The following is a 72,089-nucleotide window of genomic DNA, read 5'->3' on the forward strand; positions in this document are numbered from 1 at the left end:
GTTTTTGGAAGTTCTTCTGATTCTAGGAAATGGTTTTCTTGAGTTAAAATAATCATCACTTTATTCCTGCTAAAATGTATTCTTACCAATGGATTTTTAATATATTAATTTTATGTGTTGTGTCTGTTTACTTTTTTTGTATTTATAGGTTCAGTTACTTGAAACTATAAAATCATTAAATGTTTAGCAAAACAACAATAAATGTTAAATGTTTTGCATAGAAAAAGGAGCAGAACTGAGTGCTGGTAATAGACACCATTATTGTTACTATGTAATTTTATTCTTACATTTTGAATCTCATTTCATTACTTTATTGTTATGTTGTTGATCTTTTCTTTGTGTTGAAATAAAGACAAAATTAAATAATTTCAAATTCCATTGGAATTTTTTTAAATTTATCTTAACAAATATGCACTTTTAGAAGATAAATAAACAGAAAAATATTGTCTAATATTTTATCTGAAAACACTCTACATCTCCCAGCAGCCCCAGTGTTACAATGCTATTGGGAAGATTCGGAGGTGGCAGGGGTTTCTGGGAAGGAGAGTAATCAGGCAGGCTATTTAAATATGAACCAAAAAGATGATCCTCTGTCAGTTTTGTTTCTACTCATCACACATGCTCTTAGATTACAAACTACCACTACTTTGGATTACAGTTTCATTTGGATGTTTGTGCTGTCCTGTGCCTGCTTGTTGGTGTGGACTTGTCTTGGTTGGCTTTGTCTGGGGTGCACTCCCAATCACATCCAGTCCTCATGGTGCAATGGGAACCTGGTAGGACAAAATTTAACGTTTCTTTCAAAGGGCTGTTTAAAGGGATTTCATTTCACGCATTCATTGTCATATGCTCCTGCTATTCTGGACTGTGTTGGACTTTGTGGTTTGTGGTAGAGGGCTTTTGGGTACACATTTTTTATTTTGTAATATTGTTTGTTCTTTCTCATTATTTGATTAATATATATTTATTATTTTTATTGGTTCATTGGGAAACTCATCAGTGTCTCTGTCTATAAGTGAGTGTATGCTGGGTTCAGGCTAGGTGTGTTCCTGAGGTCCTCACAATAAAATAAATAAATCACCATCTTCGGACAATTTCAAAGTCACAAATTCTTTCATGCCTTATGGGAACTTTTTATTGTTGTAAAGATATTTCAGGAGTCATGGGAATGTTCCAATACTGTCAACAGCTACTTTGTGGATTTGGAAAACACAGCAACACCCTAATACAAGGTGCATCAAATGTCATGAATTCCACCTACCATTCAGCCCATGTCATGCAGTGACAGCATTAGCCATACGCTGCTCACCTGCGGTTTTAGACTCTATTATGGGTATGTCTTCTCTCCTTTTCATTTTAAGCGATCAGACTTTTGTTAATAAAATGAAAAAAGTAGTACAACAATAAATAAAATATATGACAAGTTAGAAAATTTTACACATGGCCTATAATTCAAGTGGGTTTGAGGATTTAACCGATTTAAAAGATGGAACTTTTTTTAATTTTTTTTAGTTATTTCAAAGAGTTAGTTATCACATATTTGTTTATCAAAACTTTGTAGCTATGAGACATATTGAAAAATAACAGTGACAATAGAATGCAATTGCATGCTTTAGTAGACTACATTTAAAAACATTCTTTTTAACAGAACTTTACAATATCATGTAGGTAAAGATGTAGCCAAAATAAGATTATGGTGAATCAGTAGCTTCACGGAAACTGCTTAAGTGATGTTGTTAGTTGTTGATTGCAGTGTGTCTATGATTAACAGTAGTTTAAATAATTTAAAAATAACATTTTTGAAAGATATAGCCAAAGAGTTAATAACTGATTAATTCTCAAGGTAAAATTGTTGCTTGCTTTGGACCATGATAGAGAACAGGTGGGGAGTATTGCCAGTAAATGATATTGATTGAAAAATTAAATTATTTATAATGTATTGATAATGAGGTTGTTTACATTGTAATGTACTGTAACTACTGAGTACATATTTATTCACATTATGCTTAAAGTGCAATGCTTGCGCAATACTTTTTCCCTTATGTTCCCCATTTTTAGATATTTAACATTGCTTTTTTATTATTGTTATTCATTTTTTTTTCCTTTTACAATTAACTAACCGCAGCAAACATTCATCTTTATCTTGGCACAGATAAATAGTGTTAAGATATTAAGTCTTTATGGATAATGTCCAATGTTATGTGAAGTTCTTGCTTTGTTGTTGCTCCGCATTCAAATAGAAGACTCTTCCTACATTCTTCAGCCAACCCACTGCTGTCTTTTTCCAATTCCTAGGAAAAAGGCATTATTCATTCTGGCACAAGAGTTTAGATGTTGAAGTTCCTTTCTTGAAGCCATGGCTTCTCAGCCTCGTCAGAGTACTGGCACATAGCTTTGGCTTGACAGACTGGGTCTCAGCTTCTGCTCCGCAAAGATAAGAGTTTGTCAATTTCAGCTCTTCAAGGAATAGTGGCTCATAACTTTTTAGGTTTCAGAGACCAGGGGGCCTCATGCATAATGCTGTGCATAGAATTCACACTAAAACTTGCCGTATGGACAAAAGCGGAAATGTTTGTATGCACAAAAAAATCCAGATGCATAAATCTGTGTGTTTGCCAACTTCCACGTTCATCCACTCCATAAATCCTGGTCAGCATGAAAAGTATCACATGTGCACACACCTACTGTCACTCCCCAAACTCCTCCCAGAATTACACCTCTTTGAATATGCAAATCAATATTAATAGCCCTTAAGCTCAGCATTCTGTGAAAAGACAATGGCAAAAGCACGAGGGAAATAGAAGAATTTCAACGAATACCAAGAGGAGGCAAGGAAAAACGTACTATTTGTTGGTTTAAACAGTGGTATAAACAACAAAAGGAAGTTGATTGAGTAACATAGAGTGTCGGAGAAACTCGGAAGCTCAAGTTCACAAAGTTGCTCAGTGCCCGAAATATAAAAGAAATTGTCAGTTATCAAAGTCGACGTGAAAAGGCAAGTCGTATCCCACCGTCTGAGTGTCATATTAAAGCTTATTAGGGTACAGAGAAAAGAAAAAAAAAAATAGGGACATAGTGGGGAAAAAAGCTTCAAATGTCAACTTTAATCTTGAAAACTTCCACTTTAATCACGTAGTTTATTTTGTCAGTAAAGTGGAACATCATAAAATCCCATCATAACTAAAGTAACATGTTAAATGCTTTGTTTTGTATGTGCTCTGTGTGTGAATCACTACATGCTTCTTAAACGGGCTTTCTCTTCCTCCAACAGGACACAGAATCCATTACATTCATCATATTACAGCTCTATGAATAATTTAAATACTGAGATGTATACTTGATATCATTTTCATGATGTTAGGAATTAAAGCATGTATTAAACATGGGAACACGGTGATGCAGTGATAGTGTCGAGCTGGCGCCCTGTCTAGAGATTGTTCATGCCTCATGCAAGATGCCTGCTGCGCCATGTGCGACCTTCAATGGAATCATTTATTGCAGCAGTACTGTCTCTTTCAAACGTACTAACCCTCAATTCCTGTCTTTCCTTTTCTTTCTCCAAATACACAAATTTCTCCAAATTCTCGCCATACAATCAGCTCTGTAATAGATGTAAAGCCATCTGAGAACGCAGATTCTTCAAAACTTTTAAGGAACATTGAAATATCTTTGTAGTACATGTTTAATTATTCTATCCATCTTGCCAGCCCCAGTAAGAATACAGTGTGAGGCAGGAACAATTCGTGAACGGGGCGCCAGCTCCTTGCTAGCGCTGTGACATCATGTCCTCACATGTTTAATTATTAACAATATACAGTGGGATGCAAAACTTTGGGCAACCTTGTTAATAGTCATTATTTTCCTGTATAAATCGTTGGTTGTTAAAAAAAAATGTCAGTTAAATATATCATATAGGAGACACACACAGTGATATTTGAGAAGTGAAATGAAGTTTATTGGATTTACAGAAAGTGTGCAATAATTGTTCAAACAAAATCAGGCAGGTGCATAAATTTGGGCACCGTTGTCATTTTATTGATTCCAAAACTTTTAGAACTAATTATTGGAACTCAAATTGGCTTGGTAAGCTCAGTGACCCCTGACCTACATACATAGGTGAATCCTATAATGAGAAAGAGTATTTAAGGGGGTCAATTGTAAGTTTCCCTCCTCCTTTAATTTTCTCTGAAGAGTAGCAACATGGGGGTCACAAAACAACTCTCAAATGACCTGAAGACAAAAATTGTTCACCATCATGGTTTAGGGGAAGGATACAGAAAGCTATCCCAAAGATTTAAGCTGTCTGTTTCCACAGTTAGGAACATATTGGGGAAATGGAAGACCACAGGCTCAGTTCAAATTAAGGCTCGAAGTGGCAGACCAAGAAAGATTTCGAATAGACAGAAGCAACGAATGGTGAGAACAGTCAGAGTCAACCCACAGACCAGCACCAAAGACCTACAACATCATCTTGCAGCAGATGGAGTCACTGTGCATCGTTCAACCATTCGGCGCACTTTACACAAGGAGATGCTGTATGCGAGAGTGATGCAGAGGAAGCCTTTTCTCCGCTTACAGCACAAACGGAGCCGCTTGAGGTATGCTCAAGCACATTTGGACAAGCCAGCTTCATTTTGGAATAAGGTGCTGTGGACTGATGAAACTAAAATTGAGTTATTTGGGCATAACAAGGGGCATTATGCATGGAGGAAAAAGAACACAGCATTCCAAGAAAAACACCTGCTACCTACAGTAAAATATGGTGGTGGTTCCATCATGCTGTGGGGCTGTGTGGCCAGTGCAGGGACTGGGAATCTTGTCAAAGTTGAGGGATGCATGGATTCCACTCAGTATCAGCAGATTCTGGAGACCAATATCCAGGAATCAGTGACAAAGCTGAAGCTGCGCCGGGGCTGGATCTTTCAACAAGACAATGACCCGAAACACTGCTCAAAATCCACTAAGGCATTCATGCAGAGGAACAAGTACAACATTCTGGAATGGCCATCTCAGTCCCCAGACCTGAATATAATTGAAAATCTGTGGTGTGAGTTAAAGAGAGCTGTCCATGCTCGGAAGCCATCAAACCTGAATGAACTAGAGATGTTTTGTAAAGAGGAATGGTCCAAAATACCTTCAACCACAATCCAGACTCTCATTGGAACCTACAGGAAGCGTTTAGAGGCTGTAATTTCTGCAAAAGGCGGATCTACTAAATATTGATTTAATTTCTTTTTTGTGGTACCCAAATTTATGCACCTGCCTGATTTTATTTGAACATTTATTGCACACTTTCTGTAAATCAAATAAACTTTATTTCACTTCTCAAATATCACTGTGTGTGTCTCCTATATGATATATTTAACTGACATTTTTTATCGTAACAACCAGCGATTTATACAGAAAAATAATGACTATTAACAAGGTTGCCCAAACTTTTGCATCCCACTGTAGATAATTTAAATGAAGTTTAAAGCTTTTTCTGTATAATATAATAAACATATTTTGCTGCATTTCATCTTAAATTATATTGTCATCATATGTAAATATGTGCTAAAGTGGCTCAGGTTGTGCAATATTATAAGTGTATCGCAAGTTTACAGTGAGGTTATTGTACTTACTGTATAAGTACAAACAGTTCTACAAACAGCACTTGTTGGACTGATTGAGTGCGTTTATAGTTCTTGGGATGAAGCTTCTGAACCGCAAGGTCAGTACAGGAAAGGCTCTGAAGTGTTTTCCATATGAGAGCAGTTCAAATAGGCAGCATGTGCTAGATGCTGTATACCAATAATTCTCATTCCGATCAGCTGCTGTACAACTGTGATTCCACACTCAGATACAGTGATATAAATATCACTGTGGCGCAGTGAGAGTAATATGGAAAAAGATGATCCGCTGTGGCAACCCCTAACGGGAGCAGCTAAAAGACGAAGAAGAAGGTGCAGTGAGAGTAACAACACCAAAGCAGCTATGGCACTTGGAATAGTTTTACCATTCTGTGAACCATTATATTGTTACCGGTTAATTACAATCAGATGCCTTAAACTAATAAAAAATATGCAGTTAATTTCAGTGTATATGATAAAGCCGCATCAGGGATGAGGACCTAAAAAAGAAAGGGAAACCAGACAGGAAGCAGTAGCACTGCTTTGACGCTGGGTGCAACCAGATTGCAAAACTGAGCGGAGAACTTGTGAAAATGTGTGTGGCTTTATGCCAAGTTTAGGTTTTATACATCGCAATTTGAGTGTGGAAACAGGAGTACAGAACATTTTCGTGCGTACGCACCATTTATACATGAGGCCCCTTTTTTCAGAAGGTCATTTTACATATTCCCCCAACCCTCAGATAATCCCAGAGAGGGTGTTCCTGTTACAGACTGGTGTTTCTTCATATGCAAGGTCTTCTGTCTATCTTAGTTGCCATCCCTTGAATCATAGGTCTTTGTCCTTGCTTGAGTCAATTTCATGCCTTCTGTCTTAAGAGATCTGCAAAGGGGCTTCTGGAGAGAGATCATATGATAACAACGCTATAAATCAGAGCTTCACTGAAGTCCAGACACATCCTGCTGCTAGCTTGAGTTCAGTCACTTTGTTTGGAATGCAAGTGGGGGAAGATGCAGATGGATACCTACATCACTGTTAAATCTGCTTACTTAATAGGCCTGGTGTGTTATTAAAGCCTAGCAGAATGGGAAATGCCCACTTTGTCCTTCAGGTTTCACTATGAAAAGTAATCTCCAAGCAAAGTACTTTTTGATGTTATTGAATGTTGATAGCCAATTGTCAATTGCTTTCACTGCTACAGTATGTAGACAACTAGATAATAGTCACTGAAAAAAGTGATCACTCACAATCTTTTAATATTTGTGATTAAAATAATAAAATTTGATTTAAAATTGCTACAAATCACAACTCCGAACAACGTTATGAGTTATATAATAAATGTCTACCTGGAAGAAACAGTGAAACAGTGAAACATACTAATAACGTTCACTCACTCAAGAACATTGTTCTTAGTTCTTTTTTTACCATATCCTCAGCAAGAATGTCACAGTCTGTGCTATAAAATTGGATAGTTTGTGGTATTTCATTATGTTTCATCAGGGGTTAGCTGTATTGTATAATCTGCATTTTTCACTTTCTCTGTGTTTTTTTGTTTTGACCTTACTGTTGATACACAAGGTCGCCTTTGCTCTTACAAAAACCTAAGGCTTTTATAAACAATGCAAGGCAGCCTAATAAGTTCAGTTCAAATTTATTGTTATATGTGCAAAGTAAAATAAATATTGTGCATGCTTCACCATAAGTTACATACAATAACAACATAGATTTTAACAGGTGTAAAAGCAAGTGCCATTTAGGAAAAAAAATAATTACATGATTTGAGTTTGTATCTGACATTAAACTACTATGTCTCTATGTCACTCATTATGTTTACCAGCATTACCAGAAAAACAATTGTGTAAATTGAGTACAAAAGGCATAAAAAAATAATATGATTTGCGAGTACATGTGCTGGTGGCACATGTTTTGAATCAAAACAGATGTGTACTCAAAGCAGATGATTTCAGGGCATAGAGTGCAGGGTCCTCATGTATAACGTTGTGCGTAGAATTCACACTGAAACTTGGCGTATAGACAAACGTGGAAATGTGTGTATGCACAAAAAATTCAGACGCACAAAACCATGCATAAGCCAACTTCCACACACTTCTGATCCATAAATCCCGGTCAGCGAGAAATGTAACGCACGTGCCTGCCGCTACACCACAACTCCTCCCAGAATTACACCCCTCCGAATATGCAAATCAATATAAACAGACCCTTAAGTTCAGTGTTTTGTGAAAAGACAATGGCAAAAGCATAGGCTAAAAAGGAGAATTTCGGTAAATGCAAAGTTGAGGCAAGGAAAAATGTAGTATTTGTTGGTTTAAGCAGTGGTGCAACAAAAGAAAGTTGCCCGAGTGATACAGAGTGGTAGAGACACTCAAAAGTTCAAGTTCAGATAATTGTACAGTGACTGAAATAAAAAGGAAGTGGTCAGATATAAAAGTCGCAGTGAAAAGGCAAAAAGGTTTCATGTGGAAGCGTATTAGGGTACAGAGAAAAGTAAAAAATAGGGACACAGTGAAGAACAAAAGGTTGAACTGTCGACTTTAACCTTGAAATTTCCAGTTTAATGTCGTAGTTTATTTTTTCATGAAAATTAAGGATCAAGACAGTAGATTATTCAGTTTGGGAACCTAAAGACTGTACCTCTGCTGTTTGCACGAGATGTTTTTTTCTTGACTTTATTAGGCTGCTGTCTCAAGTGCACACTGACACAATTAACAGCTAAGTGTGATGTGGTTGTGAATCACCTCCAAATATAAGGTTATTGTTCTGACCCACGAAAGAATGGCATGTTCTCTTCATTTAAGGTGTGAGCATTTCCTGAATGTGGAGGTGTTCAAATACCTTATTAAGGTTGCATCTTTATCTATTAGAAGGAGCACAGTGATTTTACTTTAGCTTGAAATTCAATCGATATTATTGAAAATATAACTAATTTTACATTAAAGCACCCCATGTGACTCCTTCTGAAGAATGTAAGAATAAATGAGTAGAAGCAAAAGAGGATATTGTAGTACCTTTCCAAAATGTAATTCCAATGCATAAAAACATGTTGCACCATCATTTTGGCTCATGTGTTGGGAGAAAACAGAGTCCTGCAAAACTGCACGTAGCCTGTCAGGAAGTGTCTGTTTCTGGCATCTGAAGAATCGTGTTGGAACACATTCACTGTTGTTCTCTTAGAATGTGTATTTTTATATCCTGATAGCTCACTCATGCATTGATTTTCAATTACATTTTGTCTGGATTACTTAATAATTGAAAGCCTGGGTAAAAGGAATAAAAACATCAGTATTTTATGCAAAGAAGTTGCAAGACTAAAATCACTTTAATAATTTTAATTTGTTTATTTTTCACTAAAGGTTTTTATATACAATGGTGAAATGTATCTGAAAGTATTATTGTATCATGTACAACTTCCTCCTCCTCATCAAACCTGTATTTACTGAGCAACACTGGCAGTATTCTTAACCAAAACCTTTATTTTTAGAAAAATAAATGCAATAAGTGATGGTAACAAGGTGGGTATATCATACAACAAAGTAAATAATCCAAAAATAAAGATAACACATGATAGACCTACAATGGACTGACTGGCTTTATTTCTCCTTGGCTCCCCCATTATCTCTTACCTTATATATATCTATAAAGTTCCTCTCGTCTTCAATTTTAGATTCGACCACACCTTTGCCCAGACTGCTGTCACTTCATTCCCCCAACATTAAACCTGTTTGACTCTTGCGGGTATTGTATTGTCCTTGAAGACTACATTTAAGGTTCTCTTTGAATTGCTTGTAAACTACTGTACATCACCCTCTGGTATAACTTTGCATCCCTGAACCTCAATAATCCGTTATGTGAAAAGACTACTGTTATTCTCCATATCAATCAATATTTTAATTATTATCTTTTACCGATCACACAATCACAAGGTGATAGATAGATAGATATGAGAGGTACAGTGTAATAATTATATAAACACAAAGGCTCCATATGCTTGATAAGTGAAAAGAATTGTATTTGTCCACCAGCAGACATTGAGCTTTTTGCAGCACCTCATGGTCTGAACACACACCAGAATGACTACAAAGAATGAAAACTAATAAGAAGGAATGCTCCTGATTTGACAAGCACAACCACAGTGAGCCATTATGTAGATGTATTTGTGTTGGTATAAATGAGCCCCCATAGTGTTTCTTGACACACTTCTGCTGAATAAATTCATTAGCTGAAAGTCCTCAGTGTTAGTGTGTCAGAGAAAGGATGTGTAGCATTGTTCATAATGGCACTCAGTTTTGTTTTTGTTGTCATTCTCTCCTTAGGGTCCAGAGTATGTTTTACAACTGAGCCTGCCTTTCTAATTAACTTGTTTATTAGGTGGACCTTTCTTCCGGTGATGTTACCAGCCCAGCACACCACAGTGTAGAAAATCATACTGGCCACCACAGAGTTGTAGAAGATGAGGACGATTTCACTGCCCACTTTACAAGAACACTGTCTCCTAAGAAAGAAGAGCCTGCTCTGGCTTTTCTTATATAGCTCCCCTGTGTTACAAGATTTAGACGCTGTAGGATATAACATCATATTAGCTAGTGGTGAGCAACACAGCTGAGCCTCCTTTCACATAGAACTGCAAAATTCACTAAGAAGGGTGTTTTGGAATTATATAAGTTTTTTGACGGGTTGGAAGAAATTACCATTGCTTCTTAAGGGTTTGGCAAAACTGGAAATTCAGCATGGCTAAACATAAGCCACAATGAGACAAAATGATGTACTGTTAGACAAAGGCTGTAATCAAGCAAGACAGTAAAATTTCTATCAACATTAACTGAGAAGAAATATGCTGTACTCTACCTTTGGCCTTGGATGAGATCTTTCTTTGATGCGTATAAAACTGTTTCGCCCTGATAACAATGCCAACTTGCTGGCTGATGGGAATTGTAGTCCCCATATTGACACTGGTTTTTGGGTGGCTCCCCTCCATCACAACATCTTTTTCCTGATACTTCATGCAATCTGTATTAAGCAGGGCAAACAGCAAGATGCATGCAAAATTTCATGAAAATCAGTTTAACTATTTTTACATGATTGGCAAACGAACCAGACAAACAAACAGCTTACAATTTTATTTTTGTTGTGATATATACATAATTCATATAAATATATGTATATGTTTGTACATATAGCATGATGTTTCTTTATGATTCAAAATTATATTTTGTGTCAATTGCATTTCATTTTTCAAGTTCTACTTGTGATCACTATAAAGTGCGTTGGTTTTATAAGTGAAAATGTGTTTAATAAGAATAAATTCAATTTTATTTAATGACCCTGTGTTAGGACATAATGGGTTGGGTGATGGATGGATGGATGAAACTGGTTTTAAAGATGTCCTGGAAACTTAACTTGGATCTTCTCTGATGTGCTACCAGATTTTTGTGCTCCTTGCCCTTTTGTGGAGAAGAAGTCACACAAAACTGCAAATAAACTTCGTTTTGTCCATTTGTGCGCACAGTGTCATTCTCTTGGGTCTTATGTGAAGCTCATGGAACATTTTATAAATGATAAATACACCTATAAGTCTGTATCTATAATGCCATTATTTGTAGATGCCCAGCTGATCTGTCTTACTTGCAATGAAAGAGCACAATATCAGGTGCCAGTATCTTCAAAAGCACGGCACTTTCAATTCATCCTGAATTTATTAATCTTATCCACCACAATGAAAAACAAATCTTCCAAGCAAGAAAATATTCATCACTAACTCAACAACAAGTAACAAATTCTTCCTTCCAAGCTATATGGTTACTAGTTGGGCGAAATAAAGTATTCACTGATGCAGAGGTATTAAAAAAAAGTGCATTGATGTTATTAAATAGGAGCTTGAAAGTGATCGTGTTGATGTTTTGGCAGAGAATAGTTGGGTTCAGAAGTTGGAAATTCAAAGCTTGGTGATAGATATTGTCAGTCACTTATCATTAGCCATTGTCAACAGACAATGCAGACATGGCAGAACTGTGCTCTCCAATATTTTGATGGAGCAGAATTCAGCATAAAACATTAGGCCCATGCAAAGGGTAGAGGGAGGTTAAAAGTGACAAGTTGGGGATTTTTTGGCTTGGGTGTAAATTTCAGCATCATGTTTTTGAAGAATGGCATGATTATTGTGAACTACCTTATTTATCTTGCCATGTACCCAAAGTTAGCCAGTAGCATTTTCCATTCAGTAATAAAACAAATATTTTATGCCAACCACTAAAACCCAAAAAAGCTCAGCTGAACCACAGCACAGATGTTGACCACCTACAATTTGATTCTAGCTGAATCCTTCATATAGTTTGAGGGAGACATAGAGCAAAAAGGGGGGCACTACTAAGATGTAATTAGCAACAGACCAGAGGCCTCATGTATAAACGGTGCGTATGCACAGAAATGTTGCATAAGCCTGTTTCCACGCTCACATCGCAATGTACAAAACCTAAACTTGGCATAAAGCCATGCACATTTTCATGCCAGCTAAATGCTTGGTGAATGCAAGTCCTCCAGTTGGTTTTGCAAACTGGCGGCACCCAGCGTCAAAGTAGTTCTTTTGTTCAAGTGTGATTTCCCTTTCTTTTTTAGATCCACATCCCTGATGCGGCTTTATCAAATACACTACTGTTTATTAGTTTATCTGATTGTAATTAACCTGTAACAATATAATGGTCCACGGAATGGCCATACTATTCCAAATACCATAGTTGCTTTAGTGTTGTTACTCTCATCTCACTGTATCTGAATGTGGAATCACAGCTCTATAGCAGCTGATCGGAAAGAGAATTAGCGGTATACTGCATCAAGCACACGCTGCCTCAGCCATGCACACAGTCTATTGATCTGCTCTCAAACAGCAAACGCTTCAGAGCCTTTCCTGTATGGATGTCGCAGTTCAGAAACAGTTTCATGCCAAGAACTATAAACGCACTCAATCAGTCCATCAAGTGCTCCTTGTAGAACTGTTTGTACTTATAAGCACAATCACCTCACTGTAAACTTGCGATACAGTTATAATATTGCAAAATCTGAGCCACTTTATAAAGAGCGCATTTACATATGATGACAATATCATTTTTAAGATGAAATACAGCAAAATATGTTTATTACATTATACAGATAACATCATTTAAAAAATCTATATGGCGTGTCTCTGGATGGATAGATGGATGGAATAATTAAACATGTACTACGAAGATATTTCAATGTTCCCTAAAAGTTTTGAAGAATCTGCATTCTAAGCTTACAGATGGCTTAACATCTATTACAGAGCTGATTGTGTGTCGATTGGTTACTTGGAGAAAGAAAAGGAAGGACAGGAATTGGGGGTTAGTACATTTGAAAAAGACAGAACTGCTGCAATAAATTATTTCATCAAAGGTCACGCACGGCGCAGCAAGCATCTTGCTGGAGGCAGGAACAATCTCTGGATGAGGCACCAGCTTGTCATTATCATTGCGCCACTGTGTCCTCATGTTTAATAACATGCTTTAACTGCTATCATCATGAAAATGATATCAAGTATACATCTCTGTATTAATTATTCAGAGAGCTATAATATCACAAATGTAATGGATTCTGTGTCCTGTTGGACGAAGAGAAAGCCCGTTTAAGAAGCACATAGTGATTCACACACATAGAGCACATAGAAGAACAAATACAAAACAAAGCATTTAGTGTGCTACTTTAGTTACGGTGGTATTTGAGAAACTAGTAAATTAAACGATTTAAAGATGAAGTTTATGATGTTCTACTTTAATGACAAAAAAAACTATGTGATTAAAGTGGAAATTTCGAGATTAAAGTTGACATTTCGAGCTTTTTTTCCACCATGTGCCTATTTTTTTTCTTTTCTCTGTACCCTAATAAGCTTTCATATGACACTCAGACAGTGGGCTATGACTCGCCTTTTCACGGTGACTTTGATATCTGACAACTTCTTTTTTATTTTTGAGCGTTTGAGTTTCTCCGACACTCTATGTCACTCGATCAACTTCCTTTTGTTGTTTATACCACTGTTTAAACCAACAAATGGTACGTTTTTCCTTTGCCTCCACTCGGTATTTGCTGAAATACTTCTATATTCCCCCGTGCTTTTGCCATTGTCTTTTCACAGAACGCTGAGCTTAAGGGCTATTTATATTGATTTGCATATTCAAAGAGGTGTAATTCTGGGAGGAGTTTTGGAGTGGCGGCAGGCACGTGCATGTGCGTTACTTTTCACACTGACCAGGATTTATGTAGCGGAAGAAAATGGAAGTTGAGAACGCACAGATTTATGCATCTGGACATTTCTGCTTTTGTCCGTAAGCCGTGTTTTAGTGTAAAATCTACACACGGCATTATGCATGAGGCCCCAGAAGATGCCTGTGTCTATTGTGTCTATTGACAAAGAAAATAAAAGCAAAACAGGTTTCTTAAGAGACTGTGATTTGCTACAAAAACCAGAATACTAAACCATTAACTTAGGCTGATATGAATTACAAGGAGTCATTTACTAGAGCACCATTATTGAACCGGAGTAAAATGTTAAGAGAGAGAATTGACTTGAGATGAGAAAGCTATTAGTTGTAAACCAGACTGTTAGAATCAAAATCACTAAACCACACATGTTCATAAGTCAAATCTGTAATCTTAGAAAAAAGACTACCGGTGCTGCGCTGGAATGTATAAACAAGTCTTCATGATGCAAATATTGCTGCCTCTTGGAAGGCATTCATTGGCAACATGGCAAGATCCCATTATCTGACTACAGAGATTCTAAAAGGGTGTTGTAACACACTTAAAATTAAACGGAAAAAATTTCAAGATTTGTTTTAGGCAGTGAAATCAAATAAAACCACCCACATGAAAATAAAGCTTGAACATACACCTTTAAAAATATGAATTCAGTTCATAAGACTTAATATATACAGTATCATGAACTAAAAAAATGTACTAAAGTAAAAGAAAACTCTAATAAGCCAAAGCAGTTTTTACAATTTTTAACAAAACATTGCCTAAAATTAAAGCTAGAAAATAAAGATATCAAAATTACCATCTTAGCCACACATAAATTGGTGAATTCCAAGATTATTTAGAACATGTTCATATAGACAAACTCTTTAAAGCTGCTTTTTTAACAGCAAATAAGATTTGTCAGAAAATCACTTTGTCAGGTTGGTGACGTTTGCCGTCATGAGATGTATGCTTGCATCAGTACATAAAGGAAACATTATCTGGATAATAACACTTACTGAAGGGTAATGTTTAATGGACAAATCAATTCAAATTTCAGATGTTACAAACTCTGATGCTTTAATATTTCAAATATCTCCTGATCATTTTGAAAATTTGTTCAAACTTTAAAGTGACTGCTGTGAAATCAAGCTTCTCATTTGAGGTTGAACCCATTATTGCAGAATTCCTGTAAACAGGTTTTTGTGATATTATTTTAAATGTAGTGCACAGCCTGTGTACTAAACCAGAAGTAGCTGCGTAACTGGACTGGCCATTCCTGGAATAATTACATAAGTAACTGGAGACAGCACAAGTTCTTTATTAATGAATTTGTGCTTTTACTATATTCATCGTGTTTTAGTTATAGTAATTAAAATTACTTTGGCTTCAACAAATACAACAAATGACACAAATTTAGTGCTTGCCAACTTAAGTATTGTGTTTAAACAGCCCCTAAACATGCATCTCGTCGATTAAACGCTTCCTTTAACACATTTGATCAGTGTTGTTTGCCTCGGCTTGTAAGCATTATGAACCGAGCCACATGAATGTTTCGCCAATGTGGATGTCTTGAAACACTGAATAATATTTTGGAAGGAAAATACGTTTCAGCTGAAGTTATCACTTTCAAAAACGAGTCGCTGGTACAGATAAGTCAGTTAGAAAATGGATACATTATTGGGTGTCAAGTGAAGCCATGTCCATTACGTTCAGAGGATGAATGTGAAGCCTTCATTCCTTTATCAGGAATAAATGTGGTGCAGCATTAAAAAATGCAGTATACTATCATCTATAACTCTTTATAGCATTATTGCATTATTTTGGTCTGTGTGTTACTATTTATTTGTGACACAACAGAGTCTCTTGACAGTGAAGGTGGTAGTGGTTGCCCAGTTGAACTGGAATCTGGAGTTGCCACAGTATTGCAAAGCGGTGTGGATAGAAAAGTCACATGCCAAAGACTTTCAAAAGCAAAGCAGAAGGATAGGAGTAGGAGAGAAACAAAGATAATTAGCACCTTCTACTGGTTGGACATCAGTGGTGGTTACCTGGTTGATATGCTGATAGTAGACTTTCATTGTGTTCTGGGTCAGATTTTTGCAGTTTTATGTATTTTGTGAATGCATTTAGTGCTTCATTCATTAACTTTACCCTTCAGTTTCAAGGATCTGGGAAAAATACTTTATCATCAAACTTATTTCATATTTATTGAATCTAACTTTGGTTTCACAACTTTGCCGTTGGTTGGGTGTGTGATGGGATCATGTATTAAATGTATGGCATGTCATGGAATGTAAAAATTAGGAACATATTGTATCATTGTGGTTAAGATGCCCCAAAAATGAAAGGATGGGGAAGGCTGATACTTTTGGACACTGCCTCCCTCAAGGTGCTAGATGGCAGCTCCCCTGAAGTATAGTGGTACCCTAGATTCCCATAGGGCATTCTTGGACTTGGAGTTCATTATCCCAGCCCTGTTGAGTTGCATTGGGTGCCTCCAGGGGGTGCTATGGAAGGACCGGTAGGAGTCGTGCTTCCCTTATAGCCCGGAAGTACTGTCGAGTTATGAGGACAGAAATCCAGAAGCACTTCCGGGCTGATGAAAAACTCAAGTCCTCCAGCTGACCCGGAGTGCCAGCAAGTCATGTGGAAGAAAGAACAGAAGCACTTCCGGGTCAAGGGCTATTTAAAGGACTGCTAAAGGACTCAGGCGAGCCAGAGTCAGGGGGAGGTAGACAACATTTGCTGGGAGGTGTGGAGGAGAGAATTGAGAATATTGTATTACTGAGTTTAGTGTTTATTAATTGCCTGTTTATTGTGGCCAGGGTGCTTTGGAGGCACTGCTTACAAAGAAGAAGAATTAAAAATACTTCTGAGTGCTTTTTACCTGTGTCTGCATCTGTCTGTTGGGTTTAACAGGGCAACAGCGACCCCTAGCGTCCTCACACCAGTTTTTAAATGATAACTAATTTGGTATTTTACATTCTTGGAGTTTCAGTTATATATGTATGTGTGCTTCTCCTCCTCTCTGATTAACAGATCTGATTATCGACAGCACCAGTGATGTCTCTTCAGGGTTAGAATTCTTAAGCCTGCCTCTTCCGCCCTGGTTTCCTCTTAAGGGGTTTCACAAAATATTGGGGCAGTATAAATGTTGCCTCATGTCTGGTAAGACAAACTGTGAATTTTTTTTATTTTGTCATTAAATATACAGGGTTTGTCTTATGATGCCTCAACTCTTTATGTGGGTTTTCTTATTTTATACATGTGCATAGGTCTGATCACAATCTGATATTTGGGTGGTTACCTACCAGATAACACTTGTGGTTAGTTGGCCAGTCGGTAGACATCCGCCACTACTCTTAAGTGATTGAAGCAGATCATAAAAATAATAATAATTAATTACATTTATATAGCACTTTTCTCACTACTCAAAGCGCTATCCACACAGGGAGGAACCGGGAAGCAAACCCACAATCTTCCACAGTCTCCTTACTGCAAAGCAGCAGCACTACCCCTGTGCCACCTGTGAGGACATCATAGACATGTGTGGCGGACGGCCAGGGCCCATGCCCCTTCAACACTTGGTCCAGGAGAACAGCCATGGGTGGCATACTACTTCCCCCGGAACGCTTGGTGGCAGCCCCCTGGGTTGCATCGAGGCCACAGATATGGGACTTCAGAGCTCAGGACTTTGAAGCTCAGCCCTGTTGGGCACCATGGCCACCGCCAGGGGGAGCTGCACGACTTCCTGAGCCCGTGTAGGCGGTGATGCAGCCACACCCAGAAGTGCAGTCGGATCTAGGTCATCAATCACCTGAAGCACTTCTGGGTAGGCTATAAAGGAAGCCAGCAGCGAACCATCTGGGAGCGAGAGTCAGCAGGAGTAGGACAACTCTTGCATGGAGGAGTGGTGGTGAAGACTGTATTTGTATTGCAATTGGACTTGTGTGCTTTGTGGGACAGTGTTAGGGCTGAGGGACACGGTGAAGACGTGACCTCCAGCTGAAGAAAAATATTGTTTATTTTTATGTGTGCCTCCGTGTCTGCCTGTGCCGAGTCAGGCGCCAATATAGTGCCTTGTATCACAGATGATATGTAGTACCTGTCAAATAATACAAAGAATACATGACACATGTTTTGCCCTAATTGCGGCTCATCAGGGATCAAACCTCATATGTCAGCACCTGAGGGAAAGCCGCAGATGATGTGACCTGGCGGCTGGTTCACTTACTTGACAGGGTGAAGATCAGGGTATTACATTTATAGGTGGCACTGATGTGGGGAAGCTAAAGTGCATACACCTGATGAACTACCCATCTAAGACGAGTAGAATGAATTGGTTGAATTGGGACACCAACTGGGTCACTATAAAATATATCCATAAAAGGAAGTAAAAGATTAATGCCATGATCACAACAAAACAGTGTTATCAGCCATTGTCTCTGGCTTAGGGCCAAATGAGTGCCCTCCTTCTGCTGACACCTGGTTTTAAAGAGTCTAGGGTGGAAGGGATTTGGCCAGCTCTGACCGTGGTGGGTGGGGCTAGTTCTTGTCAAAGGTATTTTATTCCAAACTGGAGTGGAGAAAAGAGAACCCATCATTAACAAAAGAGCCCCCTCCCCCAGGGAGCAGTACTGTGCACTTAGCAGAAGGCTGGTCCATCGGCACATATATGTGATTATATATTATGTTCAAGTTCAAAAGGAGAGAACAAAATATAGTGACTGATGATTTCATGCCTTGTGAATGATTTTATGTGGTGAAGTGTAGCCGGTTAGCCCAGTTGAGGGGCCAAACTGTTGCATCATTCATTGAAATGTGTGATGCAGGTTAAAACTATTACGCTCAAGGCTGATTGGTCAGATTGTTGTGCTATCAAAACAGGTATTTTAATTTTGGATTTAATTTCATAATGGGATGAATGGCCAATAACAAAAGCATTTTTTGAATGGAGCAACAAAATTTTACTTTAATTTTGAAATAATAGGCACAATATCTGCAATTTTGTGCTGCATAATCAAAATGACAAACTTGGAATGAATCGCTTAATTTCAATACCAATTCTCTTCAACACCTTACATGCCTTGAGCACTTGTCACTCTCAAGTTGTCTATAAATGCTTGATTTTATAAATGATTGGCATTTAAGGATTTGGCAGAATTTTAATAGAACTAAATAAATATTTAGGATGACTTGTACCTCATATGATGTGTGAAAGGCGCTATATAGGCGCCTGACCCGACACAGATACACGGAGGCACGTATAAAAAGTACAAAGACTTTTATTTTGCTTCAGCTGTGGGACACGTCTTCCCCGTGCCACAAAGCCCAAACACAGTCCCAAAGCACAACAAACACAATCCTTTTTCCTTGACCATCACTCCTCCTCAAGCTTAGTCCTCCTCCTCCTCCTCCTCCCGACTCTGGCTCCTTGAGTGGTGGTGGCTGGGCCCTTTTATAGCGCACCCGGAAGCGTTCCAGGTGATTAACCACCTGGTCCTAATTACACTTCCGGGTGGGGCTGAAGATTTGTCCAGTCGGGCTGTGGGAAGCAGACAGCCCCACCTAGCGGCCAGCCCGGGCCCCAACCAAGCGGTGGAGGACTCCATCTCCCATGGAGCCCTGCACGTGGTTGGGGAATCACCGTCGGCCATTGGACTGCCCACGGCGGCTCCCCCGGAACATAAGCAGCAGGGGCGTCCCTGCCGGGCATGGTTACCCGGCTGTCCTTCACAGATGTTAACTGATAACCTTGGCCTATGGTTTTGTGTTACCAGCCTTCTTTACATCCTCAGAACATACAGATAGTACAGTAAGCTGACAAGACCCATCAAATATGCAAGAAAGGCAACATTTTGTTTTATAACCTGGATGGAGTCTACATTCTTCTCTAAATACAAATCCAGAGTCATCTTGTTCAAGTGTGCAGATGAGTCTGTGTGTAGAGATAGGAGGAAAGTGGTGAAGGAAAATTCAAAAGAAACAATAACAATATATTCTTCTGTTTTAAAATTGGGCGGCACGGTGGCGCAGTGGTAGCGCTGCTGCCTTGCAGTTAGGAGACCCACGTTCGCTGCCCGGGTCCTCCCTGCGTGGAGTTTGCATGTTCTCCCCGTGTCTATGTGGGTTTCCTCCCACAGTCCAAAGACATGCAGGCTAGGTGGATTGGCGATTCTAAATTGGCCCTAGTGTGTGCTTGGTGTGTTTGTGTGTGTCCTGCGGTGGGTTGGTTCCTGCCTTGTGCCCTGTGTTGGCTGGGATTGGCTCCAGCAGACCCCTGTGTTTGGATTCAGCGGGTTGGAAAATGGATAGATGGATGTTTTAAAATTGAGGATGCATATTTCACGAATCTTCAGCGTTCGATGCACTGGGTAAGATTTGTATGTAGAGGAAATCTCAAGATAGGCATTGCTTGTTCTTCTAGTCAAGGAGATTTAAAAGATTGGAATAATAACCTCATTATTTAAAACCAAACACAATTGACGTATCTTTGAACAAGATGAGGAGTGAGTCTGAACTTGCCCACATACTTTTTTCTTTTTTTTTTCATAATGTTCAGTGTACAAATGCTATCAGACATTTATGTGAAGGGGTGGTTATTCAAATCAACCTCTGGAAGCCGATGCCTTGACTTGCCTGTGCAGGCTAAAAAAATGCTTTCAGAAAAAAAAAAGTTCTGTGCAATGAAGACAGTCGGTTGTGAATCTGAGGAGCTGCTTCATGTTGAACTTTGACATACTGCAGATCTTACTTCACAGAAACACAAAAAAGAGCCGCAGGCAAATCATTCAAAGTAAGTGTTTGTCCCTGGCTGCTCATCAAATGCAATTGTGTGCAAATATGCAAACCTCTGCTATTGTGTGCTGAAGCAACTGGCTGTTGCCTTAACCTGCCTTCACAACAGCGCAGAAAATGTAAAAAACTTTTAGTTATTCTTCTAAAGGGATACTTGTAAGCTACTGCTTTACAACTTTGAAATGATTCAAATGTAAAATAAATTTGTGATCTGAATATACCACAGTCATTCAATAGGGAAGACCCAGCTTGCATTATAAATTGGATGAGTAACAGATAGCTGCTCAGCTGGTTGGACGAGGGTCAAAAAGCAGCACCAGGGGAATGTTTACTCTTCAAATGAAAAGTTCAGAAAATGCTAAGCCATAAAATATATAATTTAATATGGTAAGGATACAAAGAGAAAATTGAAGTAAACATTTGCAATGTACAATGGTATTCCTACAAATGAAAGTTAGAATATGCACCTGAAACCTTTCAAGAGTACTTAATTTTAAATCAGACGTGAATATTGAATGCCTCTCTTATATTGTGGATTCGGGAAATGCTCAGACCCTTTCACTTTTTTCATATTATGCTAGGTTGTAGCCTTGTGGTAAAATCACTTAAATGTATTTTTCCCCTTAACAAGTAACATTCAATCATCCAGCATGGCAAGGCGAAAAGCAGGATTTTTTAAATTTTTTCAAATTTATCTCTATATATATATATATATAAAATTTAATGTCTGTCTGTCTATATGTCTGTCCGCTTTTCACAAGAAAACTATTTAGCAGATATAGATTGGGTTTTATTCTATTAATTTGCTTGAGCATTCCAGATGATTTGGCGTCTTCTCTCATTGCGCTATGTATCATAGTTCACTTGCGGTATTTATTTGCATGAATCTGAGAGACACACAGCAGGCCTAGGGGAGGGGGACAGAGCCCTTCTCACTCACGCACACACCTTACCTCCACTTAGCTAGCGAACGAGAGAACTACTTAACAGATTCAGGTTTTTTTCTAATTCTGGTTGATTTTGCGACTACTCTCATCACACTAAGTATCACAGTTCACTTGCAGAAGCGATATATTTGTGCTAATCCGAGACAGAGGCTGCTGGCTGAGGGAAGAGGGAATCGTGACATCAGGAGTAGGGAGCTGGGTAGGGCCCTCCTCACTGTCCTGTTTCACTTCTACGTGGATGAAACCCACAAAAAACTGAAATATCACATTGGCACAAGTATTCAGACACTTAACTCAGTACTTCATTGAAGCCCTTTTGGCAGTGATTACGGCCTGGAGTCTTCTTGGGTTCTACATGGCAAAGCTTTCCACCCCTGGATTTGGCAATTTTCTGCAATTGTTCTCTGCAGATCCTCTCAAGCTCTGTCAGGTCGGATGGAAACCATCAGTGAAGAGCTGTTTACAGGTCTCTCCTGAGATGTTTGATTGGTTTCAGGTCCAGGTTCTGGTTGGGCTACTCAAGGACATTTCCAGAGTTGTCCCTAAGCCACTACTGCATTATCTTTGCTTTGTTCTTAGGGTCATTGTTCTTTTGGAAAGTTAACCTTTGGCCAAGACTGATGTTCTGAGTGTTTTGGAGCAGGATTTCATTAAGGGTATCTTTGTACTTTTCTCCATTCAGCATTTCCTCAAACCCCAAGTCCCTGCCAAGAAAAAACAACCCCACGGCAAGATACTGCCCCACCATGCTTCATTGTTGGAATAGTATTGCACAGTTGCACAAGTGATGAGCAGTGCCTGGCTTCCTCCAAACCTGAAAATAATCTTGGTTTCATCAGATCAGGAAATCTTGTTTTTCACAGTATGAGTATCTGTTTGGTGCCTTTTTACAATCTCAAAGGGGGCTTGCTTGTATCTTTTACTGAGGAGAGACTTCAGATATACAATATAGATATTGTGGTCCCGGCCGGGACACCCAGGAGGACTGGAGGAGGGCTTGTGCCTCCTCCAGACTGCGAGGGGGCGTCCACCCTGGTTATGTTGGGGGCCTCGGGTGAAGGGCTTGGAAGCCCAGCCCTGTAGGGACCCGTGGCCACCGCCAGGCGGCGCCCCAGTGCCTGAATATCCTAGGAGACCTGGGGAAGTGCTGGGGGGAAGACGACAGGGGACACCTGGACGGCTTCCGGGTGCGCAGCCGGCACTTTCGCCTTAATGGGGAGTGGCTATGGAGAAATGCCGAGAAGCAGCTGGAGCCCATCCGGGTTCCCATTTAAGGGGCCGCCTCCCTCCAGTCAGAGGCAGGTCGGGTGGAAGAGGATGGAGCCGGAGGGAGGACTAGAGGCGGCCAGGAGAAAGGCAGTGGATTGATTGATTCCTACTGATCTTCTTTTCCTTGCCACTCCTCTTTGTTAAGGTACCAATGAAGCATTAGGCACACCACCAAACATCCTCACCCACCTGTTGCTTTATTGCATGTTAACTGTTTTGTACAGAGGCACAGGTCCATGTCAGTGTAATGTAATGTAACACAGGCATACTGTGAGCAGTACACCATCTCATGGCTAAATTATGAGCTGCTCACTAAGTTAAATGATTCACATATTACATTTTTTTTTAATTCTTGCTGTAATTTTGAGTTCTCCTTACAAATATAGAACTCCTTTTGTGCACAACTGTGCAATGTGAGAACAACACTAACAAAGTAGAGAACATATCAGATCTGATATGATCTGCAAGATTTTTTCCTGATGCTGCCTTGACAGATTGGCAGTCTGGAATGGTAGGGAGAAATGTATCATTCAGTGGAATGACACAAAAAAAAAATGGGAAAAAGAAAGAATAAAGAAAAGGAAAGAAAAATCAATTTACCTTCAAATTCAATCCCCCCTTAAACTAAAGCAAGGCTAATGTGGGTACAACAGGGCAGTTTTAACAAAAAGGAAATAAATAATTATTTCCTCATTTCCTGAACCCATTTTTTCCAATACAGTGAGATAAAGTATAATAAATTCAGAAAGTAATCAGACCACTTCACTTTCTGTACACTTTATTGTTGTAGACTTAATTTTAAATGGACACATTTTCCATTTTTGCTAATCAAAAAGGTTTTCAAATTTATTAAAAATCAAATACTGAAATCTCTCATTTATATAAGTATAAGTATTCAGACCCATAATTTAGTACTTTATAAAAGCCCCTTTGGCAGCATTTACAGCTCTGAATCTTCTTAGGTAGGTCTCCACAAACTCAGCCCAACTGAATTTGGGCAGTTTATCCCATTCTTCCTAGCAGATCCTCTCAAGCTCAGTTAGACTGGATGGGAAGTGTCTGTAAACTGCCACCTTCACGTGTCTCTGCTGATGTTCTATGGCATTTTAAGTCTTGGCTGTGGTTGATCCAATGAAAGACAGTCAGAGACATGTCCTGAAGCATGTTCAGCATTGTATTGGCTGTATGCTTCAGGTTATTGTCCTACTGAAAGGTGAACAATCACTCCGGTCTGAGGTCAAGTGCACTCTGGTGACAGATCTTCTTTAAGGACTCCTCTGTATTTGGTTGCATTCATTATCCCCTCAGTTTTGACCAGCCCCTGTGGATGAGATGTATTGCCATAGAAAGAAGCTGCCAATACCATGCTTCACCATAGGAATGGTATTAAGTAGGTCATGAGCAGTGCCTGGTCTTCTTCATAGTGTTTGGAGTTCAGCCTAAAGAGTTCAATTTCTATCTCATCAGACCAGAAAAAAAATTCTCTTCATGCTCTCAGAGTCTTTTTAATGCAATTTGGTACACTCTAACAGAAATGCCTATATTGATGGACTTCTGAAGCTATGTAAGAGTGACAGTTCAGTTCTTGGTCACCCCTTAACCGATGCCCTCCTTATCTGGTTACTCATTTTAGCTGAGCTTCCAGCTCTAGAACGAGTTTTGGTGTTTCTGAACCTCTTCGATTTCACATCTATTGAGGCAACTATGCTCCATGAAACGCTTAAAGCTTTAAAAATGGTTTTAGCCCCTTGCCCTGATCTGTGTCTCACCAGTATTTGATTACATTTGATTTGATTACTTCATGACTTCTTTTTTTGTCCTAACGTGTGAATTGTGGTACCTTATATATACAGGTGTGCGCCTTTCTAAATTGTATGTAATCTGTTCAGTTTGCCAAGTTCAGTGGACTTCTGTGAAGTTCTAGACACATTAGAAGGGCAAATACAGCAAAATAGGATGCACCTGATTACAATTTGGAGAGCCATAACAAAGGGTCTAAATACGTATAGAAATGAGAGATTTTAACATTTGGTTTTTACTAAAGTTGCAAACCTAAAATGACAAAATGTTATTTTTGATGTTTAATTCTACAACACAAATAAAGCGTAGAGAAAGTCAAGGGGTGAATTCTTTCTGAATTAATCGCATATAAAGTAAGGTAAAGACACCTATTTCTAGTGTCTTAAAAATGACTAACAACTTTGTGTACTGTATGTTAAGTTGAAACTGCTACATAACAGTTTTTCTTTAAAAGAATTTTGACAAGTTCAAGATAATAACTGTAGATTAAAACACCAAAAATGTAAAGACATTATCACTTTTATTGAAGAATAAAATTATTCAAATTTAAGTAAAAAATACTTAAAAACATACATAATACTGAACACTATGTTAAAACAAACCACACAAATCTAAACATAATAGTAATATTGTGTGCAGTTAGATAAATGCAGCGTCAATAAAGGGTATTCAACCCTTTGAAGTTTTAACATTTTATTAAAGTACAACACTGAATCACAATGGATTTAATTTGGGTTTTTGATTGTGATTGACAGAAAAAGGCTCGTTAATGTCAAAATGTAAAGAGATCCCCGCAATGTGGTCTAAACTAATCGTAGATATACAGTAATTGATCTCACAAGTATTCATTCCACTAAATATGACACAGCTAAATCATTATTGGTTTTAGATGTCACAGAATTAGTTCAAACGGAGACCACCTTTCTAAAGTTTCAGTTGATTGTAGTATAAATGCCATTGTATGAGGAAGGGCCAACTGTGATAAGTCAGCATCATAGCCTAATTTACACAATGAAGACAAAGGAACACTCCAAGCAAGTTTGTGAAAAGGTGGTTGAAAAGCACAAGTCTGGGATGAAGTCAAGAAGATATCTAAGTTGTTGAATAACACTTGGAGTCCAGTTAAATCAGTCATTAAGAAATGGAAAGAGTATGGCACAACTGTAAATCTGACTAGAGCAGGCCATCAACAAAAATTGATTGTGAAAGAAGAAGACTAGTGAGGAAGGCCATCAAGAGACCTGTGATAACTCTAAAGGGGTTACAAGCTATAGTGGCTTAGACTGGAGAGACTGTGCAGATAACTGTGGTCCAGCTACTTCATTAGTCACAGTTTTATGGAATAGTGGCAAAGAGAAAGTCACTGTTTAAAAAACACACACAGAGAAGGCACATGGGGGACTCTCCTGTCATGTCAACCTGTTGACTCTGTTGAGACCAAAATTAATCGTTTTGGCCATCAGAGTAAAAGCCACATTTGAATGTTACACTACACTTCCCCACTGTGCAGTATGGCGGTTTAATCATAATGCTGCTAAGATTTTCTCTGCAGAAGGCCCTGAAAAACCGGTGTGTGTGGAAGTGAAAATAAATCCAGCAAAATGCAAAGAAATCTTGGAGAAAAACAAACTGATGCAGTCTACAGGCAATGTTGGGAGAATATTTCTTTTCCAGCCAAACAATGACCCTAAGCATAAAGCCAAAGCTACACAGGAATGGCTTAAAAACAACAAATGTTAATGTCCCAATGAGACAGGATCCGGAGTCTGGACCTCAGTCTAATTGAGCATTTGTGACTGGCCTCGATTATTCACTCACAATCCCCATGTAACAAACAGACAGAGCCTGAACAGTTTTACATAGAAGAAGGGATGGGGGGCAATTACAGTGTCCAGACATGCAAAGCTGATCGCAAGAGGAAGGCCTGTGCACAGAGAGTCAAGGCTGCCATGGCTGACAAAGGTGAATCTATAAAGTATTGACTTGAAGGGGGTGAACAGTTAAGTGATATATAATTAGTGTCTTATTTTTGTAGTTAATGCAGACAGCGTTGCAGAGTTCTATTTTTAACATTAAAGAGTCTTTTCCTGGTTTTCAGTGCCAAGAAATGCAAAATTAAATCCACTGTGAGTTAATGTTGTATAAAAATGAAATGTGAACACTTCCAAGGGGGTGAATACTTTTTTTATAGGCACTGTAGATAGATAGATAGATAGATAGATAGATTGTGCTGTATGTTGCCAGAAACACCTGCATTGTAATAAATACAGTGCCGTCCATAATGTTTGGGACAAAGTCACATTTTTCTTGATTTACCCCTCTGCTCAACAATTTAAAATTATAAATCAAAAAATCCGGACATGATTAAAGTGCACATTGCAGATTTTCATTTAAGGGTATTTGTATACATTTCAGTCACAGCATTTAGAATTGACAACACTTTTTATACATCACGGTCCCCCCATTTCAGAGCACCATAATGTTTTGGGGCAGTTGACACCACAGGTATTTGTGGTTAATCAGGTGTGTTTCACTGCTTCAGTAGTGCAGGCATAAGATACCTTGGCTTGTTTCTACCCTTCAACGTCTGTAGATGCCATTGTTCAACATGAGGACAAAAGCTGTGCCAACGAGAGTCAGAGAAGCCTTAAAGAGGCTGAAAAACAAGAATAAAACAATTAGAGACATCGGTAATAACTTGGGATTCAAAATCTACTGTCTGGAATATCATTAACAGAATGAACGGACTTGTAAGCTCAGTAATCACACAGAGCCTGGTATGCCTGGGAAGACCTCTACTGCTGATGACAGAAGAATCGTCATTATGGTACAGAAAAAGCCCCAAATGCCTGACCGACAGATCAGAAACTGTTTTCAGGAGGCAAATGTGTGTCAGAGACAACTATCCACAGATGACTTCATGAACAAAAATACAGAGAACTCACTGCAAGATGCAAACTACTAGTTAGCCACAAAAACAAGATGGCCAGATTACTGTATATGTGGAATGGTCAAAAAGTTCCCACACTTTTATATTTTTGTTGGAAATTGTGAAGGCAAGAGGAGCAGTAATTGGGCATTAAAAAGTTGGCACGGCTCTGGGAAAATTGCATCGCAAACAAAGGTGACTATTTAGAAAAGTGGTGTAACTTGTTTTTGGAATTCTCAATAAATAGAGTTAAAAAAAAGTGCGGATATTTTTTGAATGTCCCTCGTAGTTTGCGAAAAGGTACATTAAAGAGCCTGCAAAATCCTGGGAAAACGGTCTTGTGGACAGATGAGAGATTCAAAGCTAAAAAATGGTGAGACTGAAATGTATGCAAATTCCCTTTAATTAAAGTCTGCAGTGTGCACTTTAATCACGTCTGAATTGTTTGATTTGTAGTTTTAAACTGTGGAACAGAGGGGAAAATCAATAAAAAATTGTGTCTTTTTACCAATTGTATTAAAGTTAATAGCTAAAATTACTGAGAATGGCAAAGCTGCTGTTTGTTTAAATGCGTAATTTAAAAGGTGTCCAGACCCATTCAGCCACCACTGGTTCTACACATTTTAAGGTGCAGGTAATAAACAGAACATCATCCATTCACGTTCATCATAAACAGGCTTTCTTCTTTTTTCACATGTTGCCAACCTGTTGTTAATTCAATGCATTTTACCGTCACATTTGAATTGTTTCCATATTTTTAAAACTGGAGCACAAACAGGTTAGCAGTTTGTATTAGGTGAAATGAGGAGGCAGAGGGAAGGACTTTGCTTGAAACCTTGTGCTTTATAGTCAAATTGCCTTACAAAAGCAATATACAAAACTACATTTGCTTAATAATAATATTGCATATACATGCATTAGTCCTGGTGTTGAGATGTTTTGAATATTTAAAACTATTTAAAAGCAGTATAAATATAAAAATAAAACATTTTAGTCATCTTTTTGGCTTTGTTTGCTGTAATTTAATATTAAAAGCAATACTATATTTTAGCATTTTTGATCAACAACTACAGGGTCATGGGGATCTGCTGGAGCCAGTTTCAGCTAACACAGGGCGCAAGGCAGGAAACAAACCCCGGGCAGGATGCCAGCCCACCTCAGGGCATACACCAAGCACAATTTATGATCGCCAATGCGCCTAACCTGCATGTCTTTGGACTGCGGGAGGAAACCCACGCAGAAACAGGGAGAACATGCCAACTCCATGCAGGGAAGCGAACCCGGGTCTCCTAACTGCAAGGCAGCAGTGCTACTCACTGCGCCACCATGCCACCCAGAATAACATTTCATTAGTATTTTTTTTAAGTTGTGTGAAAAACACTTTAAAGTTAAGCTTCAAATCAAAAGTACTCTATAAATGAAAGGTTAAACATGTATTAATTAAATGGTTCTTTCATTCAACTTAAAGCTTGAAATTTTGAATATAGATATCTATCCCAATAATGTTTACGAGGAATTTTGTGTGCTGTACCAAGGAAATGTGCAGAATTTCATGCGTCAAAAATGTTTCCTTTTATGCAAATTTACCTGAAGTTCAAAGGAACTCTGCAGATTTTATCCTTATTTGATTGTTGTGCTTCTCTTTCATTTTAGTTCTACTTCATCACAGTAAATATAAAGATAACCAAATATATTTAAATGAATGTATCATATGCTTCAAATTTCCTTGTTTAAATTCTTTCAAGTGTTAGACGCAGAAAGTTGATATTTCTTCTCACACATTTCTTCCTTGGCATGTCCGATACTCCACTTAAGGCACTGTGAGCTGCTCGATGGGACACACATACTGGAAACACGGAGAAGTTACTCCCAGGCCATTAACAGTTTGTTGAAGCTGACAAAAACTCCATGACCTGGTTTGCTGTAAGAAAATATAAAAGAATAGCAGGATTAGTCAGCGGACTTTAGACCCTGGTTTACCGATCAATTATTAGACTTTAATCTTCAATCACTGATGCAGCAGGAACACACAATCACACTCTCAGGTGCAGTATAGTCAGCAGCGTCATCTTTCGGCTGTAGGTGAAAGCCTTGAACTCTTGAGAACACCCATGTAAACTTCTCCTACAGTAGACACATGAAAGCAAAACAAGTTTCCATATACTCTAATTTATATGCAAAGATATATCACAGCACTGTAAAATTGATGATTTTGTGCTGTGGAAACAGTACTAATGTGCCAAATTCATAGACAACAGACATGTTTGTTTCTGGGTCGATTATAATTATATTGGTCTGCAAAAAAAAAAAAAAAAAAAAATGTGCTCCTATCAAAAATTTTAGGTGTTCTTTATAGAGTTCAGCATACTGAATTCAAATCTGGCAACAGAATACACTTTTCTGAAATAAAGGTTTAAAATTAAAAAAAACACTATTTTACAGAAAAAATACTTATTTAAACTTGAAACAATTGTAAATGACATATATAATTGATTCAAATGTAAGTATTATTTTTAAACAGTCACTTTTTGATTAGTTTTTTTTCTCTTATAATCCTCTGAAGGAGTTTCATAGAGGAATGACCAACAGATCTCTGCTTTACACTTTCTCCATTTTAGTGATGTCCTGATGGATCCTCTCCCCATGTTCATCACACATTGTTATTTTGTTCTCAAAGAAAGAAATCAAACGACAGTGTAGGAAGTGGAGTTTTAGAGACCTGTTGCCCCCAAGTGCTAGGTAGAAAGGAAAAGTTTCTTAATTTGTTTCTTGTAGTCTTTTTTTTTTTTATTATTTATTAATTTTATTACAATCCATACATAGCAATTAAGTTTTTACAAAAAAAAAAAAGAATTATGTTAAGAACAGATCGATCCCCACCCCTGAGAGAGAGAGCAAGCCAAACGGTGTAAAATTTAAGGCTTGTAAACATACCTAAATCAACAAATTCTCTGTGCTTTATAAACTTATTTTAAAATATTACTGATTAGATCCTGCCATGTTTTGAAAAAAGTCTGTACGGATCCTCTAACTGAGTATTTGATTTTTTCCAATTTTAAATAATATAACACATCAGTTTTCCACTGACTTAAAAGAGGAGAGTTTGGGTTCTTCCAGTTTATCAGAATAAGTCTGCGTGCCAAGAGTGTAGTGAATGCAATCACAATTTGTTTGTCTTTCTCCACTTTAAGACCCTCTGGAAGAACCCCAAACACAGCTGTTAATGGGTTAGGAGGGATTGTGAGTCCAAGGCTGTCTGAAAGGTAATTAAAAATGTTTGTCCAGAATAATGTTAATTTGGAGCAGGCCCAGAACATGTGACCCAGTGAGGCTGGGGCTTGGTTGCATCGTTCGCAGGTTGGATCATGCCCTGGAAACATTTTGGAGAGTTTTAGTTGAGACAGATGTGCTCGATATATAATTTTAAGTTGTATAATTGTATGCTTTGCGCATATGGAGCTCGAGTGAATTCTCTGCATTGCTACTTTCCACTCCTTTTCTGATATATTAATTGAGAGGTCATTTTCCCAGTGTCCTCTTGGATCTTTGAAAGGAAGGGATTGTAAAATGATTTTATATATTGTAGAGATGGAGTCTAATTCCTCAAAATTGAGCAATATTTTTTCCAGCGTGGATGAGGGTGCAAGATGAGGAAAATCTGGAAGGTTCTGTTTAACAAAGTTCCTGATTTGAAGATAGTGAAAGAAATTTGTAGCTGGAATGTTAAATTTGGAATGTAATTGTTCATAGGATGCAAAGACGTTGTCTATATAAAGATCTCTAAGCAAGTTAATTCCAAATTTTTGCAGATATTAAAAACTGCATATGTTTGTGAAGGTTGAAAGAGGTGGTTCTCTTGCAGGGGTGCCACAGAAAGAAGCTTCTCCGTCTTAAAACGCTTTCTACATTGGTTCCAGATTCTAAGTGAGTGGAGCACAATTGGGTTATTAATGTATTGCCGATAGCGTGTGTTTATTGGTGCACAGAGCAGGGAATACAAAGAAGTACTGCAGGATTTTACTTCTATTGCGGTCCAAGCCTGTGTATGTTCTTCTATTTGTGTCCAGGTTCTTATCGCCTGTATATTTGCTGCCTAGTAATAAAACTGGTAGTTAGGTAGAGCCATGCCACCTTCTGCCTTTTGTCTTTGTAGGGTCGCTCTTTTGATGCGTGGATGTTTAGAATTCCAAATAAATTAGGTTATTGTTGAATCTAATTGCTTAAAGAACGATTTATTAATGTATATTGGGATGTTTTGAAATAAAAAAAGGAGCTCAGGAAGAATATTCATCTTAACAGTGTTAATTCTTCCAGCTAGTGTGAGATGAAGAGTTGACCATCTATGCAAGTCTTGTTTAATTTTTTCCATGCCGACGACGAAATTTTGTTGATATAGAGCTTTATGTTTACTTGTGATGTTTACCCCGAGGTATTTAAACTGTTCTGCAATGATAAAAGGAAGGGTGTCTAATCTAATATTATATGCTTGAGAATTCACCGGAAAGAGTACACTTTTATTCAGATTAATTCTGAGACCAGAGAGCTTTTGAAATTCTGTGAGTGCTGCTAAGACTGCAGGCACAGAATTTTCTGGGTCCGATATATACAGTACCATGTCATCTGCATATAATGTTTCTTGTAGTCTTTTGCCTGCCCTTTGTATCCCCAAGAACATTGTGGCACTCACTTTATTTTTTAGGAGTGCGTATTCTTTTTCCATTTGCTTGTATGTTAGCTGGTCAGGACAATGGATGGATCAACGCGACCTTGTATATTTTTCTGTAAGGAACATTTAAACAACAACCTTCTCACTTCTGGGCAATAAAAAGGATCTTTTCAACTTTTTAAATATATATTCCTTGCTATTTTGAAGGAATAAGAAGACAGAAAAAATTACAGATTGGGTTGTTTCCACCTCAGCTAACTTTAAGAACAAAGAAATCTTCCATTTTTCAGCTCAAAATGTTCTTTCGATAATATTATGAGTATGAAAAATACAGCATGTATGCCATAAAACAAATTAATTTATTAAAAAAAATAACTTTTTCAAAATAGAATTTTTCACTGAATCTGATATCTCACAGAAAAAGATTGTGGTAGGGAAATTTCACTTTCAGAAATGGATTTAACACACCTAAATCTATAAAGTACACCAATTTTCTCCATTGGAGGATTTTGGTACAGACCAGTGTTATAAGAGGATCTTATGAGTGGTTTTGATAAACCTAAAGATGCTACTTAACCATAAAATAAAACATATTAAGGTTAATTTCTGAGGAATTACCTCTTAATTAAGGCTTTAACATATCAGATACCACCATAGAGCTTTAAGCAGTACAGTATAGTTACTGGCTAAGAGAATTTGTAGGACACATACTGCATACAGGATGGCAAAGTGATGCAGTGATTAAGGATTCTGCCTTATGAATAAAGCGTCCTGGTTTTAAATCATTTCCAACTATCATTAGAACATTAGAACAATCTAGAAGAGAACAGGCCATTCAGCCCAACAAAACTTTCCAGTCCTATTCACTTATTGCCTCTAAAAAAAACATCAAGTCTAGTTTTGAAAGTCCCTAAAGTCTTACTGTCTACCACGCTACTTGGTAACTTATTCTATGCGTTTATGGTTCTCTGTGTAAAGAAAAACTTCCTAATGTTTGTGCGAAATTTAACCTTAACAAGTTCCCAACTGTATTCCTGTGTCCTTGATGAACTAATTTTAACATAGCAGTCTCAATCCACTACACTAATTCCCTTCGTAATTTTAAACACTTGAATTATATTACCTCTTAATTTTCTTTTAGTTAAACTGAAAAGACTCAGCTCTTTTAATCTTTCCGCATAATTCATCCCCTGATGCCCTAGAATCAGCCTAGTCACTCTTCTCTGGACCTTTTCTAGCTCTGCTATGTCATTTTTGTAGCCTGAAGACCAAAACTGAAAATATGAGGCCTCACCAGTGCTTAATAAAGCTTGTCCATTAACTCCTTGGACTCTACACACCGTGCTATATGACCTAACATTCAGTTAGCCTTCTTAATGGCTTCTGAACACTGTCTGTTAGTTGATAGTGTAGAGTCCATTATGACACCTAAATCCATCTGATAAGATGTACTTTCAATTTTCAGACCTCCCATTATATATATGCAAATCTTGCATTCTGTCTTTATGGAGTTTTAATTTTCTCCCCATGTCTGTGTAGACCTTTCTCCAGGTAGTTTGATTTTCAATCCAGATCCTAAAGATATCTATGTTGGGTTAATTGGTGAGTCAAAATTGCTGTGGTTGAAGTATTGGTGTATTTGTATGAGTGCATTCAGTGATGGACACTTACCCAGTATAGAGCTTCTTCCTGCCAAACCAACTTTGGTCCAACCTTGAATTGGATTTAACTGGTGTGATAGATAGATAGATAGATAGATAGATAGACAGATAGATAGATGATGTCTGCAGAAATACTAACATGCAGTTATCTGGAAAAATACTTAAAAGTGAGAGACACAACCTGTAAGAAAGCTGTGCACAGGACATAATCTTCTCAAATGTACTTAATCCAACTCAAGGTCACACGGGGCCCAGACCTTATCCCAGCAACCCTAGGTATAGAGCCAGAAACAGACCTGGACAAGGCATTATGTCTGTTGTAGGGCCCTCTCACACAGTTTTGAACTTTCAAGTAAATTGATCTACATGCATTTTTGGGGATGTGGATGGATCACTAGAATACCTGGAGAAGAACCCATGGTGAAACAGGGAGAACTTGCAAACTCCATAAGTGCAATGACCAGTAATAGGATTTGAAGCAAGGATTCATAAAACAGCAGAGCTAACCTCTGCACTACTGTGCTACCCTAAAAACAAAAGGAAAGAGAAAATTACAAAAATTAAAGATTTTGAATTTAAGGAAATGGGGTGCCAGTCAATTGGGTGGCATTCTCACTGATCTTGGAACAATTAAATATAACATGCACCTCTTCAGATAAATTCACTTCATTTTAATTTACAAGCTCTAAACATGTACAAGAAATGGAATATAAAAATAAATAGGACTGCATTAAATAGAGGGCACCACAGTGACAAAATGACTAGAGGTCATCTATTTAAGGCTGATGTCTCTGTTTGCTGCTCTAGTAGTACTCTACAAAACATATGCCACTGTACATTGCTATGACACAAGTAACCTTATTTTCAGGCTGTTAAATATTTACTAGACTCTGTACCTCACATTTGTTGGCTGCTCTTTCATTCTTTGATGAAGTGATTTGGTTCTTTAGCTTGTAAAAACAAGGCTGGAAATTTTTGTTTGCTTTTCTTAAGGTACAAGTGTAGATGTGTACATATTTTTGTTCAGAAAATTTCAGACTGTTATATTTTTGGTTTCTTAAATTATGTTGATTTCAAAATCCAGTAAACATTTCCTAACAGGCCTTCTAGACAAATGCTTTTTGTTTTTTACAGCTGACTAATCATACTAAACTTGCTTTCTTTTATAAACCTAACTATTATGTGGTTTAGGGAGGATTAGAAAATATATCCTGGTGTTAAAAATTTTACTACATATGCTAAATGATTCAATGTTATAATTGCATAAATTACAACAAGAATATGTTTTTGTCAAGTGTGGGGTAACAGCAGGTCATGAAAGAAGAAACGTTAGTTTATTTACAATTCATATAAAATAGGTTGCAGTAGTAAAACGGAGGTTTTCATCCAGAGCACCACAACACCTTGGGGTGCCACAATAAAAGTCCAGGGGTGCCGCAGAAGCACTTGTTAATTAATTAAGCCAATGTTTTAAATTTAGAAAAAAAATGTATTTCTTCCCAGGGGGAAATTTGGCTTTTTACAGAAGCTCTTTAAATAAATAAAAGTGAGTGACTGAAAGGGAAGAAATTTTTAAAAAATTAAAATTTCTGACTTGGCAGTCCCAGCTGCAATAAGGCAGATGTATTGCTGTTGGTATAAAGGAGCCCCAGTGGCTTTTTTTGACATACATCTGCTGAATAATTTGTTGGCTGAAAGTCGTCAGTGTCAGGGTGTCATGAAGAGAATGTACTACACTGTTCATAATTTCCATCAGTTTTGTTTTAATGTCCACCTTTACTATGACTGCCAGAGGGTTCAGAGTGAATCCTATATCTGAGGCTGCCCGTTTAACTAGCTTGTTGATTCGGTAGGCCTCTCTTGAAGTGATATTACCAGCCCAGCACACCACAATGTAGAAAATTGCACTGGCCATCACAGAGTTATAGAAGATATGAAGGATGTCACTTTCCACATTAAAGGCCCGCAGTCTCCTATGGAAAAAGAGCCTGCTCTAAAGTTCCTCTGTGTTCCAAGACCAGTCCAACCTGTCATTGATTTGGGCCCCCAAATACTTGTAGAAGCAGACCACCTCGAAATCCACTCCCTGGATAGTGACAGGACATAGAGGCTCTTCAGGGCGGAAAAAAATCAATGACCATTTCCTTGGTTTTGCTAATGTTTGATGCTGATGCTACAAGTACACAAGACTGTGTTTTGGGGTATGCTCCAAGAAGGCAAAGCAAAACCAATTTGAGTTAAAATTAGAAATTATTATTATGTATGTACAAATTAGAATTATGTATATGATTATAGTATTGTAGCGAACTCCGCATCAGGTTCGAAAAAGAAGAAAAAAAACAGATGGACAACATAAAGCTCACAAAACAGTTTACTTGAACAATAAAGAAGAAAAAAAAAACAGAGGGTTGTAACAGCAAAAACAATTAACGTCTTTGACTTTGAACTATTTACAATCTTCTATATTGCTCTCATATTTGAGGCCCTGAGAGACGCCATTAAAGAAAAGCAAAAAAACAGAAAAAGACAAATGCCAACGTCGTATCCCCACAACACAACCTTCTCGCCCCTTCTCCAACTAACCTCTCAACCCTCCTCCCGTCCCATGTACCGCCTCCCCCTTCCGCGTCAATCATACCCCCGCTGTCAGTCCTCCACGCTGTACTCCGCCCTCTCTCAATTGGACCCAACAGTCACTCCAAAGGCCTTCAACCTGTCTGGGTTGCTACAGTATGCTGGGGAATAGAGGTTGGGGGGCAGCTGTGGTGCAGGTGTTAGTTTAAACTTTACTTTGGAAAAAAATGCTGTTTAATTTCACTAAAACTCAGTACAATTCACTCAATCGACTGTGGAATAAAGATGTTTTAGTTCCAGTATGGAAGCCTGGCTTGCCAATCAGGATGTTAAAGGTATTGTGTTGGTGCCATTACATTGCTTTTCCATAAGTTTTGAGAATTTATACAGATGGGGCTCCATCAGTGGTTGAGTTAGCTAAATAGATTTGTATGTTTAGTGAAGAAAGAAAATCTTTATATCATCAAAGCATATTGCTTTCTCCATTGTGAAGTGCTGCTTGGCAAAACACTTAGCAATACGTTAAAAGATGTACTAGACACAGGTGTTAAATGATTCAGTATATTGAAGTCAGATTTCTTAATTTGCATGTTTTTGTCAAGAGCTTGAGTGCTAATCATGTTAATCTTCTTCTTCCTCAGGATTTTAGATGGGTATCTAAAAAAGACTGTGTTGTCACAAGTGTTTGAACTGAAGGGTGAGGTATTGTAGGCATTTTTTAACCATTCAGATGCAAGAAGAAGAAGAACAACAAAATGTATTTATATAGCATGTTTTCATGCAAATTATGTAGCTCAAAGTGCTTTACAAGATAAAGAAAGAATAGTTTAGAAAAATAAAAATATAAAAATAATATTAGACAATGCTAAGTAGAAAAGAATAAAGTATGGTCTGATGGCCAGGAGGATAGAAAAAACAAACAAAAAAAAAACTCCAGAGGAGTCTGCATGGGTTCCAAGGCCACAAGACCACCCAGCCCCCCACTGGGCATTCTACCTACAAAGAAGTCTACATGACACTTGCAGATGATATTTGGACTTCAAAATAATCATACTTAGTTGATATCCTTGAACATTTAAACAAATTTAATTATAACATGCAAGGAAAAGCTGAAAATATCTTATCTTCCACTGATAAATTCAAGGCTTTGAGAGATAAATTGAGCTTGTGGACGCCGTGGCAAAGCAAGTCACCCTGAAAATGTTGACACATGTTGCTGCAACAGAGAATAAAGAGATTGTGGCATTGATTTCTGAGCACCTGGAAGTGCAGAAAATTTTTTTTTCCAAATTTGCATACCAAAGAATATGCATTTAAAATATGTCTTGAAGAGCCCCTCAATATCAAGCCATTCTGAGCTCCTTGGTGTCACAGAGAAATAAAAATTATTTGAAATACATGCTTCTTGAGAAATTATGGATGAAGAAATGAAGAATGAACATACCTCATCTTGAGATAAATGCCCCGGCAATTCTACTCCATTTTTTAAAATCTTATCTGTGTGAGTTAGCATTTTTTGTATTACAACTATAAAAACTTACAAGAGAGAAAAGCTACAAACAATGAAAATAGTAATGAGAGTGTGTCTCTCCAGTATTCTACCTCATACCAAAATGATTTATGAATTATGTCAGGCTCAAAAAATCTGAAGTCACAACTGTAAATAATCAGTTTTGATTACTTCATGGTTACCTTAGTCAATGTACTGTATATGAAGTGTCTCTAAAGACATAATTAAATATAGAACTCTGGGGACACTGGGTGATGATGTAACTGGGAAGTCAGTCTAACGGAAAATGAACTAGGGGTGTTAAAAAATAAAATAATTGTGTCATGTGTTCCACCACAAAAAAAGGGTTCAAAAACACTGCAATAGAAGCATCATAACCATCATGATAGGGGGCCTTCCAGAGGACATTATGACCCAGAATGAAGGGGAAGTAAGAGCCACAAATATTACAATATGATTTTATAAAAAAGATACAAGTTTAGGATAAAGTTAAACTTAACAGGTCACAGTGATTACAGTACCAGATTCAAAAGAGGATAGAACCTAAACCAAAACAGTTCTTTGTACTGGCTGAAAAGAGCCTTCACTTGAGTTGGACCAAATGGTAATTAAATTGATGTATTTTTTGTCACTTGTTAGCAGAGTTCTGCACATCATTAAATAGAGTATCCATCCTGGAATCCAAACTTTTGGACTTATTACAATGAGAAAAAAATTATATTGCATTGAATCATTGATAACCACAAAAAAACGGGAATATAGCTAATAAAAGCAAATATATGCCATCAGTGTCCTTTCAAGTTTGGAAAAGTGGCCTCCTGGTTAACTGGAAGCATATAAATAGTGGCTAAATGAGGTACAAGTCTTCACATTGTCTCACACATGTGCATCGGAGGCAGCTAAATGGCTCAAATGAAGGTAATTCCATGCCAGACCATGGGATGGCAGGGTGCACTGATCCTTTCTCTTTTTCATCAGCAGACTGATCACAGGAAATTTTGCCTGGATTTGATGATGTCACTTTTGGTTCTGGGACCGAAGACATCACTTCCAGTTCCTGTCCCGATGATGTCACTTCCCCTTCCTGACTTTAAAGCTGCCATGTTTGCCTGTCTGTTTGTTCTTGAATTGAACTGATGTCTGTACAATATTAGACCACAACCTTCATTTACAACATCCTATTTCAGGTATACAGGCATTTTGATATTCAAAGCTAAAAAGGGAGCAATGAGTTTTGAGGACAGAAATGACAGGTGCACATATAATGTTTCTTCATCTGCTGATTAGTTATCAAAATAATGTGATTCACCATTGTACTTCACCTACACTGAATCAAATAAAGAAATTGAATTTGTCAATGCAAAGGACATTGTAGTATAGAGCATTATTCAACTATAGAGATTATTCTTAGATAAAACAGCATTATGTGGCATTCAAACATTGTTTTGCTAATATCAAAGGATCCAATATATGCCACTAGCATACACCCAACACCATTACATTGCCTGTCTTTCTGAAACTCGGGTGTCATTGGATCCATGAGCACAAGTGGCTTTCAATATGTTTTGGTCCATCTATCATGTATATCAGAAGGAACTAGAACATACAGTAGGTAACTCATTATTTTATGTTACTTTACTGTAAAAGTACTAATACTTTTTCTAAAATTAGTAGATCTTGATATGGTAATTGGCTGTTACATTTTATCTATCACAGGATACAAAGACATATGCACTCTGATATGCCTTTTGGTACCACTCCTATACTCGGCTATTATTTGGCTAATTGTAGCCAGTCTCTTATTACACATAAGTTGCATCTGTCTCCATTGGCTCCTTTCATCAACATTGGAATTAACTGGAATTAACTAAATATTTGTTGGTGGGATATCTCTTTCTTGATATATTAGTTAAAATAATGTGCTTAAAATCTGCTTTTTATTAATTATGGGAATCAGCAGAGCAAAAATGGAAATAAAATGTTCAGTGTTAATAATGTGCAAAAACTTTTTACACTTATTTTACAGCAGACAGTTTAGTACAATTTTTAGCCAATTGAACTTAAATGGAATCTTTTACTAACACACAGTCATCGATATAGATGATCTCAAAAACTACAAACAGTGCATTTTGGTAACAATGGAATGAAATACTACTGGTGTGTTTGCAAGCCATATGCCATGTCCAAGTACCCCATATATCAGGTGGCTATGTAAAATGCAGTTTCATTTATATATAAGTTTATAAGAGTTTTTAAAATCCAGGTTAATGTAAATGGCTGATACTCCCATATATATAATGGATTTAAGGAAAAAGAGTTTTAGGGAAATGTAATGTTATAGACAGACATTGTACTTCTTCACAAAGAAGAAACTAATGAACCCTGACAGAATAAAGAAGTAATTAAAACCATTCATTAAAATACCTTGAATGTAATGGTCAGTTTGGAACAGATGTTCAAATAAAATAATTTTTTATTGAAGTAATGTTGGCTGTTTTTTGGTTCCAAAATATAATGAGAAATTATGTAAGCATTAAAAAAACATTTTTTTAGCCACTGTTATAATTTGTATTTCTTTTAAATAATGGTGTGGACGCACTTCCCTCTTTTCATGTGCAGACCATCTTGTTACACTACATATCTAATAGATAGATAGATAGATAGATAGATAGATAGATAGAACTGTATTTGTCTCCAGGAGATCCAAGAATCTGTCATATGACATAAAATGTGGGTAATGAAAATAATGAAGTGCACTTGTATATATTCTTGGTTAAGACTTATTAGAGTATTGTATTTTTTTTTACTTGTTTTAATCTTATTTTTTTAAATAAATGTACATCTTTAGAATCTTTGTTGAAATCTGTGGTTACTTACCACAGTTTGGAGCTTCTGCTAGTTATTGACCATGTTCTTGGATATTAATAACAATAGAGTTATCTATCAAATCTTAATCTTGCTTTATCACAACTCTTGTTCTGTAGCTGTTCTGGTTGCTAAGCCAAATCCTTTAGAATTATGTCTCACATAGTTTGTACAGTGCAGCTTCCTCAGAGCTATTTCCTTGCAGCTTAGGAGATGACTTTATAGCACTGAACTGAGCAGATGACAAGCATTAAAGGTGTGGCTGGCCAGTGTGAACATGACAGTTCACTCACACAAGGTGTGTTTGATTCAGATTTTCACTTAATTGCTGGATTAGGTTTACTAACAAAGGAAAATCCAAAATAATTAACAGAAAACATAACTGCAGCTCATGCACGACATCCTATTGTAACTTTTTTTCTTCCAAATTAGTAAGCCAAAGCCTCTCAGCTATCGCCTAAATAAAAATGACTTTCCTTTTTACATCCACTTGCAGTTTACTAAAGTGAGAGCAATACAATTTTCTGGTGACCCATAAATTTACAAAAAACTAAGATAAAGATACTTGGGCTGACATTTGCTTTCTTTAAAATTTTCTCCATGTCTTTGTTTTGTAACTCTGGAAATTGTTTGAGGAGATGCTTCTTCACACTCCAATAAAATGCATGGCCCATAATAAATCTCCATGTTTTACTTTGTAAATGGCTGTCCCAGGTGTACATTGGCTGATCAAGAAAAAAAGCCAACAAACTATTCGGAGAGATTTGTAAATGAGGTAGAAATGAGTACCGTTACTTACTCCATCACTTGACTCTGCTTTTTGGTATCCTCTTGGTCACAATCAGCTAGCACATTTACTGAGTTGCCTAAGTTGTGACAGCAACAGGAAGACAAAAAATAGGGTGTTGCACCACATGCTGCTCTTCTGTAACAGGTCTAAATATTTGCCTGAAAAAGGAACCTAAAGGCAGACTTCGATAAGCTGATGAGAGCTTGTGTTACCCCTGAACATAGTCACTGTAGGCATCTGCCTAAAATCCGGGTCCTAAATGAGTGTTTGAACACTTAAATGCTAAAAAGAAAAATATGAACAGCTATAGTGCCAAACACCAGGGAAAAACAATGTGCAAAAGTATTTACATAGATGGCAAAAGTGCTCAGAGAAAATTAAGAATTTTTAAGTCAATAAGGCCAGAGTCTCACTTTTTCAATGTTATAATTAATGTTGATCATGGAAATCTGCCAAAGTGTTTTTTCCTGCAAATATTCAGTGAATATTTTCCAAAAAATTTTCCATGTGGATGTTTTAAACAATTTTTTTTTCCAGCATCCTAAGAAGCTTTGAGAAGCCAATGTGACATCACAGAGCTAGGAGCAGCTATTGTTGGATGGGACATCCCCTTGAGTGTATAATACTGATCCTAGTAGTAAGCAGTATGCCATATCAACCACTTTACTGGATGAAATTCTTCTTCCAGTCTGGATTTAATAGGAACTGTTTTACCGGTGTGTTAAAAATTTGCAGAAAACTTTAGAATATATTTAAACACAAAATATTCAAGCAGAAAGAAACTGGAAATGTGTCAGTGTATTTGTGTCTAAACAATATTTAACAGTTACATTGTAGTGTCACACACTTGTGCATGGGAGGCAACTGAAGGGCTGAAAAAAGGATAATGCCATGCCAGACCAGGGGTTGGCAAAGTACACTGGTCCTTCCTCTCTGTCATTTGCACACCACTTACGGTTTCCGGCCCCACTGACATCACTTTTGGTTTCCTGGGCACATTGACATCACTTCCGGTTCCGGCCCCGATGACATCACATCCCCTGGCCAACTTTAAAACCGCCATGTTTGCCTGTTTCTTTGTTCTTTTGTTGGACTGAAGTCCAAGTCTGTTGAGACCTGTTTCATTGAACCAAACTTTCAATTGCTTTCAGCCTATTTCAGGTATATGGGTGGCTGCCCCCCCCCCACCTTTTCCTGTGTTTGTTGAATCCTTCCACAGTAGATATGTGAGTTGAGACACCCTTGGGTTTTCTGCAACGATAAACTCAACCAGTTGTAGGAAGTTGGTTTGAAGATGACTCATTAGAACAGATCACTTTTTCCATTCCTTTGGGGTCCAGAATGATTTTGTACTCCTTACATCAGGTTATGGGTCCAAGTGCATTAGCCTTAGATACAGTACAAGCAGTTTCTAAGTGACAACCCTGCCATAAATTCCAACTTGTTAAAACTCCCAATGTACATGGGAGACTGGGTCACAGAAGTAATTTTTAGTCTGTACATCTCTGGCATTTAGCAACTTTTCTGTAAAGTGTGCAACTGTCTTTGACTGTGAGCTTCCACTTGTGACAGCTGTTTCTCCTTGAGAATGCAGTTTGTGAGGTTATTATTTTAGAGATTGTTACTCTTAACACATCAAATACCTTTGTAGTTTTTGTGACCGACCTGCAAACTGGATACCTTACATTACTTTGAAAACACATATCAAAATGCTAATTGGGAGGACATGCTAATTGTCAATCAAAGTAATATGACTCACCTTTGCAGTTGAATTTGTAAGCGCCATTTAGCTAATTTAAAGTCAATCTGCTTTTTCATGTATTTCTGTTATTTTTTCCAAGTGTCAGTGTATGGGTCTGCATATTTGTGTTTCTGTTGGGTTGCTATGCCTGTTATATCCATCCATCCAGTATCCAACCCGCTATATCCTAACTACAGGGTCACGGGGGTCTGCTGGAGCCAATCCCAGCCAACACAGGGTGCAAGGCAGGAAATAAACCCCAGGCAGGGTGCCAGCCCACCGCAGATGCCTGTTATACAGTATTCCATTTGGTATAAGATGTGTAAAAGAAGTGCTAATGTTAGTGATGTGACATCTGTTGGAATGAAAAAGGCAATGCATTTTATTACTACATGTGCTACAAAATACATTTTAATAGATAGGGTATTGCAAACGTTAACATTGAACGCTCTCAATATAGAGTAACTCAGATTATCTGCCTTACTAAAAGAAAATGTTTCTGTATGTGTCTGTCCAGTTGCTAGGTCTAGGAAGAACAGTGTAAAAATAGGCAAAATATGAGATAATAAAAATACCAAATAAGGGTCTAAAAATAAGAAAACTGTTCTTATCAGCCTATTATGTTATATGACATTATACACCAGCAACAGATGCAAGGTAGTGAGTTTCTTGCACCCAATTAGGCCATGAGGTTTATAGCTGTAATGCTAATGTCTGATAACTTTATGTGGAGGGCAATGGATGAATGAAAATAACGATAAACTGGCACACACATTAAGAAATCAAAGCCTCAACATGAGTAGGCTAGAATCACTAAATCAGGCTAATGCAGTAGTGACCACCACCACATTCACCCAGCAAATTACATTGACTGCAAGATTGGTCAGTTTAACCAGTGACGTGGAGAGGAAACGGTGAAAATGGGTAGCTCTATCTGAAGAGGAAAAGGCTGCGATGAGGGAAGGGCATCAGTTGCATATTATTATACCAGACCAAATGGTAAACCCATTTATCAAATAAAAAAAAATTGATTAATTAAATTGATTACGTAAATTTCAACCTTTCTTAGACAGGTAGCACAGCTAGTTGCCAAATAAAGATATTAATGTTTAATATGCTTACCAGTGGAAATAGCGTTGACCTTCAAATACCCCATCATGCTGACCATATTCAGGGCTCTCTAATTCTACCCCAATGCGAAAATCTTGCAAGCTCGACAAGAATCCAAGGAACTGAATGGTGCCAGTGCTGATTCTTCCTGATGGCAACAGAACCCGTACCCGATGGCCAACATGTACGTCAAGGTGAGAATGTGGGACAAACACCCTGTATACTTTGTTCTTTTCCCTTGGTGACTCTAAACTGCAAAAAAAAAAATAAAAAAAAAAAAAAATATATATATATATATATATATATATATATATATATATATATATATATACTGTATTAATAAGGACCACAAAAAGACTTTTAAGAAGTCTTTTTAAGCTACGATGTCTGCTTTAAAAAATAAATTACAGAACTGAACTAACTTTATTTTATTAATAATAAAGAAAACAAAATCCACCATTATCTAAGCCATTATCTTTCATTTCATTAAGCAGTCAAAACAAGTAATGCCAGGTTTAAGTTCTCAGTATCTTGTCTTCTAAACATACAGTATGCAGGCCTTGATAATTTAACATGAATATTTCTATACCTTCACAAAAAAATCAAAAGGTACAGATATTTCCACACAGCAGTAGGAAAGCATCCTATCCTTAGAGTGACTGTAATTGGCTTATGAGCAAGAGTGTCCACAGTGGCGTGGGCAAGGGGGGCCATGTACCACCCTGAAAGCCAATAAATATTTTTTTCATTATTGAAAAAAAGAATTTTCATTAATGAATTTGGATTGGAATTAGCATGAGATGAATTATATTGTACTTTCCTGCTGTTTTGCAAAATTTCAAGCTATGTGCATTCATACACTAGTTGCTTTGTTGACTTTTAGTACTTAATCGTACACCAGTCTTTTGCTCTTTGTAATCTCTATCTGAAATTCACTGCAATTATCTATCTGCTCCACAAGGCCTATTCTCAACTGGACAGATCTGGCAGCACCGAGAAGATTATGTTTTTTTAATTTTTACAGTGCCTTCAACACCATCCAGCCATCCATGTTAAGGGATAAACACTTAGATATGCAGGTTGATAAGTCTATGATGTCTTGGATAATGAACTATCTGTCGTGCAGAACCCAGTTTGTGAGGTTCATGGACTGTGTTTCTGATACGGGTGTGAGCAACGCTGGCGCACCACAAGGAACAATCCTGTCTCCTTTTCTCTTTACTCTGTACACCCCATACTTTTAATATAATACCAGGGTATGTCACTTTCAGAAATTCCAAGATGATTCTGCACATATGGGGTGTATGGATAAGGAGGATGAGACAGAATATAGGAGTCAGGTGGAAAACTTTGTTTCTTGGTGCAGAAAAAATTATCTACAGCTTAACATTAGCAAAACCAAGGAACTGGTCATTGACTTTCACCACAACAAACTGCGTCTATGTCTAGTCACTATTCCGGTGGTGGATGTAGAACTGGTACACTCCTACAAGTACTTGGAGGTCCACATCAATGACAAGTTGGCTCTTTTTACTTAGGAGACTGCATTCCTGTAATGTGGGTACTGACATCCTTCATATTTTCTACAACTCTGTTATGGCCTGTGTGATTTTCTACACTGTGGTGTGCTGAGCCAGTAACTTAACTTCAAGACAGGCTTGCCGAATCAACAAACTAATTAATATGGGTAGGTTCAGTTATGGGACGATGCACTCTGTACCCTCATGGAGCTAGTAACCAAAATTAAAGCAAAATGTAGTGCCATTATAAACAATGCTGCACATTCTCTCTGTGACATCTGTGTTCTTCATCTATAGGGTGGTCCAGATCTAATTATGCAATTTTCTTTATTCTATAACTTATTAAGTTTATTACATAGGAAATCACCCGAAAAATCCCGGACCATCGAGAAGTGTACGAACTGACATGATGAATCATCTTCACACCATACTGGAATCGTCCCCACATAAATTAAAGTCATCCAGACGATCTGGATCTGCATAATTAGATCTGGACCACACTGTATCTATCTATCTATCTATCTATCTATCTATCTATCTATCTATATATATATATATATATATATATATATATATATATATATATATATATAATATATATATATCCATCCATTTTCCAACCCGCTGAATCCAAACACAGGGTCACGGGGTCTGCTGGAGCCAATCCCAGCCAACATAGGGCACAAGGCAGGAACCAATCCTGGGCAGGGTGCCAACCCACTGCAGATATATATATATATACTGCATATATATATATATATATATACTGTGTATATATATATATATATATATATATATATATATATATATATATACTAGCTGTGTAAGTCTGTGCTGTGTATTGAAATCGTCAGAAAAAAATTGAAATGCAGAGACGTCAGGTAATTGAAAAGAACTACTCTGGACATCTCTCTTCTAGGAGGATTCGTTTTGCCGACATGCTCGCCTTTCTTGTGTATTAGCTGCAGGAAGATAAGTAAAAGGGATACCGTGTTGCCGATGTCTTTCCTCTGAGGTTTTGTTTTGCTGACTTGCTGGCCTCGCTTGTGTTATTAGCAGCTAAGCGACTTTTCTGTTTCCTTGGAGGCGGAGCCCTTACCTCGACTCCATCTCTCACTTCCGGGTCAGAAAGACACACACACTTCCATGCGAAGACATTTATATATAAGATGTACAGTATGTATGCCTGTCCGCTTTTCACAAGAGAACTACTTAACGGATTTAGATTGGGTTTTTTTTCTATAATTTCGAGAGAGAGAGATCAGAGCTGCCTGTGTTTTAGTGAGTGTAGCTGCTGATTACTACAGATATCACAGCCACATGCTTTTCTCCCCACGCGGGGAACACTCTGAACACGATCAGATACAGCGCCAAATTCTGACATTGGAGTGTGCCTACCTTCTGCTTGGCCAGAATTACATTTTCTATTTTAATTGATATTTAAAGTTTGTCCTGTTTCACTATTACGTAGCTGAAATTAGAAACCTGAAAATACCAATTATGAGTAAAATACTTCTGCTTACTGGATTATCTCTGATAAGAAACCAGTTTCCACCATTCAAATAAATGCTGCCAAGGAGTGCATGTTTTATGTTTTCTGTTAAACACACCATACAGCAAGATTGTGCAAGTGGAAAAGTCATTTAGCACAATGAGAAATGTGAAATCTTGGCTAAGGACAAGTACAATTGATCCACATTTACAGTATCTGGATGTGCATGATGAGCACTCAACAAACTAAGATTCTTGAGCAAAAGAATAAATTGTGAAAGTTAATAATAACTTGGGACAAAATGAATACCTCTTGTCTTCAGTGTCTCACTTCACAATCCTGGACTTAGTTTATTAGTATATAATGTCTGTAACTGACATATGCTGATTGTAAAAATAGACATTTTCATATCAAGAAATTATTTTATTAATTATATTTTGTTATTTTCTAATATTGCTGTTTAATATCAGCCAAATTTACTGTTTAAGTTTATCTGTCTTTTTTATTAGTTCTATTGAGCTAACGTTGGTGCCTATGTTTACTTAATATAGAGATTATTATGACACCATCTCTTCTTGGCTCCAGTGAGAATGTTGCTTGCTAGGCCCATCATAATACATAATATAACATAGTATTCCTTTGCTGTAATTATTACTGTACACAGCAGGAACTGTGTCTATTAACTACAGCGCCAAAGGATTTGAGCCAATAATGAAAAAGTACTATAAGTAATGCAGTCTTTTAGCTTATTACAAAGCAAATTATTTTAATGAGCCATTTTCTTATAAGAGGAACTCCTGTAAAACACAGTATAAGCAACATTTTTTTTGTATCTGCTTTGTCACACTTTCCATTGTGTGAGAGAAGTAGCTTATATCAGATGCAACAGTTTCTAGGCAGGACCTCATCTGATAAGTTACACTTGTACATCAACAATTTACAAACAAGAGTAGTTGAACCAAAGTCACCTAGAAGGAAATGCTTTTCTAAAGTACAAAGCAAAATGACACCTTTCATTGGCTAACTAAAAAGATTCCAAATTTGATTACACCTTGCCTGAGGAAGGAGCCTTAGTTGAAAGCTTGCATGTTGGAATCTTTTTAGTTAGCCAATAAAAGGTGTCATTTTGCTTGACGTCTTTCTACATACGTAATGGCTAACGCGGTACAACACCCTAGTACTAAATTACAAACAAAAGTACCTGTGAAGCAACCTCGGGAAACCTACAGTAGTTCTCAACAGCCGCATTGCACCATCTAGTGGCAAAAGAGTTTACTAGTAAAATACAGTTGTGAACCTTGTGAGAATTAATAGATTGTTCATTTTCTATAAGATTTACATTGGTCTTAAGCTCTGTTTATGTTGTCTCTTAGCTAAATATTAATAAAACAAACCGGGCTGGTGATGACAGTGAAGAACAAGTTCTGGAGCCTGAACTTCTAGGAGTGACGTGACCCTCCAGGAGATCACATTGTGAAGCAGTGGAACAGATCAGGCTACTGCAGTGCTCATTTTTCTCAGACACCATTTCCTGCTGCAAGTCTGTTTCAGAAAAATTCTTCTTGCCTGAAATAAATTGTTTTCAGAAGTGCTTGTAACCTTTTCCGAAAATGAAAAGTAGAACTAAACATCCAAATGCCATTTTGCCTTTATTGATTTTGCTTCAAAAATAAATGATAAAATGCTTGCTCTTCCAAATATAACAAAAATGTATTTTAGTAATGATCCAACATTGCTGACCAATACTTTGGTCTTAGTGTTGGCAAAGAGGTATACAGTTTAGGCTAACTTTGTTACAAGTAGTTACTTCATTAAATATAGATAGCAATGTGCTTTTACCAAAAATGATTAATTATTTTGGCAAGATAAGTATATTGAAGTAAATATTGTAGAAATTCTTACTCTCATTTTGCTCCTCTGACCTCACATCCTGACATTTTTCTATTTCTGCCAAATTGTTTGAAGTTGTATTCAGGGTACATCTTTTGTCAATTATACCATCTGCTTCTTCCTTCGGTAGATGATTAACCAATCTTTTAGTGAAGGATTCTGGTCTGATCTGTAAGAGTGATAAGAATTTGTGAATGCTGATAATATTCTCATCACTCAGGATATGAATGCATTTCTCCTTCAGAAAAATTATTACTGTTAAAGGTAACAATTGATCTTTGTACCAATTTTGAGTATGTGTACTTTTTTGTATACATGTAATAATGTCTTACGTGTTTGTACTTTCCTGCTGCAAAAAAAAAAAGAAAAATGTACCTCTGTGATAATAAAGTCTACATAATCTAGCCTAAAGTAGAACAAAAACAATATTTATTAGTATTCCTGTGAATTATTAGTGTAATTCAAGAAGACCCTAAGTATCAGAGCAGAGGTGTCCAACTCCAGTCCTAGTGGGCCGCAGTGGCTGCAGGTTTTCTTTCCTGCCACTTTCTTAGTCAGTGACCGATTTCTGTTTTTAACTGCCTTCTTTTTTGCTCATTCCCTTTGGTTTTTAAGACTCAGTCCTCTGAATTGCTTCTTTTTTCTTTAATTTCTCTTGGGAATTAATAAAGTTAATCAAATTAAATAAAAATCAAACATAAATGAGATGTGAGCCAAAAGATTATCTAACTAAGTTGTGGCTACAAATTACAAATGATTTTAGATCAAGTCAGATCAGGTTGAGGAGCATGCACTGGTACAGCGTGTTGCCGCACCCACCACACGACAAAACAGCTCAGGATCCTGATTTCCAAACCCCCAGACAGACACGTGGTCCAGTCTCACCCTCTGAAAATGACCATCTATCTGCTGCAGCCAGGTGTTACATGGTTGTCCCTTTGGCCTGGTCCAGCAACTTGGATCCTCAACAATGAGGATCCTTCGAGACTGATCGACCTCGGGGAAAAGCACCACATGGCCGTAGTGCTATAACTGACACTGTCTCACAATACAGGTAATGTGCCTCATTGAAGAGTCTATGAGCAATTGCTCATTTAACACAAAGTCAAACCAGAGGTACCCAAGGATTCTCTGAACATACACAGTACCGAAGGAGTCCAGTCTTTATCTCAGTTCACTGGATAGTGTCCATGTCTCGCAACTACATAGCAAGAAAAGAAGCACCAGGACTCTAAAGACTTGGATCTTCATCCTTTTGCAAAGATATCAGGAAAGCCACACATACTGTACCTTTCCATTGACCTGATGACCCCCCTCACCCCCCATGCTCTCCCAAACTGTCTACTGACTTCATAGGAAGAGTCAGCAGAGACATGAATCTCTCTGCTGAGGTAAGTAAACCTCTTGACAAAGTCAACACTCTCTCCGCAAAACAGACACACTGCTGATGGCTGTGCCCAAGAGATCATTAAACACCTGGATCTTGGTTTTTATTCAGGACACTCGCAAGCCCAGACACTCCTCACTCAGTCTCTCGAGAGCCCCAGTCAAAGCCTCCATTGACTCAGAGATCACAGCATCATCAGCAAAGTCAAGATCAGTGAATCTTTCTTCACCATCAGATGCCTCACAGCTGCTTGACCCCACGCCCCTGCCCAACACCCAGTCCATGCAAGCTTTGAACAGGGTAGGAGCAAGAACACACCTCTGATGAACCCCAGAATGAACTGGAAAGAATGCAGAGGTTCTGCATTTACTCTTCACAGCACTCACAGTACCAGTGTACAGGCCGGCCATGACATCCAGCAACTTCGGGGGATCTGGCAAAGTCTCAGGATGTACCACAGGGCAGCTCGATCAAACTGAGTTGAGCGCTTCACAAAAATCAACAAAGGCTGCAAAGAAACCCTGCTGTTATTCACGTTTGCTCTCATTGAGAACCCTCAGTGCCAGGATGCAGTCAATGGTAGACTTCTTAGGCGTAAAACCAGGCTGCTCTGGTCACTGTTAGGTGAGCAAGTGATCACGGATCCTACTGAAGATGACCCTAGCGAGGAACTTACCCGGCAGTGAGAGCAGTGCTATCCCTAGTGGTTTCTGAAATCCAGGCGGTCACCCTTCAGTTTCCAAATATAGATGTTAGTCCTGTTTTTCAGTCAGTGATGCCCGTCTCCCAAATGAAAGCAAAGATTGCTTGCAATGCAAGGAGGACAGCCTTACCACCAGCCTGAAGAAGTTCACCCCAGATGCTGCATATCCCAGCATCCTTCCCTACCCTCTGCTGGCTCACCACCTGTGAAATCTCAGTTAGACTGGTGATTTGGAGCTAATTGGAAGATCAGCCTCAAGAACCATGGACCAAGAGATGTCCAACGTCCTAGCCGGGGGATTGGCTTTAAAAAGCTGTTCAAAGTAGCCAGACCAGTGGTTCACAAATACAGCATCACTCATAAGGGCCATCACCCTTCTTGACTGCATCTCTCCAAGGAACAGATTTGGATGTGCCTAGTGGTTTGATTCCTCACTCCAACAAATTTCTCAATTAGAAGCTGATTCTTGTTGTTAATTGAAAGTATTATTTAATTCTGAGGCTACTATTGGTGCTACTATTCTGCCACAACAGAAATTTCCAATACTGTTGATTTTCTTTTTTCTAAGAGCACCATTAATATGTTTTGTGGATATAAAAAGATAAATATTATTGAAATCTTCACCGTTCTTTATTTTCAAATATTGTGTGAAAGGCACAGGTTAGCGGGTCATGTGATGACTTGTTTTGTATCTCATTATTGAGATATGGCTGCTAATTAGGGAAAAAAGAAACAAATAAGGAATTGGAGTATTAAATATCAAATCAATTAAAATGAAGGCAAAATAAGTTAAATAGCAGCAAAAACTGGTCACTAATTGAGAAAATGGTTTGAATGAAAACATACAACGACTGCAGCCCTCCAGCATCAGAGTTGGTCACTCCAGTATTGGAGTGCTTTTGTACTTTTATTCTAAACTGAATTCTGGCTAGAAAGGCTGTGGGCCTGTGGCATTTCTAAACAGGTGGTCTGTACTTTTCAGAATTTATTAAAGTTCACATACATGAAAATGACTTCAGCAGGTTCCTGTTTTCAGAGATCATGCAAAGTGTACAGGCAGACTACTAAGTGATGAAAACACTATTAAAATCACATTAGCAATACCTTTGCAGGTATAATATTAACAATTTCCTGACACTGGATCTGCACAGAAGTTGAAAAAAAAACAGCAAAACATTAATTTATAAATTTTAAAAGAATTATGTGTCATTGTAAGAATTAAAATAAAAAAAAAACTGTGCAAACAACAACTCGTGTTCAAGCCATACACAGTCTGATTCAGACTCATTTATGTTTAATTGCCACACCCTTGGCTGGCTGACTTTTGTTCACTGCACTGTAATGAAGGTGAACTCGGCTTTGGGTTCAGTGTATTCTCCATGAAAACTGGTTGAGGCTTGTTTGTGATAGAGGGTGGAAATGTTTCACTATGGGGCTGCTCTTGTCTGTCTTCACTTTGGGCCGCTTTTTGTATGCTGCAAGTTTAGTCTCTGCTTGGGCTTTATACATTTAGTTAGATTTATAATTAATAAATGATTGTCATTCATTACATTTCATTATTATTTTGAACCAGCCTCTCCGTGATCACCACTCACAATTGCCTCTTTACCCCAATGCACTATTAAGTTATTGGATGATTCAGTCACAGCAATAAAAATACACCAATGTAATCACATAAATGTGAAGCTTTAAGAATAGCACTGCTCTTTGAGTGGTGAAAGAAATTGTGTTAAAATACTGAAACAGAACCATGAGATAGACCAGATGACAGACAGACAGCTATTAATCAGAATACCAGAATCTGCAAAGGAGAATTTCTATGTGTAAAACCTGGAAGATGTGAAGAGATGCAGTATAAACACAAAGGCATAATGAACTAAAAGGCAGTTGATTCATTTATGATGATAAAGTCTGGTACAATTCTTTATAATTTTAAAAACAGGTCATCAAAAATAATTTACATTTGATTTTTTTTTCATATTTCACTATTGATTCAGTTTAATAGACTTCATCCAATGTATATTATATGAGAAATGCTTAGCAGCCTATGGTGTACCTGCTTTCTCCAAATTTGCTGCTTTCTCCTCAGATCATGAAATCTGCCTTCCCACAGTGTGCGCTCTTGGGCCAGTTGAGATTTTAGGAACTGGATTTCAGTCTCTGCTTTGCTCAGTCTCTTCCGAATTAAATTACCACAGTCGTTGATCCTGGAAAAGTCTTCTTGTTCCCAACAGTTGCTTTCTGCAAGAGGTGAATCATTTATAAATCAGAAGAGCTCACAAAAATCACAGATTTTCAACTAGAAAAGAGGTGAGGATGTATAATAGATGTTAGTTTGCTAACAGATCATACATTATATAATTTACAAAAGAGATTGGAAAAATTAACCATTGGTTCATAATTTGAAATATTTAAAGGCTAAAAAGTACAACTAATGTTAGAAAAATGTCTAGAACTAATTTTAGACTTTTCTAACTAATGTTAGAAAAGTGATGCATCAAACACCAAAAACCTTTCAATGGATATACAGCATAAGGTATTGGAGATTAATGACAATAATCTGGACTGGGATGTTGATCTCTCTCAATCATGAAAAACCTGACCTCGGTTGTCAGGACATTGACCCCGGGATGCTGTTTTCACAAGCTACTTAGTATGGATTAATGAGACAAAAGGAGATACTACAGAAAGTTTAAACTATTGGCATTATATGTAACAAGTAACGGCATACTGCACAATAACGTGCAGATGAATACACTTGATTTGAGCATTCACAGTTTCCATACTCTTTCTCTGTATGTTTCGCATTTGTTTGCTCAGAGGTTGATGCGCTTGCTGCTTCCTGAGCAGCTCTTCTTTTCTCCACCCTAGCGGCCCGCTTCTTCTCTTCTTTCATTGCCAACTTTTCATGTTAAAACTGATTAAGTCAGTGTTTGTGTTGCAATTACTTAGTACATTTTCCTTCATTTTTCACATAAACTGGCACTTTCAATCTGCTTCAATAATGATTTAAGATATGAAGAGGTAGGGAAATGACAGCATAGGTGGTAGGGATAAGAACGGCGCCCATAAACATGTGCTGCACAGCCACTCTGCTGACCGCAGCTGAGAAACTTGATTCTACAATAAAATAAAATAAAAATAAAAAGAGGAATAACCTTGGAGGTCAATCATCACCCCGAAAGCGAATAGTAGACGTCACGTAATATATGTGTACCAGATATCAGGTCAATAGGTCAAATGGTTTGTGAGATACAGGTGATTTAAAATCCTGGACAGGCAAACGAACAGTCACGGTAGTGTATTATATATAAAGATGACGACAAATTGAGGAAAAAACAGCCAATACTGACATTAGACTCTGATTCTTTGGATTCTCTGTCACCATGCAGCAGCTTGGGTGATACTGTATAATCTGGAATTCCCAGAGGCTACTAGTTAAAACCCTACTGTGCACTGTGACCCTTCTCGGGGACAGTAATTCAAAAATTATGGGTGCACTGTATCCTGCAGGTAGCTTCATCAGTTCATTTAATGGAAATCACAAATTAATATCAATTTTCTATAGGAAAGTAAATGAAGGTCCTAAAGCTTGGCTTTCTTTCCTGTTCCACATGAACAGTTTGTTCTTAGGGGGCTTTACACAACGTTCAAGATCCTTACCCATTATCATGCCATTGTTTGCTTCTTTAAAATTGTCCACTATTAAAATTCATTCTGGTATGCTGTTTTGAAGTATCATCTTTATAATAACAAACTGATTGAAATGATTTATATGCTGCTAAAAGTTATCTTGGTCATTTTTCAAGTTACAGTTCATATTATGTGCCTGAAATTAATTTAAGACATTGAGTGGAAATATTGTATACATTCTCCATCATTACATTGCTTTGAAGATTATAAAGTTTTGCATTTGTCTAAACATATGATAATTTCTTCTTTGACCAACTTGGAAAGAAGTTATATACCCAAGCATAAAATGACAGCGACTAGACAAAGGACTGGCAAAAATTCCAAAAAGGATCACATTCAAAGAGTACTGTAACAGATGAGAAGACAATTTCACCCAGAAATCAGCATAGACAAAAAGGAATCTCTAGGTGGGGGAAACGCAATAGTGTGCTTTTGGGGAAATGTTACAGGAGACAAACAGTAAGGGAAATGAGATGACAGATTCCCATCTAAACAGTTCAGGTTGGTGGAAATATACAGTAGTGGAGTCCCGCAGGCCTTAATTCAGTTGATTTTCTCATATCTTTATATATATACTAAGGGGCTCCGTCCCATGCTCACTTCACTCGCCCACCAACGGGTATGGTTTACCGGATATACAATTTAAAGAGATTGTTATTTTCATGGGAATTGTCACATATGCATTATTTTCACTTTTACTTTAACGTTTTGTAAAAACAATATTTGAATTTAACTTGACAACGCAACTTATAACTGGCTGTGAGTGAATATTGTTTCTTTCTCTCTAATAAATAAAATGACTTTTTTGAATGTTTGTCCATGGTCTTTTTTCTTCACTTAGTCATTGACATGTCATCTAGAACGTATAAAATTATTGTCCTAATAAAATTTATAAGAGCTGAGAGAGCAGGAAGTGTGTCTGACAAAAGCATTCATACGACTGAGGTTTGATGACCGTGGTCTTGTTTGAAAATAGTTGTAAGTAGAGTGTGACTTGAAAGAATCTAATGTTAAAAGTCTCCGTCTCACGGGACTTCATACTGCAACAACGTTTTTGGAATTTCTTAATTCTCTGACTTAAAGTTTAAATCCGAAAAATATATTCAATCTCTTTTCGCTGTTCCGTTATTTCACTGAGTAATAATTTCTGTTTGTTGTCGCTAATGCGATCTTCCCTATCTTTTTTTTAAGACTTTGGAATTTTTGTACTTCTATTATCTCTGTCCTGCTGTGCATGTGTACCAGGGCAACATTGTTTAATTCTTTACGACGTTCTACTTTGTCATTTACTCTTAGTCCTTTATTATGGCCCTGTGCACGGTTAAATCTCTTTCTTGCAGGGCGTATAACGCTGCTCACGTTATGAAGGGGGGGTGGGCTGAACGCACGCTAAGGAGATGTGGTCGGATCATCTGCTGTCTTGCTGCTGCTGCCACTGGCGAACTGCATGTTCTGCTTGTCGCGTTGTGCGTCAATCATTTAAAAACCTGTACAGCAGCTGTCCTTTTGTCTCACTGCCTTATCTCGAGTGACATCAAAGTGTCTTCTGAGAAGATCGCGTCTCGTCTCCCTCCCAAGATTTTTTTTTTATAATAGAGAAATATTTCAATGACTACAAATTTCAGTGTGGATTGGTATAACCATGAAACATGGTGTCATAAGACATTAAACTGTTAAAAGAAAGTTGAGTTCAAACAGAGGAGATGCTGGAAAAATAAAACATACAGTTACACTGAAATGACAGTGACTCTGACCATTAATCAAATCACCCACTTGCCATCCCAGAAAAAGTTGACCTGAATTATTGCCTACAGACAGTTTGTACTTTACTTTATATTTGTGTACTTAGTTAAAGTTTCACAAGCAAGAAGAAATTATGTCAAAAATCTATAAACAATAGGTGAGAAAAATAACTGTTCTAAAAGTTTTAATGTGGGCATTTGAGCAAGCAACTCCAGATGGATAGATTCGGTCAATGAAAGTTTTTAGGAACGCCTAAAAAGACTAAAAACGTTTTGTTAGCATTTTTTACTGTCATTTCTTTAATCTTTTTCTCTTTCAGTATGTAATGCTAAGTCTGTCTAAAACACAAATGATGTGTATGCATGCGCTGTAAAATGATATAATGTTTTCCACCAATACACTAATGATGATTATATCCCACCCTTACATTTTTGCTGTAATATTTTATTGCTCTCTGCCTGAAATTTTCTTTCAAGTTGGAAAATAAGTTCTGTTAATGCTAATTGATACTCATCAGAAATGATGAAACTATGTAAATACATTTCTACAGTCAGTTTTTAATTACAAATCCACCTTTGGTAGGCAGCTACTTGTGCCTTAGCAGCGGCTTCTTCTACTAATGTCTGACTGGCACCCTGTGACTACCAGAGCTGACTTTGGCAAACGGCTTTTTGTTGAAGTGCTGAAGTAACTTCTTTGAGCATTTGACTGACCCCGCTAGCTGCCTCACACTTTCAGCATTTTCAAACTGACATTCCCTTGTTTCATTTAGTGTTTGATTTGGCTTCTTAGCTGACAGAATGCTGTCATAATCTGGGCTCTTTGATGATAAGACGGAAACAATGTCCGCACTATTTTTGATTGATTCAACATTGGTATATGGAAAAAATAATAATTTACACTGTATACTGTATTTGTCAACCTACTGTATGTTAGTCTCTCTTTGCACGCTTAATAGTAAGCCTTTCAGATTCTTCCAGGTAATATCTAATTGTTAGTTTTCATTATAGATGGTTATAACATGTACAAAATTTGTTTCTATGAAAAGGAGAAAATGAATGACCTCTCTTATTTTCTGCTTTCACTAATCCTCAGGTATAAAGAGATTTTCCTTTAACATCATTATTCCAGCTTTGAAGCTTTGTTGATATAATCTTCATGAAAAATCCATCCATTTTCACTTTTCAGAGAAACTTTCCATTTAAAATAATGTATACCTTTTACCATCTTGTTTCTTTCCAACTGACACCTATTTGAATCTTTTTTGGGGATTTCATGTTTTATTCAAGGTTGAAACCATTTCACATCCTACCACGATGGCATCATTTTTTGCTATGAGTGCCATCAATGATGACTGGGAGTGTGCAGCATGTGACTGCATAAAGAACCTTAGCTTAGGCGCATTTGTTTCTTTGACTGTGATTTCCTGTTTAGACCTTTTTTCCTCCAGTTTTCCGACTATGATTTTTGACTTCTATTATTGTTGAACTAAACAAAAGATAGGACTGATTTTTGGTTAATAATTTAGCTGCATTAATTAATATGTTGGGGCAGCACAGCGGCACAGTGGGTAGCGTTGCTGCCTCGCAGTTAGGAGATCTGGGTACGCTTCCCGTGTCCTCCCTACCTGGAGTTAATGTTCTCCCCGTGTCTGCGTGGGTTTTCTCCAGGTGCTCCAGTTTCCTCCCACAGTCCAAAGACATGCTGGTTAGGTGCACTGGCGATCCTAAATTCTCCCTAGTGTGTGCTTGGTGTGTGTGTGTGTGCCCTGCGGTGGGCTGGCGCCCTGCCCGGTGTTTGTTTCCTGCCTTGCGCCCTGTGTTGGCTGGGATTGGCTCCAGCAGACCTCCATGACCCCTCAGTTAGGATATAGCGGGTTGGATAATGGATGAATTTATATGTTTAATCATCTTGTCCCTTTATCTTATAAACTGCCTCTGTCTCACCATGGCAGTATAATACCCATAGAGGAGTGTAACACTCAGGTGTAAAGGGCACTGAAAATGCAATGAAATTCATTTTATGTGTTGATTCTGTTAAAAACAGAAGACACTTTTCAATATTGCACATTTTTAATTCTAAGACTGTGCTTTGGTATAAAAATTCACATCACAAAATCTTCTCAGAATTATTACAGAGCAATCTTTTCGCTATTCCAAAATTAGCTACAGCAGCATGAGGTCTTCACTGCATTTTCATTAAAGGCTAATTTCATGTTTAATTGAACACTTTGTGTTACTCTTCAGGAGTGTGATCCCATATTTTATTATTATATTTCCCTAAGTTCCCATTTTTCAAAGCAGGGCAGAGATAAAATACAGGAAATGTATGACTGCTAGTAAATTAGCCAGACAGTAAATTTATATTTTGCAAAATCCATTTTTAGTTTAGCTATTGTATGCTCATTAGAACTGTGTGCTTATTGAATAAGGTTACAGAGTGTTTGCATCATCCATCGCATCATTCAGAATTCAAATAAAAAGCACAGAAACATATTAATATGTAATGTAATTAGGAAGGACATTATGTTGTTACTGTGAAAGCTACAAGCACCTGTGCCTCTCCAGGACTAAGGCCATGAATTTCTGAATTTCAATCAGTGTGAGAGGATAGGAGAAGGTAAAAAAACTTAAAATAGAAAGTAAAATTAAATACTCTAACCACTAAAACTTTGAGAAGCTATTTTCATTGGCTGCCTCAAAGCATCAAAAGCCCAGGCTTGAATAACAGCCAGTCACTGTGTATGTGAAATTTATGTGTTCATCTACCATGTCTGCAACAGCCTTTGTCTGGATATCCTGGTTCCCCCCAACAATTCAAAGATAAGTGTGTTAATTTGTGACGACAAAGCATTGGCCCAGTATGTTAGAATACGTGTAACCCGGTGGCAGAGTAGTTAGTGCTAGTGTCACACAGTTGCTGCTTCCTTAGTTTAAATGCCTGGCACAGGTACATTTTCTGTGGAGTTTGCACATTGTCCCCATTTTTTTTCTATGGCTATTCTGATATTTCTGAGATATATTCTGATGATTTATGAGTTTGGGTGACCTAGTATAAATGAATCTAAACTAAATCTAAATAAAACTAGGCTGGTTCCATATTAATGTGAGTGTGGATGTCAGCATGAATGTTTCCTGTGATGGAATAACACCAAGGCAAGGCTAGAGTCGTGCATTTTGCCCTTGTGATTCTTAGCTGGATTAAGTGGATTGGATAATAGAGTCTGACATTCCATTTAGTTTTGGTTTCTGCCTTTTGCTTAATATCTCTAGAGTAAGATCAACCCTCCACAACCATGTAATGGAATTTCAGAAAAGCTTTCAATGTCTGAATGCATGACTTTGGATTTTTTATATTGTACTATTTGACAGAGGTTCCATGAAACATGCCACACAAGCACTGTGATGGAAGGTGTGGATGGTTTTGCTGGAACTGATGATGTTTCCTTCCCTAGCTGAGAAGCCATCATAATGGATTGACAGCCTGGGCAGATGGGTATCCCAGCTGGAAGGATCGGTGTCCCCAGGATATTAGATGCACGATGGGAGACTACATTTCAGGGACGTACTTTCCCCCAGTTTGCGGTGGGTTGGCACCCTACCCGGGATTGGTTCCTGCCTTGTGCCCTGTGTTGGCTGGGATTGGATCCAGCAGACCCCCGTGACCCTGTGTTAGGATATAGCGGGTTGGAAAATGACTGACTGACTGGTGTACTTTCCCTCAGTACAAAGTATGGCAGCATCCCTTTGGCAGTATGACCTTTTGGACACCTGTAGGGTTGCATGGGAGATGTAGTCTTAACATGCAGCCCTGTTGGGGTTCTATGCTGCTGTGCCTGACCCACAGATATCTCTGAAATACACCTCAGACATGCCAGAGGTATGACCTTAAAAGCAGTCTTCTTGCCTCAGCCAGATAAATCAGAGTCGTGAACCATGAAAGACGAAGCCCACCTGGGGTGGAGCTTGTTGAAGAAAAGCGAGGAAGGAAGGAAGGAATGAAGGTAGATTATTGTACTTGCTGTTTTGTAAAAAAGGTATTGTGGCAAATAAAAGACTAATTTTCGATTTGGGACTTGTGTCTAGTGCATTTCTGTGTGCTATTTGGGGTCTGAGATGCTCTTACATTTAATAATATAATAATAAATACATTTTGTGATTGTATTTACAAAATATTTTTCTTTTTGACACCACTTCATGTGAACATTGTCATATAAATGTTAATTGACTATGCATCTTTATGTCATATACCTAATTAGTTGGACATAAAGCTGAGTGCAAAAGCCAGACTTGCTGGAAAAATAGAACACATATTTTAAGAAGAAAGAGAGAAGCTTTCAGTCCTCTGAAGTAATTGGCAGTTACACATTTAATCTTTGCCTTAAAAGAAAAGTAGGTACTAGCAACATTTCAAAGACTGCAGTAGTGGCTTTTGCTTTTTAGAGAATAATAGATTGCTCTTTGTGAAGTAGGCCAGCATATTGGACCAATATGAATGAAAGCAGCAGGCCAAGATTATGATGTTCGTCTCTGTTGGATACTTAATCTGTCATTCCTGAACACACTCTGTCTTTATTCTTCCGGCTCTTCAATATCCTTGTCCAATGATTTAATTTATTTTCCTGTTGACTTTATTCCACTGTCAATAATTTTCTTTCAAAGATTCTGTTTGTTGACATTTTAATAACATTAAATACTTTGCATGTTAAAACAAGGTAAGTTCAACTTTGTACAAGCACCTTAACCTTCAAGTGTCCTGAGAATTGCGTTAAGACAGAGTTTACTATGGAAAGGCTCATAATAAAATGTAATGTTATGTCATTCCCAGACTTGCTAAATCCAGTTCATGGCCACAAGGGGCTACAGCCCATCCTGATAGCTCTAGGCACAAGGCAGGAACAACCCTGGCCAGGTCACAAGTCCATCTCTGGGCAACCCATACTCACACTCCCAGAGGGCCAATTTGGATGAAACAATTAACTTACAATTCACGTGTTTTGGGAATGTGGGAGGTCGGACCTGAAGGAAAACACTTGCAGCTGCAGAAAGAACATGCAAAATCCATATGAATAAAAACTAAGTGTAAGATTCAAACCCAAGATTCTTGGTGAGCGATGCAGCAGTTCTAAAAACTGTGTCACTGTGTTGTCCCTATAAAATACTTCACAGAATGTTTTCTAATAGTTATCAATGTGCTGTCCACTGTATAAAATAAACATTTTTCACCATTAAGTACTTTTTACAGCAGGGGTATTTAAAATTCAATTAGAATGTATAGAATGTTTATCTAAAAAAGAGAAAAAAATGTGCCTTAAAAATATCAGCATAAAGAACATCTTAGATAAGAAACCATGTAAGAAATGGTAAGATGCAGAAAGGCAGAAGAGAGGGACTACAATTGTTTCACATCAGGGCACACCTGAAGAAAGCCATAGAGCGAAACATTATTTCTTTAACTTTGTTTCCTCTTCAGCGCGGAGATAACCTTCATTTACAGATGCACATAAACGCAGCCCTACACTAACTTCGACAAAATATATATACACATCAGTGTTAAAATCAACAGCATAACATCCGTTCAAACTTGTTTGCAAGTCTCTGATTTTAATTTGTGTCTTTAATTATTGAGTGACTCTGTATGTAATGATATTTTGGTAATATAAAAAGAAAATATTACTTTTTATCAAACTCTCATTATTTTAATTGTAATTATTTTGTTGGTTTGGCACACTACCAGCTGATGACTTGATTCTGTACAGACTAGGAGACCCAATGCCAAATTTCCCAGACAGCTCTAAAGTAGGTATTGTATTGAATGTAGGCAGCTCAAGGTATTTAATAGCGAGCTTGTTAAAACCTGCCAATCTGCTAAACATCTGGCTCAGATGCAATTCTCTTTTTCAAAAAATACATTACATTAAAGCTCACATGTTTTGAACACAAAATTCTTCATTCAGATAGCTGGTGTTTGATCTTAAAATGATCCCAAAGGAGATAAATCAGAATAGTATTCAAAATAGTATATATATACTATTCATGTATATATACAATGGGCGGCACGGTGGCGCAGTGGTAGCGCTGCTGCCTCGCAGTTAGGAGTTAGGAGGTTTGCTTCCCGGGTCCTTCCAGCGTGGAGTTTGCATGTTCTCCCCGTGTCTGCGTGGGTTTCCTTTGGGCGGTCCGGTTTCCTCCCACAGTCCAAAGACATGCCGGTTAAGTGGATTGGTGATTCTAAATTGTCCCTAGTGTGTGCCTGGTGTGTGGGTGTTTGTGTGTGTGTGCGGCCTGCGGTGGGCTGGCACCCTGCCCGGGGTGTGTTCCTGCCTTGTCCCCTGTGCTGGCTGGGTTTGGCTCCAGTGGACCCCCGTGACCCTGTAGTTAGGATATAGCGGGTTGGACACTGACCGACTGACAATTATGTGTGTGATTCATAATTTGTTCAGATCTAAATAATTAATTCAAGGAATATATCACATTTCCCCCTGAAATAGTGTGTTTTATGGTTTGCTTTAAAACTTCATCTCTCAATAACCTAATATGCTGCTCCCAGATTCGGATTCAGCACCCTGAAATCAAAAAAGATCATGTCAAATATTTCAGAGGAGTGAAAAAACAGGTTTTTGCAGACCAGCGCTATCCGCTCTTTACTTGTAAATGCAACCATCTTCTTTCAGATCACTTCAGTTATTTATAATGTTTAAAATATCCATTGTGTCACTGAAATCATGCTGTTTGTTCAGTTTCACAGTTTGAAAGATTTCTGCCATTTTTATGCAGAATGAAAAAATGGACTGCTCTGACAAAATATAAGGAGCAAGATATTAATACTGATCAAAACTAAAAAGTTAAAGAAATCCACTCACGCTTGACAAGACTTAGAATTCTCTTGCTTCAATATACAACTGTTAGAAATAAAAACAAAAAAGAAAAATGTTTCTAAAAACGTTTCCTCCATGTCATTTTCCATCAGGATTTTCAATATTAATAATTTCCACCTCTCATTTTTGGTGTTTAATAACAGACCCTTTGAATTCATTTTTAAGTTAAAGGGAAGTAAACTGTCAGTATACCTCTGCATTTTTTCATGTACATTATTTTTATGGGGCAAATAGAATATTTGTTGTTAATTTGAATTCGTCTTTCTGCATAACATTTACAATGGCTGCTTTCATAATTACTAGCTTGTCTTACCCTGATTTGGTGTTATCCTGGTGTCCTTGACCATACGTCTTCTGGAGAAACGGGCTGTTAAAGCAAGCAGTGGATTAATCTGCAAACAGGAGAAGAACCACAGATGAATTCTCTACCAGTAATCTTACAAACTGAGTAAAATCAATGATTATAAGGCCTTCAAAATACACAATCAAAACAGTAAACTCTTGCTATTACTTACAACAAGTTTACACATGGGTAAAATTTTCAAGAAACAAATAACAGCACAAGCACAAACTAAGGTCAAATGGAACAATTATCTAGTAGCCTCAAGTTCTCATGACCTGTTATACGCAGGACCATGGAGCCTGCTGCAGGACTGAAGGAAGGGGAAAGCACAACATCACAATATGAAAAAAAGATTTTACCTCATATGAATATATCAAAATTGCCTTTATTGTGTTAATATACCATGATGCACATTTCTATAAGAAAGGGCAAAAATATTTTTTTTATTTCAGTGATGATGTTAGTACTTTTAGACAAATTTGTGCTTAGCAATTTATTAAACATTTATTTAAAATAACACAACATGATCTGTCTGCCTACAGAGCACCAGTGTAAAATTTCACACGACAAATAACATTTAGACAAACTGTAAATAACACACAGTAATCAAATGGTTTATTTATTTATAATCCTTTACAAATTTTGATATTTGTAGAGCATATGGAGTTGTTTATTCTATACACTATCAAAATCTACACTGTAAAAATTTTGTAAATTTATAGTACATTACTGACTACTAACTGAATTACTTTCATGGTATTTTACTGTAACATATTACTGTATTATTACAACAAAAACACAATACTGTACAGTGACTTCAACATAAACTGAGCCACAAAATTAATGTGATGTACAGTAGTGGGACACTTCTGTTGAATTACAGTAATTTTCTGAATTTTTACAAGTTATCTGTAATAGTACCGCAATTCAGTAGCCAGTAATATACCGTAAATTCACTAAAATGATTTTGGTAAAAGACATTGTGAAATAAACTTGTCTTTAACAGTTAAATGATCAGCAGTTCAACTGCCAATCATTTGAACTTCAGACATACAAACCATCAGTTTCGTCCATTAATGCAATATTAGTTTTCATATAATAGTTGATGTTGTCTGATAGAAAAGGTAAGTTGCTTTTGTTATGAAAGGTGCAAAGGTGAATGAGCTATCAGGAAAAATTTACAGTGTTCCAGCAAAAGGGGAGTTCCTTATGCAAATATCCAAACTTCATGCTAATTTAGTTTTCTGTGCCACTGTGATTTTACAGCAATACAACAATTATTCATAAAACAATCTTCACGTTGAAACAATACATTTTTGACACCTATAACACTGCTTGAAGGTAAGTTTAATTATTTTAATCATTGTTTTAATTATTGTATTAGGGTTTTGTAAATGTAATGTATTTTCCAGTGTATTTGCCAATTTTCCACAAAATTTACATCAAGTTGAGTTTCAGGGTTCCCTAAAGTCCTCCTCCTGTCCACCTCACTACTTGGTCAATTATTCCTTGTGTCTCTAGTTCTCTGTGTGAATGAAAACTGTGAATCTTCACCAGTTTGCACTGACTAATTGTATTCGGGAAATCAATCATTGGATGAGAGCTAATTTTTTATGATTTAATCCTGACAAAACAGAAATCCTATTGGTTGGTAACAAATCTGTCCTCTTTACCTTTCGTGGGCTAAAAATTGATGTCGATGGGATCCTGGTTGAACCCTCAGCATCAGTCCGTAATTTGGGTGTCATCTTTGATCAGCACTTAATTTCCAACCACACATTAGCACAATAGTACAGACAGATTTTTTCATCTCTGCAGTATTACTCATCTGCATTCTTTCCTCAGTGTGAAAGATACTGAAACACTCATTCACACTTTCATCACTACCTACCTGGACTATTGCAATGCTTTGTTTTATGACCTCCCAGCTAAATATATCAATAAATTACTATATGTTCAGAATTTGGCAGCTTGTTTACTTACACACACTAAAAAATATGCTCACATCACTCCTGTCCTCTGTGATTTGCATTGTTTACCAGTTTCTTCAAGAATCAAATATAAAATTATTCTCATCACCTTTAAAGCCCTTCATGGATTAGCCCCTCATTATCTGTCTGAGCTACTGCTTCCTTACACTCCTGCTCGTGCATTACTCACTGTACCTTAATACAGGTTAGTAACTATGGTTGGCAGAGCTTTCAGTGTAATGGCCCCTAAAATATGGAATGCTCTTCCTCTCAGTCTTCACAAGGAAAAATGTTCATTTCAAACTCCTGTTAAAAACACATCTTTTCAATGAGTATTATTCATTTTCTTGTATGTAACTTCTACTTTTTTGTTAATGTGTTTTTGTTGAATTGTAAAGTGCCCTTGAGTGTATGAAATGTGCTACATAAATAAAACATTATTATTATTATTATTATTATTACTAGGGGGCTTGCCCCCTGCTGACTTTGCTCACCAACTCCCCTTGCCAGCGATAACGCACCAGCCAATTCGTGTCTCGGCCGCTCGTGTTGTGAAGAAACGCGGTCGTTCCTCCGAAACCCCCTCTTAAACGGTGATACAATGGGAAACAAAAAGTTTTTTTTTACCTACTCTTTGCTTGATCAGCTGCTGCCTTGCTGCTGCCGCCGTGCCGCGTGATCTGCATCTCGTGCAATGCTTCAAACATTTAAAAGCCTGTACAGCAGCTGTCTTTGTCATCTACTCTTTGTCTTTTATTTTTGGCCCTGGGCATGGTTTGAGAAGAAGAGACAAGAGACATGGCAAGGGTTGGGGCAGCCATCCGTTTAATGCGGTTTCCTGGCTGCAAAAGCAAATGATTCATGCAAAGTCAAGTTTACACGACAGAGTTCAAAACAGAACTGCCTCCCAGAGAAAAGGCGGGAGGCTTTATAGGACGTTGGGGGGAAGTGACGTCGTCCTCGGGGCCGGGACTGGAAGTGATGTCATCCTCGGGGCCGGGATCGGAAGTGATGTGTCCCGAGTCGAGGTGGTGGCTCCTGGTGGGATTTCCCGGGAAAGACCTGCAGGGAACTTAGAAAGAGCGTCAGTGTACGCCGGGGGCAGATGTATTATCAGTCCTCTCTAAGCCCTTCAGCTGCCTCCTATGCACACGTGTGTGACAATGGTTAAATCTGTTGGCACAAAGTCTTGTCTCGCGCGACATGAGTTCTTGATATTTTTTAGTTTACACAGTAATCCCTGATCGATCGCGGGGGTTCCAGCACCCCCCACGATAGGTGAAAATCCGCGAAGTAGAAACCATATGTTTGTATGGTTATTTTTATATATTTTAAGCCCTTATAAACTCTCCCACACTGTTAACATTATTAGAGCCCTCTAGACATGAAATAACACCCTTTAGTCAAAATTTTAAACTGTGCTCCACGACAAGACAGAGATGACAGTTCTTTCTCACAATTAAAAGAATGCAAACATATCTTCTCTTCAAAGGAGCCCCGTCAGGAGCAGAGAATGTCAGTGAGAGAGAGAGAGAGAGAGCGTGACAGAAAAGCAAACAATCAAAAAATCAATACGTGCTGTTGAGCTTTTAAGTATGCGCACCGCGATAAAGCAGCTGCAAAGAAGGGAGCGATGTGAAGGTAGTCTTTCAGCATATTTTAGAGTAGCCTCCGTATCTTCTAAACAAACAGCCTCTGTGCAAACAGCCCCTCTGCTCACACCCCCTCCGTCAGGCGCGGAGAAAGTCAAAGAGAGTGAGAGAGAAAGAGATAAGCAAACAATCAAGCACCGGTCGGGAAGCACATCGTATATCATTGAGGAGTTTTATTTAATACGTAATACATGCTCTGATTGGGTGGCTTCTAAGCCATCCACCAATAGCGTCCCTTGTATGAAATCAACTGGGCAAACAAACTGAGGAAGCATGTACTTTAAATTAAAAGACCAATTGTCCGCAGAAATCCGCCAACCAGCGAAAAATCCGTGATATATATTTAGATATGCTTACATTTAAAATCCGCGATGAAGTGAAGCCACGAAAGTCGAAGCGCATTTATAGCGAGGGATCGTAGTAATTTAAAAACGGAATAAGAATCTGAAAATCTAACAACATCATATTAAAGTTTGATAAATTCAGAAAAGAATGATACCAGACATACAGTATATATATGTAGGTTTTTAAAAAAGCCCTATTTAAAACGTGACAAAAAACTCACATTAAATCGTTACACAAAATCTGTGCACTTTTAGTCTTAGGATTTTATATAAAGAGAGTAGATTAATGTTTTTTACAATATAAAACAAGCTTCCATCAGGGTCAGAGTAGATAGGATTTCACTTACAACTGTTATTTTACCACATACAAGTGAAAGGGCATAAAAATGCACAAACGTAAAATGTCCCACAGTGCAACGCAGAACAATCCAATTACAATTCTACAGTTAATTTGCTCTTTTATAATGGACGATGGCTTAGCCTGCTGTGATTACATGCTACATTTTCAATACAGTATTTAATTGTGAGAAATTATAGTTAATTTCTGTGAAATGCTGGCAGTTTTTTACACTTTATGCTTGAACTGCCTGTAAAGCAGTTTACTGTGAAAATGTAAACACACTTGATATCCTGCAACCAACTTGTGAGATTACTGCTGAGATTAACTGAGAGAAAACAGATGTCATTTTTGAAGTACTGCTAATCTGTTTAAGTCCTTCTAGCGAAACACTGTGCTCCTGATGCATATAATTAGCAGTAGTATGGGCCACTTTAAACAGCTTCAGTTTTACATTAACCCCTCTGCCATTACAACAGCTCACTGTGCACTTTTGTTTTTCCATTCCCACTTTTGCAGAGTGTATAAACTTGAATAACAGAGACTGACTGCTAAAAGTCATTCAGTTAACTTTACCTCTCTAGAATATTGCATACTAAAACTTAGGGTCATTAAAGTAAATAAAAAGATATGGCGTAGTCTAAATAAGCACGAGAGTGTACATGAATATACTCTGTGATGGACTGGTGCCCAGTTCAGTTTGATTCTGGCTGTGCACTTGATACTGCCAGCATAGAAGAGCTCCATAAGCCTAAAACTGACTAAATAAATTCAGTAAATGGAAGAAAGTATTGATATTTTAAAGCGCATATACAGATGCAAACTTGCTCTTCCACCCTGTTATGCTAGTAAGAGCTCTTTAGCATTGCAACCTACAGTATGTCCTAATTACTGAGCAATTCAAAAATGTTCTCTGGATACCTAAACACTAAGATGCTAAATGAGTTTGACTTGTGAAAAAAATAATCTAAACATGGAGAACAAATTCCATACAGATGGTGCCCCAAACTAGAGCTAAAAAGAGTCTTTTTAAGTGTTGAATTTAACTTGGCTCCTTATGTTTTCATAGTTAACATATTATTCTTGAAGCATATCGAATAACATGAACTGTAAACGTACTGCAGATAGACCTTTTGTCTATGTCACGCTTCCAAATCACTTCCAGTGGTCTTTAAAGGGTCTAAGAAACTGTATCTGGGATGTTTTTCTGAAATGTGCAAAATTATTTTGTTTTGTTTTTGATGGGGATGATAGGAATGTCACCATAGATGATTACTTGACAGCAGATCCGGTAACTCTGTCCCTTCGAAATGGTTGTCTGTTTGCCCTTTAGCAACCCCTATATTATCTCCTCATGGTGGTCTTACCCCCACAAAAGATGAGTGGCTTGCTGGCAAGGAGAACACCAAACAAGTGAGGGACATAGAGTGTGTTTACATGCACACGCATAACTGGGATAACCCCGTTAACCCCGTTTTTACATGTGCAAGTCAATCTCCTGGAGTTCTCCTTTGCCAAAATGCTCTGATGTCATTAAATAGCACAACAAAGAGTTTAACATCATCTTCAGCCACCGTGAATCTGAAAACAAGCATGAAGCTTGTGATCATTTTCTTATGTCTTATAAATGCATTTAGTAATTCATGTCCTGTAAAGTAAATAATATCCATCCCCCTTTCATGCTTTCAACCTGAGCTCCCGATGATTTACAGTTTTCAAAACTGACTGCAGCATAAACTGCTCACAACATATCCATGCAAATAGCTGAATGAAAACTAAACTGACATTTTATTTGTTGGTTTCTGTTACTAGATTGCCTGCAGCACACTTTTTTCTGCTTGACTGTGTGACTGAGACCTGCAAAGGAGAAGCTTACTGGTATGTAGACTTTTTGCATTAAACCCAGTGATGCTTGGGTAATAACAACATTGGTATTTTAACTTCAATAAAATAAGTATTAAGTGCTGTTACTCATTATATTAAAAAGTAATTGGACTATGCACGTTACTTTTAACATGTCACCGTTCTGCTCCTGAGATTGTGCTGCTGATCACAGTACATTAAGTTCACCAACATTAATTTAGCAATTTCTGAAATATCGAGACAGATTGTTTTACCCAGGAGAAGGAATAATGTGATTGCCAGAGCATTTGCCTTAGGAAATTTATCTTGAGAATGCGTCTACCTGTGGCTGCTTAAAGTGAGTACCCCTACAAAATCCTTAACTGTAACCCAGGGTACATGGTCACATAATAGAATTACAGGTTTCTCAGGGACCAATAACCCAGTTATCCTAACCAGAATAATAGTTTACATGGCATTTTTGAATCCATATGTCTGTGAAAAAATAGTTTATTAGTGTAAACACACTGATAAAGAATGATGTCCAGATACTTTTTTTTGCTTATTAAATGTTTTGCCAAGTCTTTGCAGCAGCCGCTTTCAGTTAATGTTAGGTTTAAGGATAGTTTGTTATCCTTGTTTGTACACTAAATGTTACTTTAAGGATTTCCAACTCTGATGACTGGCATCGCATTAAGAGCAATAAAGTGATATAAATATATACTGTAAATAGAGATTGACTTCCCCGGTTGAAGATTTCCTATGTTCTCCTGATAAAACATGTGGTTATGTTCTCAGTTTTGGATTACACTCTTGCTGAATGAAGATAAACAACACAATTGTTCTGGAAGCCATTTCTTGTCTACAGCAGAGGTAACCAAGACGGTACCCGCGGGCACCTGGTCGGCTGCAGAAACCATGTGAGTTGCCCACAGGACATGTTCTAAAAAAAGCACTAGACACCATGGAGCTCCATCTAAAAATTATATTTAATTGTGTTGCTGTTCTTTTTGAATCAATAACACTTGCATTGATGTAGATTGAGGAGTAGCTTGTGGTCAAAGTTCAATATCGTGCTCAAGACAAACCTCCATCTCACTCTTTGCTGAGACAAGCAAATGGACGCAGCTACGATGGGGAGCTAGACTCGGTTTTTACCCCCTACAAATAAAGAAAAACATGGCAGATAAACAAAAGAAAACTTACCATTTTTAGGGCCCTATGATTTCCGCAATAATGAAAACACGGATGGAATGACAGAATTCATGCATAAAAATGGATTTTAGATTTAAAAACGGAAATTGAATTTAGAGACTGAAGGGGTTAAATGATTAAATAGAAAATAAATGATTGAATAATCTGAAGTTCTATCATTCAGGTACTATTTTCTACAGAAACATCACAACATTTTGATACTCTTCTATTCTTTTTTTTTAGGAAACATCATCAATAAAAATGTATACATCAGTTTCAAAGCATTTCATTACAAGTAAGACACAAAAAGGGGAGCTATTCGAAAATTCTAAGGTATACCTAACAAAACAGACAAGACTTCAGTGACAAGTTTATCTACACACAGTTTTAATTGGAAATCTTAATATCCTGAGTGATTGCACATTCAAAGAACATAAAATGAAAACAATGCAATAATATTTAATATGGAAAACAAACTGGTTTGGAATATTCCAATGCAGATATGGGTGATGCGTGTGCACAGATACCCTAATGTATTGAGTGGCAATTTATGCTGTTTAAAGCTGATGGA

At 37.6% G+C, this 72,089-nt stretch overlaps 1 protein-coding gene across 2 annotated transcripts; it reads right to left on the reverse strand.

The window, feature by feature from the left end:
- Positions 1–27,103: 27,103 nt before the first annotated feature.
- LOC120517773 (CAP-Gly domain-containing linker protein 4-like) lies at positions 27,104–49,096 on the reverse strand. 2 transcript variants are annotated; one of them, XR_005631102.1, is made up of 4 exons: positions 48,938–49,096; positions 44,544–44,783; positions 29,202–29,535; positions 27,104–27,341 (listed from the first exon to the last, which is right to left on the reverse strand). XR_005631102.1 is itself a non-coding variant. In XM_039740253.1 (3 exons), exons 1-3 carry the CDS (start codon positions 49,069–49,071, stop codon positions 29,478–29,480), a joined length of 432 nt encoding a protein of 143 aa, XP_039596187.1. In that variant the 5' UTR covers positions 49,072–49,096; the 3' UTR covers positions 29,154–29,477. The 2 variants fall into 2 exon arrangements, 1 of the variants encoding a protein (XP_039596187.1); XM_039740253.1 differs by lacking the exon at positions 27,104–27,341 and having other exon boundaries at positions 29,154–29,535.
- Between the last annotated feature and the right edge of the window lie 22,993 nt (positions 49,097–72,089).

This window comes from Polypterus senegalus, chromosome 17 (assembly GCF_016835505.1).
Source record: "Polypterus senegalus isolate Bchr_013 chromosome 17, ASM1683550v1, whole genome shotgun sequence".
Lineage (NCBI taxonomy): Eukaryota > Metazoa > Chordata > Cladistia > Polypteriformes > Polypteridae > Polypterus > Polypterus senegalus.

What these genes read in the sequence shown, in the direction of transcription:
- LOC120517773 (XM_039740253.1), bottom strand. Translation starts at nt 49,071, where the DNA reads ATGGTGTCTGAGAAAAATGAGCACTGCAGTAGCCTGATCTGTTCCACT. An exon ending in TCACTGTCATCACCAGCCCG is followed by an intron (nt 44,784 to 48,937) that starts GTTTGTTTTATT and finishes TTTTTTTTGCAG; the next exon opens with TTTAGAGTCACCAAGGGAAA. An exon ending in GGTCAACGCTATTTCCACTG is followed by an intron (nt 29,536 to 44,543) that starts GTAAGCATATTA and finishes ATTTTCTTACAG; the next exon opens with CAAACCAGGTCATGGAGTTT.